This window comes from Eptatretus burgeri, chromosome 12 (assembly GCF_056783735.1).
Source record: "Eptatretus burgeri isolate ZD-2024b chromosome 12, Ebu_testis_v1, whole genome shotgun sequence".
Classification (NCBI taxonomy): domain Eukaryota; kingdom Metazoa; phylum Chordata; class Myxini; order Myxiniformes; family Myxinidae; genus Eptatretus; species Eptatretus burgeri.
This window is the reverse complement of record NC_140972.1, coordinates 65,857,773-65,915,272: the sequence shown is the minus strand read 5'-3', so window position 1 is coordinate 65,915,272 and position 57,500 is coordinate 65,857,773. Positions and strand designations below refer to the sequence as shown.

The following is a 57,500-nucleotide window of genomic DNA, read 5'->3' as shown; positions in this document are numbered from 1 at the left end:
CGTAGGAGTGTAGGACTGTCTGATAATGATGGCCGCAGTTACACACTGGGCTCTGTTTGCTTCCACTTATATGATGAGTGGTCCTTGCATGTAGGGTTCACAGTCGGTTAAGACTAGTCCACTGACGTCTCTGTAGGTCAAAGCTTGGGGGCTCCTTCGTGGGATTTTGTATAAGCTGGCCATTTCGAACTGATGCCTTTTCTTATTGCTGCCACCACAACTCCTTATCGTTCGTATTGGCCACTGCAGCTCCCCTAATCCAGAGAGGCTTCCGTGACTTCAGTTAAAGTCTTGGAGGGTTTACTAGCTATTCGTGGATTGGCAGGGGTCAGCATTGGATTGTATCTGAAGGTACACTCGGGACGTTCGTGCTTGCCTGCGAATGTGCGGGCATACGATGTTAGTCAGCACAGGGAGCCACAGTAGAGGGGTTGACTTCATTGTGTCAGATACAGTTCTCATTGCAGAGTTCAGGATAGTGTCAAGGTGCTTCGTGTGACTGCTCGCAGCCCAGGCAGGTGCGCATTACTCTGCAGTGGGATACACTAGACTACTAGAGTGAGGGTCGAAGTGCTAAAGCTGCATATGCCAGCTCCCACATCTTGTGCTGGCAAACTTCCGGATGAGGTTCACTCTCGTCTTCATTTTCTTACAAACACTTTTCAGATGTTCCCTGTATGTCAAACTCTGATCGAGAGTGATTCCAAGATATCTGGGGTGTGGTTAATTCTGGACTGACTTACCACAGAAGGAGACATCTAGATTGGCATGAGCCAGGCGATTGCTCAGATGGAAAGCAAGCACTTCCTTTGCTAACCTGATCGATGTCACATATCACTCAGTTGTTGTTAGGTACATTCAGCATGCCACGCCATTCATCATCATATTGTGTTTCGTACAACTTAGAAGTCATCTGTTATGCCGAATTCAACACCATCTTGAGTCTAAAAGCAGTGTTTTGCTGATCGACGGAGAGAGCCATTATGGCTGTCTCCATAGATCGGCAAAAACAATGCTTTTGAGTGAACGAAATTTCCAGTCCTGAGCTGGAGTTAATTTTTGGGGTGTGGCTTGTACATATAAATTGGTATTTTCATGAAAAATAAAATCTGAAAAGGTCCCTGCGTATTATACATGAGTGATTCTGGTATATAATGAACTCTGTTTACAAAATATAAGGAAAATATTATACCATTGATACATTGGCAGGTTAATTATATGATGAGAGACCAGTTCATTATTCATCTTGGTCGGTGAGAGAACAGCTTTGACATATTTACAATTACTTACCATGCAGTTACTGTATTTTCATCTTTTGTATCGGATGTTTTTGTCATTACAGCGTTTAATTTGCTTATACCATCAGAGTGGGAGAAATTTCCAGTAAAATTGCAATCACACCTGTCTTAGGGGTGAGGAAAAGAAAGAAATGACGAAATTTGGTACAACAAGGGCTTTGTTATTATGTTGGCACAATTGCCAGATGTTAATCTGCAAAACGTGAAACAATGCTCAAAATGATTGCCTTGCCATTTTTTTTTCTTTCTTCGAGGTTCTGCCTCGATTCAGCTCGCCAGAATCGGCAGAAGCTGACGGTGAACTGGGCCAATTTCAACCTGAAGAAGTCTGGCTTTGCTGCTCATTAAGCCGGCTATCCCTGCTTGATCGTTTTACAGCGCTGTCGGAGACGAGAGGCTCCTTATGCTTCCCCGACTTCTTGATGAACCTCTAAACACGTGTTTCCATTAAAGCTCGTCACTGCAGCGAGTGCCTGTCTCATGACGCATTGACACCGGTTGTACAGCACGTTCCCGTCACCACAACGTCGGCTCCTCCAGCTGCTGTGAAGTGAATTGGCTCTTGTCTATGCACATTTGGCCCCTATGCAGCACACCCGGTGCACTATGCTTGTGAGTTGCTTACAAACATCGCTACCCTCCCCCCCATCCAATAAAGCGGCTCGTTCATGCTGGCGTTTACGTGGCGGGTACGCATTGCTCACCTACTTCACAGGTGTCTGTACCTTTCCTGGGCTGTTTAGTGTGAAAACGCCGTGTTGTTATTATAATTATAATTATTATTTTATTTTTTTTGAAACGTCTGCACGTACTGGGCGTGACTGCCAGTCGGCGTTCCGTAACGTCCTCCGCCAATTTTGCAATGTGCAGTCGGGCTGGGGATGCGTTGGTAAAGGGGGATGAAGTGGGGTGGGGTGGGGGGGGGAGAGGGTTGGTTGTTGGTGACATAATTGTACGTACAAAGAAGACAACGCAAACATGAGCTACAGTAGTGTTTTTCGGCGGATTGTTTAAAAAGTTAATACAAAACAAAATGATCCATATAGTGCATTATTAAATACTTCTTTTTTACAATTTGCCTTTGCCTTCTTTTGGAGTTTTAAACCATACAATGTACGCATTAAGTTTTCACAGAGCAAGTTCGGTTTGAGTTTTGCTTCTTATGAGTCGTGTGAGGACGGAGAAGAAAGAGCGAGCACTTTGTGACTCGAATAGGGTAAATTGGTAAATGGACCGACGATAAAATGACCCAAACTGCATCTGAGGTATTTATATCGGAGGGCATGTGGAATATTTTTTTATACAAAATGCCAGCAATAAATGGTATGTTGAAATGGTTAAAAACGTGTTCGAAAAATGTTCTGCAAATGTTGATATTGTTTGCTTGAAGGGTAATCTCAGCACGATAAAAATGGGAGACGATAACGAGAGGTCGTCGAGTTGGCACCCGGTCTGATTCTTCTTCTTTAATGGCCACAATTATTCTTCGTTCTTGTGGGTTGGCTGGGGGAAGGCTTGGCCCAAGTGTTCCACAAACTGACTGGCCAGGCCTGATGCTCGACCAAGGTTAGGGCAGGAATTTGTCATTTGTTCAGGGTGATGTCGATAGCTCGCCAACTCTTCGTGAAGGATACTGTGGGATCTGTAACTGACACCAACTAATTCCAGCAGACGGAACGCCTGTTTAATGTCCATCTGAGGGACGACGTACACATTGACAAATCATCCTGCCTGTGAAACACCGGCATGACAGTTTATAGCTGGGCTGAGATTAAAACTCAGGCTAGACATCTTTGAGGTGAGTGTGCATACCTCTCGGCCATCCTGCCAGGCCAGTTGGACGAGGGAATGAATTAACAAACAGGAATGGAGGAGATTATGGGAGGAAACAGTAACCTGTAAGTCAGAACGTTGGGCGAGGCAGAGTCATTGAGGGTAAATATGATGGCAGTGCACTGTCTGCTTGAAACCCTGTCTGCTGTCTGCTGTAAATATGATGGCAGTGCACTGTCTGGAAAGAGTCGGGGACAGCACACCCTCTGGAAGGTGGTCCCACAGATATAAAAGTGAGGAACAAATGAGTTGAGGTGTGCAGTCAGACTAAGTTTTGTAAATTTAACCAAGATGGGGTTGCTGGAAGAAGGTGTGCTCCCTGGAGTTGTGGGGGAGGGTCAAAGAACTAAGAGAATAGAGGAAGCTAAACTGGAGGAGAGGCGGTGAAAAGAAAAAAAAAACAGAGGCCACCGACCTGCTTGTGATGCAGACCATGGGCCAAAGCCTGTTTTCTTGCCTAGATTTTGTGTTTCGTTGTCTCCAGATGGGAAGTACCTAGAACATGCTAAATATTTTTAAAGATATGTACTTGAAGCAAAAACGGAATATTCCCAAGTCTGAGATTTGAGTGTTTCTGAGAAATGGCCAAAAACAAATAAAAACTTGAAAACGGTTGCTATGGGCTTTCTTTTCCCTCTCAACGGTACTATTTCAGCACCACTATTCAATTTTAAGCATGGATAGTGTAGGGATTCATAAAAAAGAAGCATCACTGAGACCATCTGAAGTCTGAAAGCATCATATAGTACCATTATACACTTATATAGTACATTAAGAATGCTCAGTTTTTATTGTATTGGTAAAGTCAACAAAATTCATTGTTTATAGTTGGAGTTATTCTGTTGAAACAGAACCTTCAGAGTAGCAGTTCAAATCTAACATTCTGCTGCGTTGGTCCTCAGGGAACTTGAAAAGACATGCAACAAATAACAGGGCTCTTCCATGTCTGTAATAATAAATCCTATCCTACAGGTTTTATTTAATGAAAATTTCAAAGTCAGAAAGTTCCTTAAAAAAAATTTTTTCTGGTCTGAGGTTTTGAGAAGTGTATTATGTCTATGAATCATCATCAGAATCGAGAGTATCTGGTTCCTCAGCCCTAGCAGTCTCGGGCTGAGAAGCAACATTCTCGGAACCTTTCAACACGAGCAGATGTCTTTGCAAGGTAACTTGTTGAGAAGGTAAGAGCACCTTCCTTGTGCAAAGCTGTATTTTTTTTTTTTTTTTTTGCATGAACAATGTACAAGTTCCATTACATTTGCTGGTGCCAGAGGAAGTGTCATCTCGCCTGGGACAAGTACATAATGTTCAAGTTTCCACCATGGTCCTTTGGAGATGGGATTTCCGGCATGTACTCAAGACCTCGCTTGTGTATTTCAGACTGGTAATTGGAATGCTGTATATGCTTGTACAGTGAATCCTTATTTGGTGGCAAGCACTTTTCTGCATAACTTGCGGTCTTGAACATTTGACTAGTTCACTTTTCGACATCCACTCTGCCCATAGGGTTCACAAGTATACACCTCAAATTGTTCACAAAGGGATTGTGACACAGCAAATGATGCCCCTAACTTCTGAAATGTTGAATGGCGCTCTTTGCTGGTGATCAGGACTTTTACTGACTTTCACCTTCCCCATTCCGTACAAAGCACTCGCTGAATCGCATCCTGAAAAACGGTGAAGCCCTATGAGAGCAGCACATAATATATATATTTCCTCAAGTGATCAAAGATGCAATGAACAATAATTGTACACATCTTCGTGTGCGAAAGTAGAGCTTACCATTAATGTCTCTGCAGAACGCCAAAGATGTCGGTGTCAGGACTGTTTATAATGGCGTTCACTGGAACTGGTGTCAGTTTCTTCTTGGTTGGAAAACGGTGCTGGGATTGGTATCACCTCCAGATTTGTTTTGCTGTCATTCTGACGAATTGCATGACACTTACTTTTGTGTCCAACAAATAGCGTTCCATCATCATTGATCTACTTTGTAGATTTGTGCCATCTTTCATCGAGGAACTGGAGAAGATTTCCCTGGTAATCACCGCAAGGGAGAGATTTTGTATTTTGTCCACTGCACTGGAATTTTCTGGTCAGGAGAGAATAATTTGGTGATTTGCATTCCTCCAACTGACCTACGTCCCTTTTCATCACTTTTGATGCTGTTGGTCTGGTACCTATCTGGAACCAGTTGGATCACTCTTGACTTGTTCATCTTCGCTTGTCTCACAAGAACCTTCAGCACTTGGTCAGCAAACTGTCTAAATGTTGTTTGTGCTTTTATGAATTGAATAAAAGCCATAGCATCCCACAACTATGTTGAATCACTTGCGATCACATCGTTAATAGGAGTGGGTTGACTGACAAATCGAGAAAATGTAAGAGCTTTGCTTTGTTTGTCTTGATGAGGGTATCATCTTGAGTAGTTAGAGACAAAGGCAATGGTCCGAACTTATGAACCAGCATCTCATCGATGTCCACTTTTCTCACTATTCCAACAGCTATTCGTTTGGTAAATAAGTTCCGATCTGCTTTCAGAGTAATCTCCTTACCCCTTTACTTTTGTCAAAGTACATTTCACTGTGTCTTTGAAGTCTTCAGTTTCATCTTCTTGATCGGATCATGAAAGCTGACATTGGTTTTGTAGTTACTTTGAACAAAGTCATGAATGCTTCCCCTCCCTTTTGCTTGGCCTCTGAAAGGTCTTTGACTACAGATGCTGATGCAACTTAGCCTGATGTAATGTGATAGAATTGACATGTGTCCAAAGAAGGGTCAAAAGGATTAACCGTATTTTGATGGTGTCCATGACATTCATCACATCCTTTTCATCATGCTCCCTTCTTGTCTTGTCCAAGTCCATGCGAGATCTTGTTGACGTTCCATGACCAGTCATCTCTTGACATTCTCTGCTTATAGCAACCCTCTCATACTGTGACGAGGTCCATCTTTGTATAACTCCTTTGTTGAGAGTAAATCCTGTCAAACCTTCCTTTGTCTTGGTTAACCATCAGTTCAATAACTTGATCACATGCAGTCTGAGAGAAGCCATATTTCTGCTGTCTTTGGGCAACAAACTGTCCTGTAGCTCTGCATTGATGTCGGGATGACTCTCTTTAAAGCGACACATCTCCAGCCAATAAGCTGAAATATACCTTGCATAGTTGACCATGTCTTAGAAGAAGAACCACAGCATCATGGAAGAACCAATTTTTCCACCATACTGATGTAACTGCTCCAGAACTGAAATGTTAAGTTGTTTTTGTTACTAACAAAGTTCAAGTTGTTACTGATGAGTGTCTGAAATCTTTTGGAGTTGAGGATGCCATCAGAATCATAATTGGGGAAGGCAGTCTGAAGATCAACTGCAAGACTGTAAGCAAGGTCTTGCTGTTCCTTTTGGTAGTGTGTCCATGTCAGCCTGCCATCTCGATCTCTAGAGCTTCACACACTATCTTGTGAGTTCTCAGACTCCTGTTGAAATTATGGTCACTTGCAACACCATTGACAGAACCTGCCGCAACTTGTTCAGATCCAATGTCCATCTCTTGAAGACCGACATCTTAAAATCATTTCCCGATACAGGCTATGAATGTCATTGCAGTGTGAAACTACACCGTTGCAAAGAATGTGTCTGCATGAAGAGGGCATTCCTCCAATGAAACTCCTGGGCTTTTGCGTAAATTGCCTGGTCCATTACCATGACGATCTTATCCAGTCCAAGCTTCTCTGCAATAACAACATTTTGTTGTAAGATCGTGTACACAACTAAGCTCAGTAGGGCTGACATTGACTGGAAGGTAGCTCATGTTTGGGGTGGGATCGTTGCGAGTCTTTCTGGTGCCATAACCAGCTCCAGATGTAAACATTCGATGGCATTTTCGACAATTTGAGCTTCTCTAGTTCTAGTACATTTCCACTGATGAATGCTCGTGAGGAATTTCATCCAGCTGGAGTCTGAAAAAAAAAATTATGTTACCTTTGATTACTGCAATTACATGCTTGTGGCATGTCATTGTTTTCACAATCGGTCACCGCCAGTAACAGATTGTAATTGGCTGATTTTGCGGTACTGACAAATTCAGCAGTTGTGAGTGGTCATTTAAGTAACTTGCAATTATGTCATCACTGGGTTTTGATGGGATTTCTGCCTATTTTGTAATTAATATTTCTGCAAAATGCAAAATTTTGAGATGGGAACATTTATTTTAATGATAAGTCGTCTCTCAAGTAATATTGTTGTGATTACGAAGTACTTCCACGAAGGAGACAACAGAAAAGCATTTTCCCCCCTCTGCCCACCGTTTAATGTGAGAGCAACAGGTCTTGCTTGTGCTTCGACTTTATTGCAGGAGATGCCAATATTGTTGAGTGCTTTCAATCCGACAGATTCCAGCAGATACGAATGTGAAACTTCAATGCCAACCCACAAGGGAGAGCAACACTCCATTAAGCTATGGATAAAGGTCTTGTAGGCTGTGAGTTGCTTTGATTTTCCAAGGAATACTTGGATATATGGAGGATACTCAGTCTGCTGATGGCTTTGGAAGCTACCTTTGCTATGTCGTTAGTCCAGGAAAGGTCATAGCTGATGTTGAGGCCTTGAAGTTCAAGAGACTGAACCTTTTCCAGTCTCTGATCATGGAAATAGATAGGTGGGTTAGTTTGAGGAACCTTGTGAAGTAAAGGTGAAAATTGGTACTAAATGCACATCTTGTGCATTGGAGGAACTAACAAGTTGCCTGTTCCTGCATGGGATTCTAATCAGGGTAGAGATGTCGGCAGCAAAAATGCAAATGGTGTCTTCTCATCGTTGACTCGCTGAGAGCAACAGTTCACATTTATTGTTGCAACATCTAATGATATTTAACCCAAGATAGGTGTACCCCTGGGACCTGGGTATACCCATCCATACAGAATGGGAAAACTCAGGAGTACATTGAGCTTGGATTAAATGCGCTCATGCTAGCGAGGTTCAATTTCAAACTGTTTGTTCGATTATATGTAGTCTTTTCATGATAAGGGTCTGCAATAAAAATTTGTATTCGTGTCAAAGCCAGTGACCAATTACAAATCAATCGTAGGATTATTATGTCAAATGAAAAAAGTTTTTGTTGTGAACTTCCTCCAAAACCTATATTGGAACCTCGGGATTTCCTGCATAAACTCGTGTTCTATGCAACATTCAAAAAGTTTCACATCGAGATACAATAGCCCAAGACGCGTGATATGGCAGTGTATGTGAGGTGGCATGATTTCTGGGTAATCTAAGACGGCATCTGTGTATTATATAATGAACTGCGATGAGCATTATGTATATATGATAATACATGAAACCTTCTAGCAGGGAAGATAAACATCTATAGGTAAAGTAACAATAAAGTTGAAAGTTTGAATTGTGAGGTATTGCCTGTTTGATTGATTGTATTGACATGGCTGAGGTCGTCTATGTACTGATGTGGATCAGAGAGAAAAGGTACAAATGCACTGATAGTAGGTGTAGTGAGGACACATACAGTTAGGCATATTGAGCAAAGAATGAACGAACAGGAAAAGAGAGGAGAAAACACAGTAACCTGCAAGTAAGATAGGTGGGTTATAGGTTAAATGAGGGTTGAAAATATGGTAAACATGGGATGACATCAGATGGTGTTGGAGAAGTTCATTATTGTTCGCCCTTGCTATGCCGACACAACAGCTCGCCCTTGGGATGACATTACAACTGACCTCGTGGTTCACCCTGCAAGACTTAATCGACCGACAGGTTGTCATCTTGGCATTCTCTGAGTTGAGATCTATGTTACGACATTATGTGATACTCTGTGATTGTGAGATAGTCGTACCCATTCTATGACTGTGGTACCATGAATGCTGGTGCTCCTGGTATTTTCCAACTGAATGTGGAGGGACTGACTCCAGCTAAAAATTAAGTGCTGCTTAACATAACCTCATCTCATGATGTGCGAATAATCATCCTCCAAGAAGTCCACACATGTGATGAAAGGAGAGCAACTCTCTCAGGCTACCAACTGGTTGCTTTCACCCACAGTAGACATCATGGCCTCGCAACCTATGTGAAGCCTACTGTCACTAACCCCAAAGTTGTCTACATCACAGCCAGATGCTGAACTCCAGTGGTACACAATCTGTGCTCAGGGACTTAATATTTTCAACGTGTATAAACCACCCACATTCCCACTCCACAGCAAGGACCTACCCCGAGTTACCTCTCCGGTGTCTGTGATTTAAACTGCCCACATATTGAATGGGGCTCTAACTACTCATCAACTGATGGTGAAACCTTATGTACAGTCAATGGGCTTCTCAATCTGACGTACCATTGTTTTTTGAGAGATGATAACCTGCGACTTTGAAGTGAAACCGCTGTGGTACCCACACCAACCAACCCTCAACTGATCTGGTGGAAGGGTAACTTGTCATTCACCTCTCAAAGGACTCTTAGAATGCTTCCCAAACTCTCACTACCACCTGTTTCTTATCAAATATGCTCCCCGAGTTGCTCCCACTCCGACCTTCCCTGCTGAGTGCTGGAACTTCAGTTAAGCTGATTAGGAGATGTAATACAATCTACCAACAAAAGCAGTAGACTCCCTCCCTGCACCTGACAACAGCTATGCTGCCTTTTGTCAATCTATCATGGCAATTTCCAAGAGGTGCATCCCTGGTGGCTATCGGAAAGTATACATTCCTGGATGAGATCCCAAATGTGAGGGCTTACACAACAGTGAAGACTGCTACTAACAGTGAAGAGGTGAGCACTCCTGCTGCTAAACTTAAGTCTCGACGAGATGAGGACCACAGATCCAGATGGCAGGAAGCAGTATCAAATATCGACTTCACTCACTCCACTTAGAAAATAGAAGATGGTAAACCGCCTTACTGGCAGATCAGCCAAGAAGCAAGTGTATCCAGTATACCCTGACTCTCTCGCAAGAACCTTCATCAGTAATTGCCACTACCACAGCCCAGACAGAGCATTTCCCACAAAGTAAATGCCAAATTGAAGCACTTCCAGACTGCACCACTGGATTGGCTGTGGACTTCAGAACAGAGGAATTCGAGTTTGCCCTGGAAAGCCTGAAATGTGGGAAAGCACCTGGACCTGATAACATTCATGCAAAGCAGTTGGAGAATGCCAGCACTTCCCTACCCATCTAGCATAAGAGCTTCATCTCCTACTGCCTCTCCTCGGGATTCCAAAGCTCTGAAAGAGGGCCATTGTTGTGGCCACCCTAAAACCCAACAAACCCAAAGACATCCCAAAGAGTTACAGGCCAACATTCGTGCTATGTGTCATTGAAGGTCCTTGAGAAGCTCATCCTTAACAGGATAGAGCCACTTGCTGAGGTAGCACTCCCATTAGAACAAGCAGGCTTCAGGAAGAATCGTAGCACTGAAGACCTGATTCTAGCTGCAACTGACATTATTGAGACTGCCTTTGAATGAAACCAGAAATTTGTGGCTGTCTTCTTTGACCTGTCTTCAGCATATGACAGTCTGGCACCAAGATACTACAGGACTACCACCTGGTCTACTTTATCCAAGTCTTGATCTCCAATCGCTGCTAAAGTCAACCTTAATGGACTAAGCAACAGAACCCACAGCCTCAATAATGGAGTTCTGCAAGGCTCAGTCTTTGTGCCCTGCTGTTCAACGTGTACACATCAGATCTCCCTGAGCCAACAGGTACCAAACTTGCCCACGCCAATGACCTTGCGATCCTTCATCTGAGCAAATCTTTTGAGGAAGTCGAGGCCACTCTCAGCCGAGACGTTGCTTACATTGACCACGAGTACCACCAATGGCGTTATGTCTCAAGGTCTAAAAGTCAGTCTGCTCTATTTTCCACTTTCATAATAGTAATGCAGACAGGCAGCATGGACTCAAGCTAAATAACATCTGGCGTCCCTTCATGCATGATCCTCCCTACCTTGATGTGCAAATGGACTGGTCCCTGACCTTCAGGCACAGAAGGTAGCAGGGAAAACAGCTGGTGGAGTTAACCTTATCTGTAGACTTGCTGGCCATGACTGGGGAGCTGATTTCACTGCCTTACACACCTCAACACTTGCCCTGGTGCACACCCCTACAGAATACTGAATGTCCGCATGGGGAAAGAGTCACCACATTAAGAAAGTAGATGTGCACCTCAACTCTTTTTTTAAGGGTTATCAGTGGATGCCTTCAGTTTACTCCCACCCCTCCCCTTCCAGACCCTGTGGGCATCCATCCCCATCACATTAATTGAGCAGCCATCACTGAACAAACAGCCCTCATTGCCACCTCAGAACCCTGACCACCCCCCTGCACTATAAGTTAAGAGAAGATCTACTCCCCTCCTCCCCACTAAAGATTGAAGAGCCAGCCGCAAGCGCTTTACTAGTAACGTAAATCACAGCAGACGATGGTCCGAGCAAGTACACGTGGCAGAGGCCGTCTACCATACCTTCCCTGTTCCACCAAGCCTCATGGTTGTGATCTGCCAAGGAAGGAATGGTGTCGCCTTAACCGACTCCAAACATATGTTGGCAGATGCCATCACATGTTCTTCTGGGACCTTGCTGACTCATCCGACTGTGAGTGTGGCCTCCCACAGACTGCATATAATCTTGTGCAAGAGTTCCCCATATGAGGAAGGAGGGCAAGAACTGCAGCACCTGACCAAAAGGGCCCGAGGCTAGCTGAAAACAGCTAACTTCATGTCATAGACCAACAACTCAGAGACGCACCACACGAAAAAATAAGAATAAGCTCTTCCATTGCTGACATGACAGCTCACCTTGTCTTACTATCATGAGAGGAGAGTCTGGTGAATATAAAGGCATAGTTGCCAACCACTTTTTGCATACTTGAAATCCTCGTGTTGGCTTAGGATCTTAAGGTCTTGAGTATGAGCCACTGTTGTACCGTTAGACAACACCAAGTGCGTTGACTCAGCCTCTCATCCTTTCAAGGTTGGCAAAATGAGTACCAGTTTACTGGTAACAGGGGGACTGCATCAGTGGCACAGCCGCGCTCCCAACATTGACGCAACCAGCAGCCACAGGCTGCAGACGAAATAATAATGTATATTTGAACAGCTTACCGACTTTATTGTCGAACAATACAGAAAAAACACCACTTTGGCAAAATAATACATCTCATCAAAGCTTTTGATCGATTTTTACATTGGAAGGTTTATATCAGCCTTCGGGCATAAATTCGTTAGGGAAACATGATTATTATCCCCACATTTTTTGAAAAAAGGGGAGATATTGTAATGGGGTTTGTCTGTCTGTCAGTCCGTCCACCACGCTATCATCTAAATGGTTGTGCAGAAGTTCACCAAAACGTAGTAGTTATGATCACCACATGGCAAGAAGGTGCAGTGAGCAGTATCATTTTGGCCCAGCCACCGATGGTGGGGTCAAAAGGGCAAATACCGAAAAATGCAATTTCGAGCCTGGTGTTGGATTTTAAAACATGTTCAAAATGAAACTTTTTTTTAACATTTCAATTTTTTTAATGAAAAGCACTTTTTAAAACATTTTAAAATGTTTTTATAAATGAAAAGCACATTTTAAAAATGAAACTTTGTTTTTCAAAATGAAAAGCATGTTTTAAAACATTTTAAAATGTTTTTTTTTAAATGAAAAGCACGTTTTAAAACACTTTAAAATGTTTTTCTTTCTTTTAATGAAAAGCATGTTTTAAAGCATTTAAAAAATGAAACTTTTTTTTTTAAAACATTTTAAAATGTTTTTTCTTTTAATGAAAAGCATGTTTTAAAACATTTTAAAAATGAAACTGTTTTTCAAAATGAAAAGCATGTTTTAAATCATGAAAAATTTTTTTAATGCTTTTTAAAATGAATAGCATGTTTTAAAGCATTTTAAAAATTAAAATTTGTTTTTTTAAACATTTTAAAATGTTTTTATAAATGAAAAGCACGTTTTAAAACATTTTAAAATCTTTTTTTTTTAAATTAAAAGCATGTTTTAAAGCATTTTAAAAATGATACTTTGTTTTTTAAAACATTTTAAAATGAAAAGCACGTTTGAAAACATTTTTTAAATGTTTTTATGAATGAAAAGCATGTTTTAAAACAATTTTAAAATGAACTTTGTTTTTAAAAATGTTTTTCAAAATGAAAAGCACGTTTAAAAACATTTTAAATTGTTTCTTAAAATGAAAAGCATGCTTCAAAACATTTAAAAAAATGAAACTGTTTTTTTTAATGAAAAGCATGTTTTAAAGCATTTTAAAAGTTGAGCTTGGGGAATAGGAAAAAATCACAAGGGGCCAAGTCTGGCTATTACGGGGGTTGCTCCAGAGTTGGCACGTTCCTCTCCACCAGAAACTGTCAGATGCTCAGGGCACTGTCAGCAGGGGCATTGTCATGGTGGAGCACCCAGGTGTTGTTCTCCCACAGATCCCTCCTCTTGTTCCAGACTGATCTCATGAGGTGCCGGAGGATATCCTTGTACACGTATTGATTCATTGTTTGACCCTGTGGTGGAAACTCGAATTGGATGATGCCCTTGATGTCAAAAAACGCGATGAACATCACCTTGACCTTCGACTTCAACATCCTTGATTTTTTTGGTCTTGGTGATGCTGGACTTTTCCACTGATGACTCTGCCATTTGGTCTCGATATCGTGTTCGAATATCCACTTTCATCGGCAGTAATGACTCTCCCGAGCAGGTCTGGATCATCCTCGAGGCGCTCGATAATGTCTTGACAGACAGTGACTCTTTGCTGTTTCTGGTCCTCGGACAACAGCTTGGGGACCATCTTTGCACACACCTTGCGCATTTCGAGATTTTCAGTGATGATGCTCCAGACAGTGTCCTTGTTGATGGAAAGCTCCTCAGCAATCATCCGCACCATGAGTCGACGATCTGCGCGCACCATCTGCTTCACACACTCGATGTTGTCTGCTGTTCTGCTCATTGAAGGTCTTCCAGACCGTGGATCGTCTTCAACCTCCTCCCGTCCCTCTTTGAACCTCTTGTGCCATTCAAAAACCTCTTGTGCCATGGACTTCCGGTTCCGGTTTTGAGCGGCAAGAGGTCTCCTTCGGGGCTCCCTGCTGACATTCTCAAAGTTAAGTTCCGGTTGTTATTTGTCCCGTTTTAACTGTTTAATTTTCTCACCTACATGTTAATGTGTGTTCCTAGTTCGGTTTTGTTTCAAAAATCGTGCTATTTTGTGAGTATTTATGTCGACGTTCTCACCTGGTGTTTGAGGCCTAGTCCTAGGCTTGAGGCCTACCGGTTCCACTTGGTGTTCGATCGTTTTTTGTTTTTGTTTGTTTGTTTTTTCTCCCCATTACCTTCAATTTCTATCCTCCCCATTACCTTCAATTTTCATCCTCCCCACTTTCCAAACATCCCCCATTCTCCCAACTAATCTCTTTCTTATCTCAAAAAAAAAAAAAAAAAAAAAAAAAACCCAACAACAACAACAACAACCTTCTCCCGATTCTGCTACTTCTTCCTCTTAACTTCCTCCTCGTCTTCCTCGATTTCTTTTTTTTTTACACTTCCATGACCTAATCTGTTGAACTCTCTCATACATTAATATTAACAACAAAAACGATCTTATAATGCTTCATCTTCCTCTCTCACACATGTGGTACTCTTTACTGTTTCACAATGCACTTCTCTTCTGCTATTTTAACAGACTGCTCTCATTTCGACCTCTCCTTCATTCCTTGCCTAAAAAATCCAACTATTTCAGCGCTTCTTCTCTCCATGCTCTGAATTCGCCTTCATTGCATCCATCAAGAATTGTGTTAAATCGCATCTCTGACCTAAAACTTTTAAAAACCACAGTTTGCCATGGATGCTAAGCTTTCCATCAACCATTCTTTTTTCCAACTTCAGTGCCAACTCACCCCCTCACCCCTCACTCTCACTCTCAAAGCAACCATCCCACTCTTCTCCCTCCAAGCCTCCCTCTCACCTCTTTCAAAAATTCCCCCCTCACCTTTCTCCCACCTTTCATCCCCCCTCACTCTTCCTTCTCTAAGTTGCCCCCCTCTCATCCACCAACCTGCCTCCCTCCACTGCCCTCTCACCTCCATCTCTTCACTCCACCTCCTCAAATCCTCAACTGCCATCTTCCTTGTCTCTTGTCCCCCCTCTCTCACAGCACCACAGAGCCTTTTCTCCTCCTCATTCGGCCCCCTCCCCTCGCTATTCTGCAATACCCCACACTCCTTCAGCAACCCTCCTTACCTCCCCCCCTCGTCCCTCCTCCCCCCCCCCCCCCCCCCCCCCCCCCCCCCCCCCCACACCCTCCTCCCCTACCTCTTCATTAAAAGTGTGGACCTCAAATATCCGGGGCCTTCGCTCAAACCTTTCAGATCTTTCCATGCAGGTTGCCACTGACAAACCAGACATTATCTGCCTAACAGAAACTTTCCTCTCCCAAGACGTGTCTGACTCCCAAGTATCTCTCCCTGGTTACTCCCTCTTACGGTATGACAGACCTGAGCCTCGTCCTGGTGGAGGTGTTGCTCTCTTCATCAAAGACTCTATTCCTCACTCTCCCTGCACTGCTCTCACTCCCCCACACCCCCAGGAATACCTCTGGCTTCGGCTTCCCCTCCACTCCCACCTCATGTTTATATGTGTACTGTACCGTCCACCGAACAGTGATGACTCCATCTACACCTCACTCTCCGAAAACATAGACCATCTTCTATCTTCTCATCCAAACTCTCTCTTCCTCTTATGTGGCGACTTCAATTGTCATCACGCCAGTTGGCTAGGTGTGGGTTCCTCTCGCACCTGCCATGGGACATCAGCAAAAGCTTTCTGTGACTCATTGGGACAGACTCAATCGGTCAACTTCCCGACCCGGATCTCAATCAATGGTACTCCATCTCTTCTGGATCTGATTTTGACAAATTTCCCTGACAATATCTGCTGCTCTTCCTTCGCTCCAATTGGTTCTTCTGACCACGTCCTTATTAAAGTGGACATCTCTCTGGCTGTTATCAGAGAACCACCTCACCGCCGTCGAGTCTGGCATTTCACTCAAGCCGACTGGCAGGGTTTGAGCAGCCATCAAACTTACAGACTGGTCTCCTATCACTACTTTCTCAAACATCAACTCATCCTGGGAATTCTTTCAAAGAAACTTGCTCTCCCTCATGCACAGATTTATCCCCTCTCGTGTTCAGTTGTCTTACCCTTCCTCCCGCCCTTGGTTTACTGAAGCTTGTGGCGAGGCAGTTGTCCTGAAACAACTTGCCTTTGCCTCATGGAAAGCAAACCCAACTGAGGAGCAATCTCAGTTCTTTCCACAAAGCTCGGAACAAGTGTGTATCTACCCTCAGGAGAGCCAGAAAACAACATCTTTCTCATCTCAAGTCTGAACTCTCAAACCTCTCTCCCTCCTCAAAATCCTGGTGGCGTTTAATCAAATCTGTTTCTGGTGTATGTTCCCCCTCCATCCCCTCCCTTACCTCAAATGGCCGCACTGCTGATTCCACACGTGATAAAGCTGAATGTCTAAACTCGGTGTTTGCAGCTAAATCTTGTGTCCCAAACCCATCACTATCTCTACCCACTTTACCCAGTCGCACCCAACTGTCCCTGGACTCTGTATCCTTTTCTCCTGACAAGGTGAAGAGCTTGCTTTCAAACCTCGAGTCAGATTCTGCAACCGGTCCAGGCGGCATCAGCCCACGTGTCCTCAAAGCCTGCTCTTCTGCTCTTGCTCACCCTCTCTCTGTTCTATTCACCCTCTCATTTTCCCAAGGTCATCTGCCATCTGCTTGGAAATCTGCTAACATCACTGCCCTGCATAAAAAGGTGCAAAAACAGATCCCTGTAACTATAGACCAATCAGCCTTCTCCCAATCATCAGCAAGGTTATGGAATCCATCATCGCTTCAGACATGAAATCCTTCCTCTTCTCCAATGGCTTGATTTCCAATCATCAATTTGGTTTCAGACCAGGTCACTCTACCCTGGATATGCTGCTACTGCTCTCCCATCAATGGATGGAGGTCCTCAATGCCAGACAGGAAATCCGAGCCGTATCCCTGGACATATCACGTGCTTTTGACACAGTCTGGCACCCTGCCCTACTCACCAAACTCTCTTCCCATGGTATTCAAGGCCATCTCCACTCATGGCTCGCAGACTTCCTCTCCTGTCGCAGTCAACGTGTGGCCCTAAATGGAGTTCTTTCATCCCCTCTTCCTGTGCAGGCTGGAGTTCCTCAAGGTAGCGTTCTGGGCCCTGTTCTTTTTCTGGTTTTCATCAATGATCTCTCGGACTCTCTGGAAAATCCTCTATTTCTCTTTGCCGATGACTCAACCCTCTGCCGTACCATCTGTCATCCCTCAGACCGGCAAGCAGCAGCTTCTTCGCTCACTGCAGATCTGGATAAAATCACAAACTGGTCCAACACGTGGAACATGTCTTTCAATCCAGACAAATCTCACACTCTCACTATGTCTCTTCGAAAGGACCGTTTACAAAACCCCCCATCCACTTTCTCAACAATCCTCTGGAAGAAGTCTTTTCTTTCAAGCTTCTGGGTCTCACTATCTGCCATGACCTTTCCTGGGAAAGTCACATTTCCAACCTTGCCTCATAAGCCAGTCGCCGACAGAGAATCCTCCGTCGTGCAAACTCCTTCCTCGGCCATCTTGAGCTCCTGACCACATACAAAGCTTTTTTTCGCAGACTGATGGAGTACTGCTCTCCCCTCTGGGCTGGTGCTCCTGCCTCCCCACCTTTCTGGCCTTCACGCTGTCGAAACCAGGGCTTTTAAGATCATTGGCATCTCCCGCAATGAAGCTGAGTCTTTGGCCCTCTCACTCAATCACCGCAGGTTGGTCGGTGGTCTTTCTGTCTTCTACCGACTCCTCTCCAGCCTTGCCCCCCCTGCTCTCTCTGCGATTTGTCCCAACCACATTTCCACAGAGGCGCTCAAGGTCCGCCAACAACCCCCTTCTGGTAAAACTACCAAAATCACGAATCACTGCTCATCTTCACTCTTTCATTCCTCTTTTTTTTTCCCGCCTTTGGAATAAACTTCCCTCACTCTATTCTTTCCCATTCTTCCCTTCAGGCTTTCAAAACAGCTGTTCACCACCACCTCTTATCTTCCCCCATCCAAATCCTCGATCTTTTCTACCCCGATAATCCACCCAAGCCCACTTCCTTCAATTCTCCTGCTTTCCTTCCTGAAAGTCCCTTTAATGTCCATCTTCCCCTCGCCATGTTCCCCGTCCCATCCCCATCCCTCTCCCTTCCACAGTTCACCTGTGTCTGTTCCCCAATGTTTTGTCCCTTCCACTCCCGCCCCTCTTGTCTCATGCCTCATTGCTGTGAGTTGTGTGTTAGCTCTCATACGAGCCTCGACCAAGGTATACAAAAAAAAAAAAAAAAAAAAAAAAAAAATGCACGTGTACGTGACATCGTTTTTTCTTAGTAGACTTGCTGCAGCACTGCAAAGGATTCGGAAGGTGTTTTGCAAAGCTTAGCAAGAAACTTCAGCTTGGCTCTCTGCTCACGACTCAGACGAGACAACATGTAAAGCACGACCTGTAAAAAATCACACAATGAGCGCAGTCAACCATTACCAGTCATGTGTATTGCTGGAATGTTGCGAAAGACTGTGACGCAACCCGTTCATTCAAGTTGTGTAAGTGGAGCACACAGCAGGCTCAGTCCCGTTACTTTTTAGACGGACCTCGTATACAAGCGCTGAAAAGTGTTGTGGCTAGTACACACCCCTGGTGAACTCCAGTAACAACTGGAAATAGGTTGGAGAGGGTGTCACCACATCTCACAGAACTCTCAGTTCCAGAGTGTAGCTCAGACATCAGATTGATCAGTTTTGGTGGCACCCCATAAAGACCAAGAATCTTCACTGAATCGAACGCTTTGCAGATATCAACATTGGCTTCAAGCAGCCACTGCTGAAACTCTCATCTGCATTTGGTGAGGACCCGAAGGGCAAGGATATGGTCAATCATTGACCTCTTTGGTGTAAAGCCTGACTGTTCTGGCCACTGGTGCTCAAGCAGGTGATGGCGTACCCTTTCAAGAATTATTTGAGCAAAGACCTTGCCCGGCACTGAGAGCAGCGTCACCCCTCGGTAGTTGGTGCAGTCATGACAATCACCTTTCCCTTGGAGGAATGCAATGTACAAATTTTCCTGAAAGCAGGATGAGAATCACTTGACCACAGGTGATGCTCTACTCCCTCACAGATTCCTCGCACATAGGCATCCTTGTCCAGCCCGAGTGCACGTACAGTTTTATGCCTTAACTCCCTGAACATCTCAGCTCTGCCATTAAGCCTAGCCCTGTGACTCTGGTGAATGTTATCCAGTCTCCCTTGAGAGACAAAATTCTTCTTTGCCCTCCGGTGATTTCCAAGATATCCAGTGGCACCATCAAGGATGGTAGTCCTGAAGGCACTCCACAATTCTTTAGGATTTATCAAAGCACCCAGACCCCCCAAATCCACACTCAATCTCTTTGTAAACTCCTCAGCTACCCTCTCATCCTTCAGCTTGCCAACATGCAGCCTCGGCTGGGATGGTACCATTCTTCCGGATTTAAGCTGCATCTTCAGAGTTGTTACCATAAGCCTGTGGTTGGTATTTGAGGAGCTGAGCACTCTGGTAGATCCTGCAGCTCTGGGTCAACCTCCAGTGACCATCAATGAGGACATGGTCAATCTCCTTTGCCACACCGCCAGCATTGGAATCACAAGTCCAGCGATGAGCTTGTGGGCACTGAAACCATAAACCGGCCACCCTAAGTTCATGACTTCTTGCAAAGTCAAGGAACTTAGTGCTATTCTGGTTCACAGTTCCTGACCCATGGGGAGCAACACATGTCTCATAACCATCCCTATCAGTTACAGTCGATGCATTGAAATCTCCCAAGATTAGAAGTGTATCCCGTCTGGGGCACTGATCAACCACAGACTCGAGCGTGGCGTAGAATGTGTCCTTCATGGTGAGATCACTCACCTCGATAAAAGCATAAACAGAGACCAGGGAAACGACACCCAAGGAGTGAGGAATCCTCAGTCTCATAATATGCTTGTTGACCGGTGTTACCTCAATTCTTGGACATAACTAAGCTACAGCAACTCCTTGGGCATAGTAACTATCATAGCGACCAGACCAATAGTAGGTGTCACCACCCACCATTATCTCGCCGCAATCCGGTCTCCGAACCTCAGAGAGTGCTGCAGTACCGATGTCCAAATGCTTGAGCTCAGATGATAACAGAGACAGGTGATCATCCTCTATTAGGGATAGGACATTCCAGGCACTCACCTGAAGGGACCGCCTCAGGTTAACCCAAGGAGACCGCCGTCTGGTGGACGACACCTCAGCACCGCTCGGACACACTCTCCCGCAATCTGACCCAGGGATGTTACCCCATGATTTCCCTCCTATCAAAGATTGGGGTCCCGAAGGCTTTGCCCCAATCCCGTCATCCGGTGAGCTGCCCCTGTGGAGGGAAGCTGCACAGCAGGTACTCCCACTGAGTGGGTTTTTTTTTAATGTTTTGCGGAATGAAGGATTTTACGGTGGACGGAGTGCAAATCCTCCCACCAACCTAATAAGAAGTAACCCAACTGCAGGAGGACGTCCGCAGACACAGTTGGGCACTAGATATGGATGGCCGTTGGCTCACAAGGAGCTCCTCCGCCCTTTGACAGGTTTTGTTTTTAATCCTGCTGGGTGTCCATATCCAAACACCCTCCTCACCAGAAAACCTGGTGGGGGAGATGGTTTAGTCGCCGACAACCCGACCATGGAACAGGTTAGTACAGGTTTACATGGTACCTGCAGCAGGTCACTGATCTAACCTGGTCTGACCTGACAATATCGCCACAACATCGGTGATGAATTGCCCACTCGAGTGAAGGAATGGTTTGAACGGTAAGATGACAGGGTTGAAGGTCAAGGTTCATGAGATCGTAATTTGACGACGAAACTCGAGATTGGAAGGTTTCATGTTAATAGGAGTCAACATGAACCATTCACACCGCCAACATAGCGTGGGGATGGCAGCGAGTTGTGTTTAGAATTGAACTAATTCGATTATGGATTAATGGAGAGAAATTAATTAATGGAGAGAAATTGTGGCAAAGGGGGCGTGGCTTATTGGAAACCTGATTCTGAGAAAGTACGTCAGATGCGTCGAAGTGGAAGATAAAGAAGAAGAAGAAGAGGGAGAGGAGAAGAAGAAGAAGAGGGAGAGGAGAAGAAGAAGAAGAGGAAGAAGAAGAGGAAGAAGAAGAAGAAGGAAATAATTAGAGGGAGAAGAAAAAGCCGTAAGAGGATTGCGCGATAATTGGATTACATCAGTACAATCCGTTGTGGTGCGGAGAATGAATGAATGAATGAGTGATTGAGTGAGTGAGTGAGGGAACGAACGAACGAATGAATGAGTGAAGGAAGCTCGCAGGTTCTTTTGGTTTATTTGTTTGGGGTCAAAGGGTGAGGTGGGAACTCCCACGGTTTGTGTGTGCGGCCTGGTGAATCCTTCCTTTGCTGCCGTGGTGAGTCATTCAGTCACACAATCTCTTCCGCCCCACGTCCGATCCCAACAGTCCCTTCCCCGTGTGTGCGCCATGAACACACAGCGTGTGGACGTCAAACTCGTTTTGTTGGGCCGGGAGTACAGCGGGAAAACGAGCCTGGTGGAGAGATTCGTGTTCGATCGCTTTTCGTGCACCCCCTACCAAAGCGTAAGTGAACAACACGGTCACGGCTGTACACACCACAACAACAACAACAACACGGTCACGGCTGTACACACCACAACAACAACAACACGGTCACGGCTGTACACACCACAACAACAACAACAACACGGATGTACACACCACCACCACAACACTGTCACGGCTGTACACACCACCACAACAACAACACCGTCACGGCTGTACACACCACAACAACAACAACACCGTCACAGCTGTACACACCACAACAACACCATCACGGATGTACACACCACAACAACACTGTCACGGATGTACACACAACAACACTGTCACGGATGTACACACAACAACACTGTCACAGCTGTACACACCACAACAACACTGTCACGGATGTACACACAACAACACTGTCACGGCTGTACACACCACACCAACAACACCGTCACAGCTGTACACACCACAACAACAACACCATCACGGATGTACACACAACAACACTGTCACAGCTGTACACACCACAACAACAACACTGTCACAGCTGTACACACCACAACAACAACACCATCACGGATGTACACACCACAACAACACTGTCACGGATGTACACACAACAACACTGTCACGGATGTACACACAACAACACTGTCACAGCTGTACACACCACAACACTGTCACAGCTGTACACACCACACCAACAACACCGTCACAGCTGTACACACCACAACAACAACACCATCACGGATGTACACACCACAACAACACTGTCACGGATGTACACACAACAACACTGTCACGGATGTACACACAACAACACTGTCACAGCTGTACACACCACAACAACAACACTGTCACGGATGTACACACCACAACAACACTGTCACGGCTGTACACACCACACCAACAACACCGTCACAGCTGTACACACCACAACAACAACACCATCACGGATGTACACACAACAACACTGCCACAGCTGTACACACCACAACAACAACACTGTCACGGCGGTACACACCACACCAACAACACCGACCCAGCTGTACACACCACAACAACACCATCACGGATGTACACACCACAACAACACTGTCACGGATGTACACACAACAACACTGTCACGGCTGTACACACCACACCAACAACACCGTCACAGCTGTACACACCACAACAACAACACCATCACGGATGTACACACAACAACACTGTCACAGCTGTACACACCACAACAACAACACTATCACGGCTGTACACACCACACCAACAACACCGTCACAGCTGTACACACCACAACAACAACACCATCACGGATGTACACACCACAACAACACTGTCACGGATGTACACACAACAACACTGTCACGGATGTACACACAACAACACTGTCACAGCTGTACACACCACAACAACAACACTGTCACGGATGTACACACCACAACAACACTGTCACGGCTGTACACACCACACCAACAACACCGTCACAGCTGTACACACCACAACAACAACACCATCACGGATGTACACACAACAACACTGTCACAGCTGTACACACCACAACAACAACACTGTCACGGCTGTACACACCACACCAACAACACCGTCACAGCTGTACACACCACAACAACAACACCATCACGGATGTACACACCACAACAACACTGTCACGGATGTACACACAACAACACTGTCACGGATGTACACACAACAACACTGTCACAGCTGTACACACCACAACAACAACACTGTCACGGATGTACACACCACAACAACACTGTCACGGCTGTACACACCACACCAACAACACCGTCACAGCTGTACACACCACAACAACAACACCATCACGGATGTACACACAACAACACTGTCACAGCTGTACACACCACAACAACAACACTGTCACGGATGTACACACCACGACAACACTGTCACGGCTGTACACACAACAACAACACTGTCACAGCTGTACACACCACAACAACAACACTGTCACGGATGTACACACCACAACAACACTGTCACGGCTGTACACACCACAACAACAACACCGTCACGGCTGTACACACAACAACAACACTGTCACGGCTGTACACACCACAACAACACTGTCACAGCTGTACACACCACAACAACACTGTCACAGCTGTACACACCACAACAACAACACTGTCACAGCTGTACACACCACAACAACAACACTGTCACAGCTGTACACACCACAACAACAACACCGTCACGGCTGTACATATCACAACAACCCTGTCACGGCTGCACACACCACAACAACACCATCACGGCTGCACACACCACAACAACACCATCACGGCTGCACACACCACAACAACCACACTGCCATGACTTGAAGCGCCACAACAACACTGCCACGGCCGGACGCGCCACAACAACAACACGGCCACGGCCGGACGCGCCACAACAACAACACAGCCACGGCCGGACGCGCCACAACAACAACACAGCCACGGCCGGACGCGCCACAACAACAACACAGCCACGGCTGGACACGCCACAACAACAACACAGCCACGGCCGGACGTGCCACAACAACAACACAGCCACGGCCGGACGCGCCACAACAACAACACAGCCATGGCCGGACATGCCACAACAACAACACAGCCACAGCCGGACGCTCTACAACAACAACACAGCCACGGCCGGACACGCCACAAGAACAAGAACACCGCCACGTCTGTACACGCCACAACAACAACACAGCCACAGCCGGACGCTCTACAACAACAACACGGCCACGGCCGGACGTGCCACAACAACAACACAGCCACAGCCGGACACGCCACAAGAACAAGAACACCGCCATGTCTGTACGCGCCACAAGAACAACAGCAACACCTCCCAGCCGTACGTGTTACAACAACATCGCCACAGCCGTACGTGCCACAGCAACAACCGCCATGGCCATACGCGCCACAACAACAACACCGCCACGACCGAACACGCTACAACAACACAACCGTACGCACAACACCTCCATGGCTGCAAGGTGCACACACCAGTGCCATCAGGTTCGAGCATCTTCTCTTCGTGAAGCAGGTCGGTGGTTCGAACCTGGCCGAGTCAAACAAGACTCAAAATGATATGTGTTGCTTGCTTCCTTGGTTGCTTGATGTTCAACATTTTAAAAGGATAGAGCATGGAAAAGTGACTAGTGTGTGTGTGTGTGTGTGTGTGTGTGTGTGTGTGTGTGTGTGTGTGTGTGTGTGTGTGTGTGTGTGTGTGTGTGTGTGTGTGTGTGTGTGTGTGTGTGTGTGTGTGTGTGTGTGTGTGTGTGTGTGTGTGTGTGTGTGAGAGAGAGATTCCAAAACTATAAAACCTTGCAGCCTGAAACTTTGCATGCATACTAAGAAAACTCCAAGGAAGTGCAAGAGTGAAAATTGGGTGTTTGGGTTAATTAAAATACCCCTTTTGAAGATAATTAACGGCATTATTTAATTATATCCTTTATCAGGCGCCATCCTTGGCCACCTCGCTCTCTTGGGTCTTAAGCGTATCCTGGGTAGCCTTGCTGGGGTCTGAGGCCACCATGATTTTTGGCCTGCTCAACCATGCCTCGACTTGGAACAGGCCACAACGATTTCTTAACAATAAAGTCCCCCCCCCCCCCACTGTCCTCACTCATATCGAATGCCTGTTCATCATGACTACAAATCGCTGTATAACATCGATTTTGTAAGAACTATAGTTTTCAAATTAGTAGCTTGGAGCGATTTCATGCATTGTATGATATGATTTTCCACGATCTCCTCTCTCGGACTAATTAAAGTATATCATCGAAATTGTATTTCGGTTTTTAGAATCGGATATCGTCCGCACTAAATATGTGGCGAAATCTGGAGTGAAATCTGATAATTAATTTAAAGAAATAACGAGTCTTATAACCAAGCTGTTATAACATACTTACTTTTAGCAAACAAGGCCATGTCCACTCCTTCTCCATACATACACAAGAAAATGTGAAATTTCCAAAGCATTAAACTTATCTTTTTCTACTGTTTGGAGAATTGTATTGAGTGAACAAAAGATTTAGGAACGTGCCACAATTAATGAGCTTCATTGAGCTATATGATTTAATGCATTCACTGCAAGACCTCGTGCCCTGTCCCCCAGAGGAACTGCTTATCCATAGTGTCTGCCAGATCTGTGTCTATATTTTTGGAGGTTTTGCGAGGGGCTATACACGGAATCAAAGCAAATCTGGTGAAAAACGGACGTTTTAAAATAAAGTTGTAACGTTTGCACAGACCATGAACCAATGTAATACGTGATGCGTGCACAGACAAGCAGGCAACGTGGCGGATTATCTGCAATGTTTATTTCACGGGCAATTGAACTTTGCGATGTCTCCATGTTTGTTCTGTGTTAAACAGCAACTCTTTTGTGGATAAAGTCGTTATTTGAACGAATTCATTTTTCTTTTAAATTTAACTGCTACGGCGCGGTGAAGACCCGCTTTAAAGTTAAAGGGATCCGATATGGTATGCAGCGACAGCCTGGCCAACCGTTCCTTCTCAGCCATTTAATTGGAGTGCATGCTTGAGTGCTTGAGCCACTTGCTGAGCGCCCTACAGTCGATAGCGGTGCAGTTTGTGTCCCGATCGGGACATACAGTCGGCAGTTGCTCAAAGGTAGAGGTACATGATTTACAAAGGTTACATAGTTTCTCCTTGAGAGTTTCAAAGCAAAATATATTTGATGAGACCCGATTCTCAAGCCATTTGCTGTATTAACGTATTTTCTAAATTGTAGAGCCAATTTTTTTTTCCCCACCCATCACATGATGACTGGCAGCTGTTAAAAAGATGAATGTTTATGCATATCTGCTTGAAACATCTCAAATACAATGTTGTTTTAATGATATGTTTGTTGAAATTCCCCCAAAACAAGGGTGAAAGATGCTCTAGTTTTTTGGGTTGCATTCAGTACGTACTGTCGACTGTAATCACACTGACTCCAATCTGCCGATATCAGCCATGTGTGCGTGCGCGGTGTTCGTCTCCGGACACGTCCGGGCGGTATTTGCCTCTGGGCCGTGTTTATAGTATGACCGGTGGAAAATGGATTTCGGACATTATTTTGTTTCCATCTTCACTGTTATTCTATGCAGAACCATTTTAATGAAACGGTATGAATCATAATTCACGCTCCACCACACGTCCGCCTTCCCTTCCTCTCGCCTCTCGCTGCTTTCCCTTCCCCCACCCCATCCTCACTCTCCCTCCCTCCTCGCTCCACCACCCCTCCTCTCTACCCCTACCTCCACTCTCTTTCCCTCTCCACACCTACCCTCTCTAACCTCTCTCTCTCCCCCCCACGCCTCTCTTCATCTACCCCCTCTCTCCCACCTCCCCCTTTTTGTGCCCGGTCAGTTAAGCAATGGGTGCTATTTGTTGGTACTAATAATATTTATTGTCCCATATCCAGTTAAATTAGCCTGGTGTTGGCTTAGTGGTTAGGGTGGTGGCTTGGGATCCCAGGGTCCTGAGTTCAAGCCCTGTTGGCTGCTGAATTAACACCAGGGGGTTGACTCAGCCTGTCATCCATCTGAGGTCAGCGAAGTGAGTACCAGTGTACTGGTACCGTTGTATGCCCCGGTTAGAATAGGTGTACCATATCCCTGTGTGTCGTAAGAGGCGACCAGGGTTGGCGTCAGGAAGGGCATCCGGCCATAAAAAAACATTGCCTCAAGAAAAAGCCAAACCCCTGCACAGCAGGGAAAAATGGCTGTAAAAACGGTCATTTTATCCAGTTAAATTCCTCTTCAGTAACACAGTAAATTCAAACACCTTATAGAAGATGGACTAAACAGCAAAATGGCGAATAATCTCTATTATAATACCAAGCTTGCACACTAAAAACTCGGCTCGCCGTCACACGATCCCTATGAAATTGCTGTGGCACTTAGCGGACATGCCGACAATGTTTGGGAAGTCTTGGCGTTCCATAGTACCACTTGCATTTTGCACAATGCGTATTTTTGTCATTCCCCATGTACGGTCTGTCGTCTGCTACCAGCTATGTTGTACTGCTATCCCGTGCATGTGCACGGGTATCGCTAGTTTGAATATAATACTCAGATTGCACATCCTTCGATATTAAATAAGGCAATTAGCGACATGTTTGTGTGTACGTCTGAAAATCATAGAAGAAACGGTGCCGGGCCGTCTCCACCAAAGTTTCATATGTGTTGGTAGTCCTGTTAGACCCCTGTTTATACCGGGGACGTGTTCCTGAGAAGTACACTGAATATTGGAATGACGTAAATGAACGAGCTATTTTTCTCATAAGAATTAACGAAATAAGCGGGGCATGCGCTCCTGACATCGCCACTTCACGTATTATATTTCACTTTTTGCCGATGATATTACCCTTTGTTTGATTAATGATGGCTATATCAAGTACAAATACATATAAATAATTTAAAAAGAAACAATTACGAGACATATTTAAATAAAAAAATAAATTATTGCGACTCTCCCCCTCCCCCACCAGGCTGCTCCCGAAGGGAGCGGGTGTTTCTGGTGATATAAATGACTTTAAAAAAAAAATGTTCTTAATAAGCGAAGAACAAAAGCGTTTCCCTGATGGCAGTTTTCAAAAAGTCCGTTGAAGTGACTTACATTGATACGGATATGCATCCTCTTCCTTTTCAATGCTCGCAAATATAGAGACTCAATGCTTGTTGAAGGCCCACCCACTCTAAATGCCAGTGTAATTACCTTTCTCAGGTGTGACATTCCGCACATTTAGATAACTATACCAACTAGAAGGGCACTCAGTAGAGCGCACACCTCCTCCACGTAATGCCTGATCGACGAGAACATATCGGGCCCAATCGATACATTTTTGAATGCGCCAGAGCAGCGCGTCGCTGCGTCCACTTTCCGCCGGTACTCCAGGGGCCTCCGTCTGGCCAGATGCCTGGCCCATCCCCATCTCCTTGAGATGCCGATCAACCACGAGGCACATGGTCAGCCCATTGGCCTCCTCCACTCACTCACGAGACTCCTTCGCTGAGAGAATCTGGTGAGCAGGATCAGTGCCAGGAAAACGAGCCACATGTCCATACAGCCGCAGCTGACGCTCACGGACTATGCAGGTATCAAATCTCATTTGAGTCTCTCCCAGCAACCGCTCGTTGGACACAAAGTCCGACCAGCGATAGCCAAGGATTCTCCAAAGAGACCTGGTACCAAAGGAATTAAGTCTCCGTCTCAGATCCCTGGTCAGAGTCCAAGTCTCGCATCCATAGAGCAAGACTGGAACAACCAAGGACCTGAAGACTCAGACTTTCATCCTCCCGCACAGGTACTGGCAGCCCCACACACCATTATCCAGTGAATCCATGACTCCCCAGGCCCGACCCAGATGTCTATTGACCTCTGACTCTCAGGCAGCAGAGACATGAATATCACTGCCAATGTAAGTGAATCTCTCCACAACCTCAACATCCTCACCACAAACAGGCACAGACAGGACAGCAGCATCCAAGATGTCATTGAAAGCCTGGATCTCAGTTTTGAGCCAGGAAACCCGTAATCCCAGCGGCTCTGACTCCTCATTCAGCACCTCCAGGGCCCCCAAAAGGATGTCTAAAGTCTCCGCAAAGATGACTGCATCATCTGCAAAATCATGGTCAGAGATCTTGACATTCCCAAACGATGTACGGCAGCTTGATCACTCCGACATCCTCACTAGAATCCAGTCCATACAAGTGCTGAAAAATGTGGGGGAAAGTACACATCCCTGACGAACTCCAGTCACAACTGGAAATAAGTCAGAGATGGTACCACCACATCTCACAGCACTCTCAGTACCAGAGTAGAGTTCAGACATCAGATCGATCAGTTTTGGTTGCACCCCACGAAGAGCAAGAATCCTCCAGAGGGCATCCCGATTCACTGAATCGAACGCTTTACAGAGATCAACATTAGCTGCAAGCAGCCCCTGCTGAAACTCTCGTCTGCGTTCGCTGAGGACCCAAAGAGCAAGGATACGGTCAATCGTTGACCTCTTTGGTGTAAAGCCTGATTGCACTGGACGCTGGTGCTCAAGCAGATGGTGGCGAACCCTATCAAGAATTATCCAAGCAAAGACCTTGCCCGGCACTGAGAACAGTGTCACCCCTCGGAAGTTGTTGCAGTCTTGGCGATCACCCGCCCCTTTCCAGAGAAGGACAACTCGGCCCCTCTTCCAGTCAGTTGGGATGATGCCTGTGTTCCAGGCAGAGCACAAAACTGCATGCAACGACACGAGTGCAGTATTTCCACCAGCCTTGAGAAGTTCAGCATGGATGCCACAGATCCCTGGAGCTCATGTCAACTGATCCCCATTTCAACTGATTAACCGCAGCCTGTGTTTCCACAAGCAAAGGTGGACCACAGTTGATTGGAGGGTTAGCAATAGGGATTGTAACACCCCTGAAGTCCAACTCGACAGCTGGTGGATCAGCCTGGTGCAGCCACTCAAAGTAACCGGCCCAGCAGACCTTCACTTCGGACTCCTCTGTCAAGAGCCTACCACCGTCTGCTCTAACTGCAGTGCTCCGAGGGACGGGCTTGGAGGAATGCAATGTACAAATTTTCCTGAAAGCAGGATGAGAATCACTTGACCACAGGTGATGCTCTACTCCCTCACAGATTCCTCGCACATAGGCATCCTTGTCCAGCCCGAGTGCACGTACAGTTTTATGCCTTAACTCCCTGAACAGCTCAGCTCTGCCATTAAGCCTAGCCCTGTGACTGGTGAATGATATTCAGTGTCCCTTGAGAGACAAACTTCTTGTTCACCCTCCGGTGAGTTCCAAGACATCCACCGGCAACATCAAGGACGGTGGTCTTGAAGGCACTCCACAACTCTTCAGGACCTCCCAAAGCACTCAGACTCCCCAAATCTCCACTCAGCTTGTTCGCAAACTCCTCAGCTCCCCTCTCATCATTGAACTTGCCAACATCCACCCTAGGCTGGGATGGTACCATTCTCCTCGATTTAAGGTGCAACTTCAGAGTTGCTACAACGAGCCGGTGTTCAGTACTGAGGAACTGAGCACTCCGGTAGACCCTGCAGTTCTGGATCATCCTCCAGCGACCATCAATGAGGATATGGTCAATCTCCTTTGCCACACCGCCAGCATTGGAATACCAAGTCCAGCGATGAGCTTGTGGGCGCTGAAATCATGAACCAGCCACCCTAAGTCCATGACTTCTTGAAAATCAAGAAACTTGGTGCTATTCTGGTTCATAGTTCCTGACCCATGGGGACCAACACACGTCTCAAAACCATCCCTATCGGCTCCAGTCGATGCATTGAAATCCCCCAAGAATGGAAGTGTATCCCGTCTGGGGCACTGATCAACCACAGACTCGAGCGAGGTGTGGAATGCGTCCTTCACGGTGAGGTCACTCTCCTCAGTCGGAGCATAAACATAGACCAAGGAAATGACACCGAAGGAGTGATGAATCCTTAGTCTCATAATATGCTCGTTGACCGGTGTTACCTCAATTATCATTGCAGTCAGCTTATTGGACACAGCTGCAGCAACTCCTAGGGCATGGTAACCATCAGAGCGACCAGACCAATAGTAGGTGTAACCACCCGCCATGATCTTGCCGCAATCTGGTCTCTGAACCTCAGAGAGTACGAAAATACCGATGTCCAAACGCTTGAGGTCAGATTATAACAGAGACAGGTGATCATCCTCTCTTCGGGATAGGACATTACAGGCACCCACCCACCGCCTCAGGCTAACCCAAGGAGACCGCCGTCTGGTGGACGACACACTCTCCCGCAATCTGACCCGGGATGTTACCCCGTGATTTCCCTCCTATCATCAAAGATTGGGGGTCCCGAAGACTTTGCCCCAATCGCATCTTCCGGTGAGCTGCCCTGCGAAGGGAAGCTGCACAGGAGGTACTCCCACGGAGTGGGTTTTCAGATTTCTTTGCGTTTGTGTTTTGCGGAATGAAGGGTTTTACGGTGGCCGGAGTGAAAATCCTGCCACCAACCTCCTAAGAAGAAGTAATGCAACTGCAGGAGGATGTCCGCAGACACAGTTGGGCACTAGATATGGATGGCCGTTGGCTCACAAGGAGCTCTTCCTCCCTTTGACAAGTTTTGTTTTTGATCCTGCTGGGTGTCCATATCCAAACACCCTCCTTACCAAAAAACCTGGTGGGAGAGACTGTTTATTCGCCGACAACCCGACCATGGAACAGGTTAGTACAGGTTTACATGATACCCGTAGCAAGTCACAGATCTAATCTGACCTGACCTTCTACACACCCAACCTGTCCACAAAATTTCATCCAGATCCGTCCTCAACTTTTTTGAGATATCATGCACACAGACAGACAAATAGACAGAAAGGGGTGAAAACATTACCTCCTTCACCTTCAGCGGCGGAGGTATTCAACCAAATTAAATGACAAAACACCGATCAGCAAGGAATTGGTTAACATCATCACGATGTGTGAACTAACACCAAATTAAACTTCCTGAAAAGATCCAATCTGAATTTATTTCTTGCTCACAGCTTTGGTATTTCCATGAAAAGTTAGCTTGTTATCAATAATAGTGGCCAAGTTTTTGAATTTGTTCACAATTTCCACCATTTATGGTTACAGGTTCATGATCGTTACCTTTTCGAAAATCCAAAATCATCTCAAGTTTTTCACACATTCAGAGTGAGACAAAAGTCCCCACACCACTTATTGAATGTTTCAATCTGATCAAAGTACGATGCAATGGACGATTGATCAGAAAGACCGCTAACAATGGAGGTATCGTCCACGTATTTCATACAGTCACAGACTTATTTGAGAGCCACACATCCATTGGTGAACAGACTGAACAGCACAGGTGATAATACACAGCCTTGTGAAGCACCAGTATTCAAGATTGATAACGTCGATAAACTACCATTCACCTTCACCTGCTGAGGATGGTCGAGGAAATGACTACACCCAGAGTATGATATGGGGTTTTGAACACAGGTCACAACACTTTCAGAAAGGTAAATGGTACATCGTGTTAAAGGCTCATGATGAATCAATTATACACGAACATCGTATCCATTCTGGTGAAGGTGAGATGATGGAGACTCAGCCACGTATCTTCGGCACCACGTGTTGCTTTGCATGCAAATTGTGAAGTATTCAATTTGGGAGCTCCATCTGATGTGATGAACTTTATGCTCAATTTCTCCATACATTTACACAGGATAGAGGGAAGTAAGGGCAACAGGTCGATATAATCGTTGAGCTGCCTCGGGTGAACATTTTTCCGTGGGAATAAAGATGGACTTTTTCCAACAAATAGGAACTGTATGAGTTGTTGAAAGTAACTGAAACAATCGAGTAAAAACATTACTAATGAGTTTGAAACAGCACTCTTTCAAAATACAAGGCTTGATGCCATCTGGTACGCAAGCCTGCTTTTTACTCAACCCCCCTGATATGAAGCACTTGCTGACGTTGGATTCACAAATTACCAGGATGGCACATGATTCAGCACCTCGATCCTTGCAGGCAGTTTCACATTTTACTCGGTTCCTTGGAACATCAAGTTTAGCGTAAAAGCCGCTCGATTCATCCACAAATTTGGAGTCAGGAACATTAACGGGTAATCTACCATCCTTCACCTTCTCTTTGGCTGGTAGGATGGCCTAGAAGTGCGCACGCTCGCCTCTAAGCTGTCTAGCCTGAGTTTGAATCCAGACACAGCTATAAATTATCATCCCGCTGTTTCACGGGCAGGGTGATTCATCAATGCGTGTGCCATCCCTCGGACGGACGTTAAACGGGCGTTCCAACTGCCGGCATTGGTTGGTGGATGTTAAACACCCCATGGTGTCTTTCGCAAAGAGTGAGCGAATATTCGCTGGCACCATGAATAAGTTCGAAATTCCTGCCCTAACCCGCACGGGGTACTGCATCAGTAGCACGGCCATGCCCACAGCAGTGATGCCACCCATCAGCTTGCTACAGGCTGCACACAAAATTATGACCTTCTCGTTCATGCCCATCAAATTTCTGAATCCCCTCCAAGCATTACAAGCATCATTATCATATAGTTTATCAATATTTTGCCTGTTTGACCATTTACACTTGCTGATGACAGAGCGTGGTTCCTTCTGAGCTACCCTAAGGGTGCATTCATCCTTTTCCAGGAATGTATGTTTCTTATTGATCAAACAAGCTTTCCATTTTAGTGGTAACCCAAAGTTTGTTTTTGGGGAACATGCTTATGCTTTCTCTCTGTTGTCACAAGGTTCTCCCAGAGCAGGCCTCATGGGCCTAATGGCCTCCTGAATTGAGAACACCATCATAGCTTTCCACACACTATCAACATGCCCTGTACTTCGCTGTACATGTCCATAGCACTGCTGTCGTGCACTTTTTTGTTTTATTTATGAACAATCCATCCATTGGGACCATACTCTGTGCAGAGCGTTGGTGCCGCCGAAGCAGTCTCCTTGGCTATTAGGAACAATCCTGGACGGGTCGCCACTCCGACACAGTATACCAGCATGCTGGCACTCATTTTGCCGACCTCGGAAGGATGACAGGCAGAGTCAACCCCACCTGGTGTTAATTCAACAGCTGAGCGGGATTTGAACTCAGGACCTTTTGGATCCCAAGCCGCTGCCCTAACCACTGCGCCAACACCAGGCATTATGAACAATATGATAAAAATTTCCTTTATGTTGCACTTTTTAAAAATGTCGTTTGAAAATCGCAGTGGCATGTTTTGCTCTGCCCTGGAGGCTGCCTGGCTTGGCATCAATACACTTTAACATATAATTGTTTGTATTTATTTTTTTGAAGCATGGATATATGTTTCACAGCATGGTAGCACTTTGTTATAGAAGGGTTTTGTCTTGTGTTTTATTGTATGGCAAAGGAATCTTTGGTCACTTAGGAGAATGTATATATGCTTTGCTTTTCAGACAATAGGCAATGCTTTTGTTGCGAAGAGAATGGAAGCAAAAGGCAAGAACCTGACTTTGGGTATCTGGGTACGTACAGCATGTACTGTATAATGTAATTGGATACAAAAATGAGGTATTTGTTTGCAATTTTTTTTTTTTTAGTTCAAAAGCTTTAAACATTTGGTAAGATTGTTGAGTGTTTAAATGCACTTTATAAAGGTTTTTTTAATAGTGGTCTTTTATTAGAGAGTAACGTTTTGAAATGAAGACGTGGCAAAACGAAATTGTGCTGCAGCATTGTGGAGGCATGCAGTAAAACTTGTATTGATCCATCCCAAGTGATTATCATTGTCAATGTGGGACCGTTCCACACTCAAAGGTGCACCACTTTTCATGGATCTTGCACCGCTCGTTATTATACACGGACATTGCACCACTCATCATTGTTCACGGATCTTGCACAGCTTGGTCATCATTCTGAGAAAATCTCATCTGGTTGCCCAATCCTGGAGTTCCCCAAGGCAGTGTTCTGGGTTCAGTCCTATTCCTCATTTTCATCAACATTCTCTCTGACTCTGGAAAATCCTCTTTATCCATTTGCTGATGACACCACCCTCTGCCGTGACATCCTCATCCTTCAGACAGGAAATCTGCAGCCTCTTCCCTCTCTTCCGACCTTGAAAAAAAATCACAAGCTGGTCAAACACTTGGAAATATGTCCTTCAATCCTGACAAATCTCACACTCTTACTATCTCTCTCTGAAAGGACTACCTGGCAAGCCCTCCTATCTACTGTCTTAATCATCCTCTTGAGAAAGTTCAGTCACTCGAACTCCTGGGTCTCGCTCTCAGCCATGATCTTTCTTGGGCAAACCACATTTCAAAGTTTTCCTCCAAAGCCAGCCACCGACTGGACATCCTCCATCGTATAAAGTCCTTCCTTGGCACACCTGAAGTCCTATACACGTACAAGGTCTTCATCTGAAGCTTGATGGAGTATTCCTCTCCCCTCTGGGCTGGCTCCCCTGCCTCTCATTTTGCTCAGCTTGATGCCATGAAAACCAAGGCCTTCAAGATCGTTTTAGTCTCCCATTCTGAACCTGAGTCCGTGGGTCTATCACTTCGCCATCACAGACAGGTCGGTGGTCTCTCTCTCTTCTCCGTGATCTTTTCTACCCTCGTTAACCCCACCGAAATCCCTCCTCCTTGCAATTTTCCAGTTTTCCCTCCGAGGAGTTTCTTTCTGCATTCAACTTGTCCACCCCATGCATGCGTGGTTTGCATCCTGTTTTTGTCTGTTATGTCCTGATCCATTCAGTGTATAGTACGAGCTCTTCCATGAGCCTCGACTATATAGATACAAAAAAAATCAATCCAGACTTTATGGTGTAATGATTAAGGGTTCGCTCCAGTCTGGGAAGATTTGTGATTCAAATCCCATCTGATTCATACCGAAGATTAAAAAAATGGTACGTGCTGCCTCCTCACTTAATGCTGACAGTTTAATAGGGTAATGTATGGACAAACAACCATGGGTTGGCCACCATTGCACAGGCTTGATGGGCCTAATGGCATCTTGTGCTTCAGTTCCTTGTCAGGAAACTTGTGTATTATTATTATAATTTTAATCTCAGCATAGTCTCAAATATGAAAAACCTGAATTGCATGACCTAAAGCACTTGTGCTTAAATAAAGAGCAAGGCCTGTATCATCCAGAAATGTTGTTGCAGTGTTTTTTATGTTATTTTTATTGAAATTTTTTTTTTTTGCAAAAGTGAATCGTAGAGATCCAGCTTCATTCCTCAACCTGCACGGTGTGCTTTCATGGGTAGAGTATCGAGAGCACAAAGTTCTATTTCCGAAGCACTTTCCTGACTAGTTTATCTTTCAGAAATGTTCAGCAAACTGTGCAAGGATTACTCGAAAACATTACCTGTTTGTGAAGATGGCCTGGATGTGTTCGAAGCAGTTTTATCATGATCAATGCATTGCAGGACACGGCTGGTTCGGAGCGCTATGAAGCCATGACACGCATATATTACCGTGGTGCCCAAGCGGCGGTGGTATGCTTTGGTGAGTTGAGCTTTGTAGTACAAAATATTTACTAGTAATAAAAAACTTTTAAAAAAAATTTCATTTCAAAGATGAACGGATAATATGTCAAAAGTATGTAAACAAGGAAGTGACCACAATAAGTGATCATGTGAAACCATCCTACATCTTTCTTTGAATAATGGTTGTTCCCTGGCCATCCCTGCATCCATTTGCAAAGATAGTGAATGGAAATTGTTTCCATGTATGAATTGAACGGTTAAAAAACACACACACGCACCTCGTTTTTTTCACACACAGTTGTACCGAACAATTCTATCGCACAAACGAAAACAAACACCAACACACAAAAAAAAAAATTTAAAAAAACCAACACACGATTCAGCTAGTGTTTGTGCTGATTGTGAACCCAAATTGAGAGAAATGTATTGTGTCATTTGCAAGCACAACCATTATTCAAAGAAAGATGGAGGGATGGTTTCACATGATAATTTATTGTGACCATCCCTACCTTATTTACATACTTTTTGCAAACCATACTTTTACATTAAAAAAACAATAAAAAGAGCAATCAGAGATTGCAGACCCTCGCCAGGGCTTGTTTTGTACGGTGTATTTTGTGTGGTGTTTGTGTACTGGTGTGTTTTGGAATTAATGGGACAATTAGAACTGCCACTTTTTAACTGCTGGTAGTGATGACCGGGTACCAAGACATCCCGCTTTAATACAACCCCGCTTTGGACACTTGATGCTGACCCATGACATATATATATATATATATATATATATATATATATATATATATATATATATATATATATATATATATATATATATATATATATGTATGTATGTATGTTCCCGAAATACAGCGAAAACGGTACACGATAGCGCAAAAATTTTAGGGCCACATTACTCACCATTCTCCTGCGATGTGCAGTATCAAGTTTTATTCAAATCGGGCAACGAAAAAAAATTATTAAAAAATCAATTCCCGATTCAGTCAAGTTTTGGTATGACGATCCACAAAGAGCAAGGACAAACCATGGCGAATGTGTTGATATACCTCAAGAAACCGGTTGGCTGAACGATGACTCCTGAGGTCAATGCTCAAATTTTCTTCAAGTTACAGTTTGACCACTAAGTAATATTAAAATTTTGGCTTTTGTTTTTTTTTAATCAACAACTGTCACAACGGGAACCCAACGGGTTCACGGGTCGTCTAGTTTTTATTACTATGATTATTCAATTGCATTCAGAATGGGATTAAAATAAATTCAATTCAAATCAAATGGAAGACCAAATAGGTCCAGTCCTGCATTGGAGTCATCAGAAAGAACCTAAACAAGCAAAAAAAAAAAAAACGATGAAGTCATCAAGAGGAACCTGGATAGGATTTGCATTTCAGCTGCTACTCCTCTACCCTCAAACCCATCCAGGCACAACCATGTGAACCTTTTTTCAAAATAAATAAATAACTCTGACTGCCAGATCATGTGTCCAATCAGATTGAAATTTAAAACATGTATTCTGAATCACTACGCAATCATAATTGTGAAGTTTCACGTCGATCGATGAGGTTCAAGGGAAATATTTAAAAAAAAAAAGATTTTCGCTCAATTCAATTTAGCTGCCCTATCAATTATTTGTGAATATACCTGGTATCACCAAGGTTTTGGGAACATTTGTGTGAAGTTTCCCCTCGATCTGTTCAGCCGTTCTGGAGAAAACTACTTTTTATAGGTTTTAGGGTAAATGCAATTTGGCTGCTGAACCATGTAACCTATGACATCATATGTATGACAGTTTTGTTCCTCATGGGTAGGCGGTCATACATGCAAAGTTTCACCTTTATCTGTTTAGCCGTTTCAGAGAAGATTTTTGAAGGTTTAAAAAAAAACAAAACAATATGGCTGCCAAACCACATGACTGATGATGGCGTCAATTTTTTTTTTCTTCTGTAGACCAATTTATCTCAAGATGACCCTCAAAAATTTTCAAACTCATCGGATGTAGCATTCTATGTCTGTAATTATGATGTCAAAAAAAAAGATCACACTTACTCCCTCCCCATGAGTACTTGCCATGTGCCAAGTTTCAATTCTTCCCTTGGTGTGGTTTTGGAGATACAGAGGTCCAAAGTTTTTCTTTTTTTTCCAACATGGCTGCCACACCACGTGACCGATGACGTCGTAATTATCATTTAAACATTCTTCATGTGTCGTCGCTCCTGCGATGGTGAATATTTTGTGTCGATCCGACAAGCGGTTGCTGAGAAAATCACTCACGTTCTGTGCGGACAGACAAACGGACCCAAATGCAATACCCTGTCCTCTGACGAGGGTAATAATGTTTTCTATTCGTTGTTTCTGCACCTTTTAAAAAATGGATAATTTTATTTTGATTGCACGATGAAATATCTTGTTAAAATTGCCGATTGAACATGAATTGAGGAACACAAAGGATGTGAAGACTGAACAGTAGTCAGACCTGAAGTAAACAGATTTGAAAATGGTTTTCTGTTTGAAGATTGTAGGAAATACTCCACCGTTAACCACTCCCATAACCATCGGTGTAATTAGCCCTCGGCCAATTATTTCCGCGGGCCCGGCCCCATCAGGCTGATTGACAGGGGTTGTCCCGCCCACCCCTCTTGGCCCTTTATTGCACTCCGCATAGGTATGCAGTTATGCCTACTTTGTAGCATTCTTTCAAGTTATGAAAATTTTGAGTAGTCTTGGGAATTGCCCCTGTAAAATGCAGTTGATTCATGTTTTAATCCAAGGACTGAGCTGAAACGAATTTTCAGTTGGACTGCCTGAACAGAAGATTAAGAAACAGAATTACAAACTGGCTGTTTTGGGTCTGTCAGTTTTGATGCTCAGTGATGTTGTCCAAAAGTTGACTGACTGACTTGTTCGACGTGAAATCCTCCACAGGTATCTGGTAGGTACTTTATACGTTTATAAGTTTGTATCTTGTTCAATTATGTTGAGGATTTGTGTTGTATTAAACATATGGAGTGTCCGTGCCATCCTTGCTAAGGAAGCCCTTCCTGATACCAAAGCTGGACAAAATTATGCTCGGTATACCCTGCAAAGTTTATTGCTATTTTGGGGAGCGTTGGATGTTATTAGTTGTTGCAGATTTCAGAAGGGACACTGTTTCCTTTGCGTGACTTCTTGTGACAAACAGCTTTCGCCTTTGTGTCCTTACTCGGGCAACTCAATGTGGGTTGATGTATACCTGTTGCCAGAAGTGATGCTCATTACCTGAAGACATTTTACTTTTAACTTGATCAATTTCTTTATTTTTAGACTTGACTGAGAACACCAGCTTTCAGCGAGCTAAGTTCTGGGTAAATGAGCTGCTTAACTGTGAGGAGGTAGGTCATTGGTGTCTTTTGATCTATGATACCAAAACTTTCTTGAAGGTGTTTCAGGAGTGACATCTGAAATGTGGTGCAGGAGCATACCTTTACTGTTCAACCTGAAAGAGTGTTACTAACCATTGATTAATTTGTGACCCTGAAAGGGATGTATCCTGTGTGCTGCAGCACTGCCGTGTCTACCTGTGCGCTACTAAGGCTGATCTTGTGGGGGACAAGATGGCGCGGAAAGTGGATCTGCACGATATGCATGATTATGCCGAAGGTGCGGGCATGCACAATGATGTCACAATGTTGATTTGTTTCATGATGAAACCCTTTCCTATTTGTGTTCGGTTTTCATTTGTGAAGCAAGGACTGAGCGAAGCATACAGGATAAGAGGAGTTAGGGTCATGGTTTCATCCAATGAATGAATATAAGGTATCGGTGGAGTGATAAAAGCCTCTTAATTCCATGAAGGCACAACAAAGCTAGAAAAGGCAAGGTTGTGAAGAGGTGTATCATGGGTGTGCCACCTTATTTGGTGAACCTTTTTTTTAAGGATGTTATACTGTTAGATCTTCTTCTTTCGGCTGCTCCCGTTGGGGGTCGCCACAGCGGATCATCCGTTATGATCCGCATAATGATTTGGCACAGGTTTTACGCCGGATGCCCTTCCTGACGCAACCCTGGTCGCCTCTTACAACACAGGGATAAGATGTTATAGTGTTGGATATATGTAATTAAATGTATTCCTTATCCTTGTTTTCTACGTTATCCCTATATTGTGTATGTTCACATCCTGTATCTGCTATTGAAGGACAACATATGAGGATTCCTTTGCATTAAGGTTTGAAAGTCATCACAGAAAAGACAACCAGTTCAACATCTCTTTTGAAGGATGGCATAATCCACAATGCTGTCACCATATGGAACTGCACTTTGTGTGATTTCACTTGATGAGAAATCAAACCCTGAACTCAAACCTCTGTATCAAGTGATAAACTGATATGTGTTGTGTGCAGTACCTTTCATAGCTAGCTTATTATCTACAGTATATAGTAATACCCTTGTCCATCTGTCTGTCACATATCATGAGATTCCATCATCTCAGGAGATTCTGAATTACACATTTTTTTGTCGTTATTTAATTTTATCCTGATTGCCTCTTAATTTAATTTCATCTTGATCTTAATGAATCATTAATCTAATCTGACCTCTTAATGCTATTAATGTCCTTTTGCTTTGAAGAATTGGAAGAAAGGGGTATGGGATGACAGAGTTGGGGTGGAGTGGGGATGGCATTGGTGCAGAGGGTACAGAGTTGGGAGGGGGTGGGGTGGGGGGTTGAGGACTTGGTGTTGGAGGGTAGGTGGCTGAGGACCTCGAGTTGGGGGGTTGAGTACTTGGGCCTGGTGGAGAGGAGCTGAGGACTGGGGTTTGGGCCGGGGGGGGGGAGGGAGGGTGAGAGATATTAGCTGTTCCGTCAGTTACCCCAGTGCGGAGAGTGGTCATTGAGTGCATTAATTCCACATGATGCTATGTGTGGGACCGTCACATAGGCAATGGCACATTTTGACCATTTGGATTTGAACTTTGAGGTTTTGTCTAGAAATCTAACCACCAACGGCTTTGGCACATGTGATTGCGGTCTGTATGATATCACTCAACCACTTGTGCACTGAATGGTTAGTTCGTGCTCATCTTACCAATCAGATTCGAGCTCTCGGGATGGATATGAGGAAAAAAAAAAGTTGGCTGGCACATCAGAAGAGATAGGTGGAACAGATCGGCACCACAGTGAGGACAGAGTCACTCTCTTTGTGTGACAGCAGTTGAGTCATGGGGTATGGGAAATTGCACCAAGTGAGGGTTCAAGCTCTTCCTGCAGCGGGCACATCTGGATCACTGCGAGCTGGGGGATGTTCCACAGGTCAGTGCATCAGTCTTTCCTTTTCCCTCTGCCGCTGTCTATCTGTCCTATGTATGTCTTCCTCTTTCATATACAGTACATGGCTGTGAGTAGCATCATTGACCGAGGGAGCAGAGCTGTGCCGCTGATTCATGACCCTTGTAGGTTAGAGCGGGAAATTGGAATTTAGTTACTGGTGATGATTCGATAATCTTCGCAAAGATTACACTGCGGGATCTTTGACGTCCACCAACTAATGCCGGCAGACGGGATGCCCAGTTTAACAACCATACGAGGGACGGCACACGTTGATGCTTGTTGTTTGTTTCACTGTCAAAATCGATGTAAACAAGGAAGGCCTCCTTACCGCTCAGCTGGCCTGCAGAGTTTATTTCCGGCGGGATGGGAACAGCAAGACCGATTCCCTTTACGATACGTTAAAATATTATCTTTTGTTGTTGCAGAAATGAAAGCACAGCTGTTTGAAACTTCCAGCAAGACTGGACAGAACGTCCGTGAGTATTTTCTCTGAGGAGGGTTTGATGTTTTCACTTTCCCGAATTTTGCTGCTCATTACGTGATAATCAAAGTTGTTTAAAATTCTGTGCATTAAAAAAAAAATCCTTTTATGAACAATACAAATCATTTATTTTTACAAATACAAATAAAATTTTGTGAACAATTACTCATTTGACATCGTTTTGCAGATGAACTTTTTCAAAAGATTGCAGATGATTGTGCTGAAAAACTTGTTTTCACCGATCAAACACGTACGTGGCTTGGATTCGGGGTGGGAAATGCAGCTTTTTTTTTCCTGTTTATCTTTCCAACACAAAGCATTGTGGATATTGTTTGCTTATACTGAATTATTTGACAATTATTCCTCTGTGTGTGTGTGTGTGTGTGTGTGTGTGTGTGTGTGTGTGTGTGTGTGTGTGTGTGTGTGTGTGTGTGTGTGTGTGTGTGTGTGTGTGTGTGTGTGTGTGCGTGCGTGCGTGCGTGCGTGTATGCGCACATGCGTTCGTGTTCATATACAGGTAGTGGACAAAAAAGAATTGAAACACAAATGCAGTCACTTGATATAGGGTATTGGGTCACCAAGGGTGGCCAATACAGCCTGTATGCACTGTGGCATAGAGTCCACCAGCATCTGGAATTTTGCAGGTGGGATGCGGCACCATTTTTCCATGAGAAAGTCAATCAACTCACACCTGTTTTATGGAGGTGGAAAATGCGATCTCAGGCGTCGTTCCAGAATATCCCATGATTGCTCGATTGGGTTCAGATCTGGTGACTGAGAAGGCCATGACATATGGATAACATCAGTGTCATGTTCATCAAACCTTTGGGCGACCACACGTGCTCTGTGGATGGAGACATTGTCATCCTGCAAGACGTCCCTCCCGACAGGAAAGAAATGCTGCAACATGGGGTGAAGATGATCACTCGGTACAATTAAGTAGCGATTGGCATTGACCTTGCCTTCTAAGGGAATGCTGCGCCCAAACCATGCCAGGAAAAAGTGCCCCACAACATTACAGAACCACCGGAATCCTTCACTGTTGGAACCAAGTTCTCAGGGTTTCTGGAGTTCTTTATGGTGGGACCACATGTGCACTCGTCCGTTTGTCGAGAACATGGTGAAGGATGATTCATCTGACCATATCACATTTTTCCACCACTCAGTAGTCCATTGATTGTACTCTTTGCACCACTGGACTCGCAAATGTGCTTTGCCAGGTGTGATGAGCGGTTTGTGCACTGCAACCCGACTATGGTATCCCACTCTGGAGTTCTGAGCAAATCGTTTTTGATGAAACTGGCTGCTCACGCCCCAGGTTGAAATTTACTGTCAATTGATGTGTAGTTGCTCGCCTGCTTTGCCTTGCACTTCAAATTAATGAATGGATATCATGATCCTGGAGTATACACTTCCACCCAGTGTTGCTCTTTGCTGATGATGTCAACATCGAACTCCAAGAGAAAGACATCACCTGAGACACCGTTGCTCATGAAACATCAGCAGGTTGATCTGTCTTTGTCACTGAAGATCCTGCCAAATGTGCCCCAATAATCACCCTTCTTTCAAAGTCACTGAGGTCTCCTCTTGCAACCTTGCTAGCCATAATTATAGGCAACCAGGAACCTGGATAGGGTTTGGGTTTCAGCCGCTACTCCACAACCCTCAAACCCATCCAGGTGCAGCCAAGTGAGCCTTACAGAAAAATATCTGCAAGAATTCAGTTCTCCTTTGAGAGACAGACAATGAAAGAGTAAAACAGATTAAAAAAAAAAACAACAAAGAAAAAGCAAGAAACGACCCTTTTGACACTCTAGACTTTTAAGAGTCTAACAGTTAGACATTTACATCCTTTAGACCCCTTGACACCCTGAAGACCCTTTAAGACCCCCTAAAGCCCTGAATAACCTTTCGAAACCTTTAGACACCCTCACAATTTAATACCCCTCGACCCTTTGGACCTTTACACCCCTTAAACCCCTTGACTCCCTTTAGACCCCTTTGACCTTAACACCATTTAAACCCCTTACACCCTTCAGACATGAGACAGCTTGGCTTCTTGACCATTTAGAGCATTTGGCCATTTAGACCTTTTTCGACCCTTTTCACATGCTTCACAGTTTAGTCTCTAACTACTATTAGAACGTACCATTTAGACCATCTCAAACCTATTAAGCACACACCATGCAAACATCTATAGTCTTCATGCAAAACACAGACTACTGTATACTTTTTCAGCAAGTAAGAGAAAAATGTGTAACAAATAGCAAGTGTTAAAGTAATTCCAAATAAGGTGCTTTTCTGTTTTTTGACAACGATGTCTGCATTGGGGGTACCTTTGTTTCTGGGATGATATTGGGTGTTCACTGATCACTGGGTTGATTCATTTTGTGTTTCCAAATGCTTTTAGTATTTTAAACTCTTCAAACCATTTATGACCTGTTGCCATTTTGCAATTGAAATATCTGAATAGAACTGTGGTTCAAGGGTAAAAAATGAAATGGGATTTATTGGGTGTGTCCGCCATCGTGAGGGAGCGGTTCAACCGCCGGACAAGCATTACATTTATATTGCCGATTGTATTTTAAAATAAAAAAATTACAGTTGAGGCATGGATTCTAAATTGTCTTTACCGTTTCCTTTTTCTCCTTAGCAAGAGGTGTGAACATTACAAAAGATGCCAAGAGAGAAATGGCCAGATGTTGTGTGAAATGAAGTTGTTTCTTCGCGAGTGCATCCACCTTGCACCCCCTCATCGAGCATTAGATCCAACCGAGCTTTTGATGTGACGTCAGCCATTGCAGGACCCTTTGTGACGGCCAATCATGAAGCTTAAGTGTTTGACTATTTCCTTGCACTGTGCTTTTGCAAATGGACCGACATCCTGGAAGCTGGGCCGGTGTGTGTGTGTGTGTGTGTGTGTGTGTGTGTGTGTGTGTGTGTGTGTGTGTGTGTGTGTGTGTGTGTGTGTGTGTGTGTGTGTGTGTGTGTGTTTAAACACTGTATTGTGTTCCATTGGACACGACAAACGAATTATTTGTGTATTAACATGTTTCTTCACACACGAGATTATTTTGCTCTCTCACGATCATGTACAGTGTATGTTATGAATTATATTGCAGGGCAAAAACAGGTGCATACAAGTAAAACAAACAAAACAAAAATTTCTGCCTTCGTTTGAACTGCCACTGTCCGGGAGCTCCACTCAGTTTGTGATTTGGATTTCAAAATGGACTGGGATGAGTTGAGCACGCACACTGCACTAGCGAGGGTTGGCTTTTAAAGGGGGTTCGAGGAACTAGAGAATTGTAAACAACACGTGTGTAGCAAAAAAAGAAGACTTGTTTGTTTATTTTTAACTCTATAATATGTTGGGAAATGAACCAATTTTAATATTAACTTGTGTATATATTACTGCAAGAAACTACTGAACTGCAAAGGTCACTTTTCAAGTGTAGTAACACTTCTGTAATAGATTTTTTTTTTAAATCTTCTTTACTTGGTTACTCCACGAAGCCTGAGGGCAAGGACAGCACTGTGACCACAAGTGTGTCACTTTGTGCACGGGTGATTTTTTCAGAGGATGTGGCTGATTGGTGAAGACGAGACATTTTGGGAACAAAAGGTGGACAATGGTAGTAAAGTGATTTTGGTTCACCTACTTGTTCCAGATATCGAAGGGCTTAAGGCTAATGGAGGAGACACACACACACACACACACACACACACACACACACACACACACACACACACACACACACACACACACACACACACACACACACAACCCTAGGTTTGTGTGTAGACAGTGCCACCAGAGAAGTGACTTGATTGACTTTTTTTTTCTTTTCTTTTTTCTTTCATCAAACAGTTAGTGGCCTTATGAAAAGTGACAAAACTTCACAGAGCTCTTTAGATGATGGGGATGCCATCTCGTGATGTCTTTTCTCTCTGCATTCAACGGGGCAGTTAAGAAGACCTCACCTCCCCCCAATGGGATGCCAACTCAGGGTGGGGTTTTATCAGTGCATTATTTTCATCAAATGCTGAGCATGGAACCATGAAGCAGCACGTACCATCTTTTGTCTTTGTTTTGATTCAGCCAGGGTCAGAAAAATTTATACTTTACCAAACTCTGCCATTGTAGTAAAGTCTGAAAAGTCATTCTCACAATGGTGGAGATACCAAAATGGTATGTGCTGCTTCCTGTTTAGCAATTAGAGGATGGAGTACAGATAAACCTCAGGTTGAGGAATCCCAAGGGTGGAAGGTCTGAGGGTTCTTTTTAATTACCCCACGAACTGGAATGAGAAGGCTGGTGTGTGTGTGTGTGTGTGTGTGTGTGTGTGTGTGTGTGTGTGTGTGTGTGTGTGTGTGTGTGTGTGTGTGTGTGTGTGTGTGTGTGTGTGTGTGTGTGTGTGTGTGTGTGTGTGGTTTAAAAAAAACAAAAAACATTTCTAACTTCTCAACCTCCAAGATCTGGAGTAGATAATGCCATCGAGCACAATGTTACTGAGCTTGATGATCTATCAGGAGTGTGGGACTGTGTTTGTGTGCTTGGACTGGTGTGTACATGGTCACTCCAAGCCTCAGGGCAAGGACAGCATTGCAGTTCCATGTACAGTGCTTTGATTTGAGTAAGATGCTAATGTATTATAAACCTTCAACACAAGTCAAGCACACATGCACTATGCTTGAAACGATCTTTTTTAAAATAAAATAAAAAACTTGAATATCTTGTGCATTGAGAGTCATTGTACGTTATTAATTAGAGACCAGCCATACTCTCCTCCCTAGACCTTGGTTACACATCTTCAGAAAACTTTCAAGTGGAGCAACCTTTTTGTACTCTTAGTCATGGGAAATAGTCATTTCATGTTTGTCATTAATTATTTGAATAAAAGGAATGCGGAAGAACAATTTTTTTTTTTTACTTCAAGCATTTATAATATTTTCAGGGCCCAGTGGGTATTTTTGCTTGCCTTATTGCCAACAAAGAATGTGGTGCTACCTGGCCGTGACTCCATGTATGTTGACGGATATAACATGTAATTCCAAGCGAATCTGGAAATGGCCACATTCGTTCGAGTTCCCCGTACAGATTCTCTATTTTGTACCATTAGAAAAATGTTTACAACTACACGAGGAACAGATTACCATCTTTGCTTGTCCTGTTGTCACAAAATTATGCGGGACTGGGTAGTCGTGTGTGTGTGTGTGTGTGTGTGTGTGTGTGTTTGTGTGTGTGTGTGTGTGTGTGTGTGTGTGTGTGTGTGTGTGTGTGTGTGTGTGTGTGTGTGTGTTTGTGTGTTTGTGTGTGTGTGTGTGTGTGTGTGTGTGTGTGTGTGTGTGTGTGTGTGTGTGTGTGAAAGTTAGTTTTACCACTGGCCACAAGACATCCCTTCCAAGTTATGTGGTATATTGCAACATGGTTAAATTCCTCACCTGACTACTCCCTCTGGGAAAGGCGATGCCAAACCATCCAGTGCAATCCCTCACCATGATTGCCTTGGCAGCACCGACCCTCTGGAAAAGTGAACCAGTTAAATTTGATGACCAAGGGGATCCGAGGAACTGGTGTATTTTTTTTCACATAAATGTGAAAGGTGTTGGATGGTGTTGTGGGCTGGGTGTGTGTCACTGTGGAATGAATGACTAAAGTGTTTGGGTGAATGGCGTGATTGTGCGAATGAGGAGAGTGAGTGCAAACAACGTACCCTGTTGGTAGGAGTCTCCTAACCAAGTTAGTGTAGGTTCGGGGGACTTGGAGGATTTGACATGGATTCTGGCCGCTGTTTCATTGTGCAGGTGGACTGCTAGGGGTAGGTGCAGGCCAAGGTATGGTGGTACTGGCTGGGAGTGTGACATGGTATTGGAAGTTGGTGGGTCGGGAAATGGGGCACCAGGGCTTTGGGGGTTCCTGGCAGGTGAAGGCTGTCAGAGGTGCCAGGAGAGCACAGTATGGGGGCTAGGAGAGCACAGTATGGGGGCTAGAGAGAGCCACCCCTTAGTTAGGAGAGCCAGAAGCACGCTCAGGTGAACCCCGAGGTCGCTGGGTGTCCTCCACCCCTGATTGGAAGCAGGCAAAGAGGCCTAGTAGTAGTCACACTCCCCAGCCAGCGAGTTATGCCTGGCACCACCAAATGGAAAAAGACAAATAAGGACCTTGCCCAGGTTTAATATAATGGAACAGTGTGCCAGGTTGGGAAAAATGGGTCATTGGGATCATTCTAGCCATAGCAGGGTTTGTTGCATTGTTTAGAGCTAAAAGTAAATGGTTAGGTTTGATGGACTCTCCTCCGCACCATTCATGTGTGACATCTGGTACGAGTAGTGTTGATAGGAAAATTTGTTAGCAAGGGCCAGGCTAGGTCACCCTCTCCAAGTGCCAGACAGGCTACCATTATGTCATGAGCACACATCCACAAAGATAACATTTGAGTAAGAAACACCATCCTGTCAGTAAAAAAAAAGAGAGAAAAAAGGGGGGAACATATGAGGAAGACCATACCAAAACAAGTCCTGTAAGGAAGGTTAAGGGTACACTCCATCTCACCTGGTCTGAGGTCATCACACCCACTTGCGTCCTCAAGAACACCTCCAAACTGCATTTGCTTACCATTGATATCACTGTGCCACCATTGCTGTATCACCTGCTGTCCAATGCAGGGCTTGTTGCCTGCTATTGCTTGTGAGTAGGCCATATGGGCCGAAGCATTTTTGTGGGCCATTAAGGCCAAAGTGCTTTTGTGGGCCGTTGCGGCTGAAGATTCATGCCATTTTGTGGGCTCAGTGGGCCAAAGAACTTTGTGAGATTAGGACACTGGACCAACTGAACTCACCTGGTGAGAGGCCAATAAGGCCATGAAGTGAGGAAACCCTCAGGGGTGAATGGACAATACAGCCGAGAGGGGGACATGAAGGAGTGAACACGTGAAAGAACTTTGAACCTTTGATTGTTCTGCTCTGATGCAAATATTAATGTTAAAAGTAAAATTGAATGCCCTCCCGTTCAAATCCATAATTAGAGTGTGAAGTAGTGTGCATAGAGTGTGAATATGTTTGTTAGATTGGTGACCTGACACACTAGGATAGGGACATGCCAATCTTACTGTGACACTGGTTTTTGGAGTTAAGTGCTTCCCATGTTGTGGGTTAGAGTAAATGGGAGATCTGTGCTGTACGCTAGACAGGGCCATTGCCGTGGGCTGCCCCAGATGGAGGCTCGGGAGAGCCTCGGGAGAAAGGTGGGGGTAGTGTTGTGGAAATGGCCCTGAGTGGGTTATTAAATATAGGATTAGCCCAGATCCCCCATTATGTGCATGTTTTGCCAGGTTGTTCGGTAAATGAACGCTACATGTGTATTGGGAGGTGTAAGAGACTGTTCATCATTGGTACATTGGTGGTGGACCGAGAGGCTCTTCTTCCTTCGTCTCTCCGGACAATAGACTCCGCCCAGCGTGCTGAGAGAAGAAAGTGAAATTGAAGGGAGGAGCTTGTCGGCTTTGTAAAGGGGCGTGCCCCAAAAAGAAAAGGTGGTGTAACAGAGCGCTGAAGGGTGGCGCCGATCGGCTGTACACGGGACGGCTGTGTCTATTTTCGTGAGGAACGAGCCGAAAGAAAGGCCGGGAAGGCAACAGAGAAACGACGAGTGTCGAGTCGCGATCTGCTGGATGAGCAGTCGGCTTTGAGGTGAGAGAGCGCCGAGAAAGAGGAGGTGAACCTGAGGGTCGAGTCTGCCATCTGCCAAGGGAGGAACTGAGCATGAGTGTCGAGTGAGGACTTCTGCTGTATAGAAACGACTGGTGGGGGTCGTGATATGCTGTGTAGGGGACGGCTGTGTCTGTCTGCGATCTGCTTCGTGAAGGAGGCAGGAGAAACGACTAGAGGCTGCCTGCACGTCGAGTCAGCGATCGACTTTCATGAGAAGGTCCTCGACACGTTTGTCGATCCGCCTGCCGATCCGCCTGCCGGAGTCCAACACCCCAATTTGGCCTTGTCTGGTGAACAGGCCAGGCCTGGACTTGTATACTGGACCTTGTGAGTAACCAGCTGAGACCCACCATCGATCTGACGGTCTTGTGCCGTCGACATTGCGCAGGGTCAGAACGCGCTGAGGAGGGCGTGTGCAAGCGGTGCCTTGAGAAGGAAGAGTACGGCACCGCCATCTTTCCACGCGGCGTGCTCGAGCTTGGGGCTCGAATCCGTGGACATCGGCTTGTCTCGAGCCACATTCGTGCCTTTGACACTTTCCTCTCGTCCATGAAACATCACCAAATACTCTGTGTCTTGTCTGCATGCTGTCCGTGTCTTGTTTGCATGTCGTTTAAGGTTTATCTCGTTGGAGTTCCCTTCGAAACCCATAATCCGTAGCTCCCTAGTTAAGAACGGGTTATAGATTAATTATAACATTGTCGTGAATGCTTTGCTTGTGTCGTGTCCCCCGAGGTCCCCAAAACTCTGGCTGATTCGTATTGCCGCTTTGAATTAATTTGTGCCGTGTCGAGGAACGATCCGCTCGATTTGGACATAAAAACGAAAACGGTTACAGACTGCTAGACTCCGCTCGGTCTCTGACAAAACCAGTCTGTAACCGGGGTGTATTCCCCCAGCTGGCAAGGTACAGGTGTATTTTGGTATCGTGGTTCGAGACGCTTAACCCTAGAATTGTGCCAAACCAGCCAGCGTTATAACCCCGGAGACGGTGGTGGTTAGGGTGGCACCGAAGCTGTGACATATGGCTGTAGAGAGTAGGGTGCGAAAACCCAAACTGGTTACGGACAGTGATTGACGCCATCGTCCGAGCCCCCCCGGATCCATAACAATATATATATATATATATATGTATGTATGTATGTATATATATGTATATATATATATATATATATATATGTATGTATGTATGTATATATATATATATATATATATATATATATATATATATATATATATATATATATATATATATATATATATCTTCTCCTTTCGGCTGCTCCCGCGAGGGGTCGCCACAGCGGATCATCCGTTATGATCCGCATAATGATTTGGCACAGGTTTTACGCCGGATGCCCTTCCTGACGCAACCCTGGTCGCCTCTTATGACACAGGGATATGGTACACCTCTTCTAACCGGGGCATACATATATATTGTTACAGCTGTGGAAATTCGCAAACCACCATTCAGGACCCTCAGGTGAGATATCTTCATAGGTACATGTGTAGTAAGCCCAAACCCGTTGTATAGAGGGATTTTATGTGATTCATCCGGGCTGCGACGCTTTGAGTCAGTCGTTTTTCTGTTCTATCTTTATTTTGAACCCATCACACAACAACCACCTTAACCACCACACCAGCCATCATCACCAACTGCAACCACACTCCAACCCTCAGACAACAACAACAACGCCAACAACCACGCCACCGCCACCATCTACGCTCCCACATCATCGCATCACCGCCATTCCCAAACGGCACCATAACCATCAAGCCACCACCGAAAACCCTCCACCACCTTCACCTCTCTCCTTCTACGGCCATTCCCGCACCACCTGTGAACACTGAACGTCGGGCTGTTTCGGGCCCGTTCGGCGTTTGGTGCCGAGCGCACCGAGCCGCGAGCGCAAATAGCGGCCTTTCCGAGGGAAAATTCGGATCAAAAACCCTACACGCCCACTTTTCGTCCGTCCAATTAGCGAGCGCGGGGCGGCTTGGCCCCGCCTCCAGGCGCGTGTGTGTGTGAAGTCGATATATGCAAATTCTGGGATCAGGGGAGATTCACGCCCCCGTTTCCTCCGACCAATGGGCGAGCGTGGCTCCGCCCCCAAGGTCATTTTGATCTGAATATTTGCATATTAATTGCTCCTGCCAGCCTATAAGAAGGCGAGCGCAAGGCGAATGAAGAGAGAGAGTTGGGTTCTGGTAAAAAGGAAACGAGAGAAAAAGGAGTTCTCAGTTGGAAAAGAGAGCCGAACGAAAGGAAAGAAGGGAAGCATCAAGTCATCAAGAGAGAGAGTTGGGTTCTGGAGTCGGCTGAGGAGAGTGCAGAACTGAAGAGAGTCGGGTTGCAGAGAGAATCGGGCGAGGGAGAGCGGTGGAACTGGAGGCAAAGGAGCTCGGGTCCGAGGTGAGAAGGACAGCGGTCGGCGACGAGGTTACGGTGTGGGGAATCGCTCGTCTCGTCGTGGGACCCAAGCCAGCCAGCCATTCTCCTCCCCCAGGGCATCAACAATTCCCCCTTTCCCCCCACGCTGAGATGGTGCAAAAGGGGGCCCCGTTCCCACCCCACTCCAAACGTCGTGCCAACGAAACCCGCCAAGGAGCACGGCGTCGGGGCACAGCTGCGCGGCCACATTTGTGGCTTGCCCGCCAACGCGTCATGAGGACGTGGGAAGGACGCCCCCCCCCCGGTCTCGTGGACCTGGCCGCTCCTCCAGGTCACGCGCACATTTGGCCTACAGGCCTGTCTGCCCCCTTGTCTATGAGGGTGGCTTCTTTCCTTTGCTATGGTGTAAATGTGTGTTGGCGCCGTCTGTAAAGTAAAGCTGTATAAGTGTTGCCATGTGTGCGCATAGTCGGTATTAACTCTGCGTCGTTGTTGCTTTTGTTTTGGTTGCTATATGTGCATTTTGACTGTATGGCTGTATATACGTGCTTTCCGTGTGCCGGGAAATAAATGTGCATTGTGTGAACTGTTTTCCCGTTTCGCTTCGTCTTTTCTCCATTGACTCTCCATCCTGCTTCATGTAAAGGGTTCGTAGCGGGTGCAAGATCCCGGTAATTAATCTAAACCGTCGAGGTCGACGATAACACCGCTCGGTTATCCCGATAGTACGGAACGGGCCGCCCAAGCGGCTCGTGTCCGGAGTCGACCTGCGGCAAGGTACAATCGCCCGGTTTACCATCCGCGTGGGTACTTAGGTAGGTCGAGTTTGGCGAACAATCCTATCCTACGCGGGTGGCCGATTGGCACGATTGTGGTGAGGTCGAAAGGCCCACCCGTGACTGGCTCCGGGCGATAGTTCCCTTAGGGTCACGACTGAATTGTCCGTCCGGTGGGCGACGTGCCGCGATCCGAGTTACGTGGCCGTTCGCACGCCGGCGGGCGCGACTTCGTGTATATATATATATATATATATATATATATATATATATATATATATATATATATATATATATATATATATTGTTGTGGTTACCAAATTCGCAAACCACCATTCAGGTCCCTTAGGTGAGGTATCTCGGCAAGTATATGTGTAGTTAGGCCCAAACCCGTTGTCTAGTGGGAATACATGTCATTTATACGTGCTGCGACTCTTCAGGATAGCCGTTTTTCTTTTACTATCTTTATTTTGGACCAACCGCCATGATTACCACCACAACCACAACATCAACCACCAACCACAACGCCGCTTCACCACAACCGCCACGACCTTCACGTCACACCTCGCAACCGTAGCATCGCCACCGTTCTTGCCCCGCTGTGGGTACCGGTGTTGGACTCGTGCAGGGCGCACGTTGAACAGCGTGTACAAAATCACGGATTTTGTGCTTCAAAAACGGATCAAAAACGACACACGCCCACTTTTTGCCGTCCAATCGGTGAGCGAGGGGCGATTTGGCCCCGCCTCCAGAACGATCGATATATGCAAATTTGTGGATCAAAAAGCCTTCACGCCCACTTTTTCTCGGGCCAATGGGGAGCGAGGTGAAAGGTCAAAGGGAGGGGGTCAAAGGCGAAGCTACGGGGGGATAAAAGGACCGTGTTCGTCAGTCAGAGCCGTGTGGAAGTCTGGAGCCCGAAGCCTGCAGTAGCTGGAGAAGCTGAAGAGAGTCGAACGAGGAGAGCCCAAAGAAGAGTCCAGGGTGGAGAGTCCAGAGGCGGAGAGGCGGCAGCGGCGAAGGCAGACGAGGGGGTGCTCGCGACGGTGCCGGGAGCTGCACGCCCGAGGAAGGCCGGCAGCGCGACCTGGCCGAGGTGGAGACGCACACCAGGGATAATAAAGATCCTCTATACCCCGAGCATCAGCAACCCCCTCCTGTTTCCCCCCGCGCTGAGATAGTGCGACCAAGGGGGCCCCTTTCCCACCCCCTGCCAGACACTGTCCGCGAGGCCCGCGGAGTGAGGCGCCATCGCCGCTCCGCGTCTCATCACCAGACGGGTAGGCGCGACCCGGTCTTGGCCTCAGGCCCGCCTCATTCTTGGGGGTATTCTTTTCCTTGGTTTTGGGTATGTGTTGTCGGCGCCGTCTGTGAGGTAGAATTGTATAAGTGTTGCCGTGTGCTCGGTAGTCGGTATTAGCTCTGCATTGTGTTTTCGCTTTTATATTTGCTTTTTGTGTAAATTGCATTGTGTCTTTTTTGTGTGCTTTTGGTGGAATTGAATATGTGTGCTTTCCGTTCGTCGCGAATAAATGTGCTTTATTGTTGAACTGTTCTCCCGCTTCGCTTCGTCTTTTTCTCCCATTGAATCCTCATCTTGCTTCACGTAAAGGGTTGGTAGTGGGCTGAATACGCCCGATAATTAATCGAACCGTCGAGGTCGACGATAACACCGCTCGGTTATTCTGATAGTACGGAACGGGTCGCTTAAGTGGCCCGTGTCCGAAGTCGACCTGCGGCGAGGTGCGATCGCCCGGTCTACCCTCCGCGTGGGTACTTAGGTAGGTCGAATTTGGCGAGCAACCCTATCCCACGCGGGGGCTGATTGGCTCGATCGCGGTGAGACCGAAAGGTCCACCCGTGACTGGTTCCCGGCGTTAGTCCGAGAGGGTCACGACTGGATTGTCCGTCCGGTGGGCGACGTGCCGCGATTCGAGTTACGTGGCCGTCAGCACGCCGGCGGGCGCGAATCCGCAACAATATATATATATATATATATATATATATATATATATATATATATATATATATATATATATATATCTATATATATATATATATATATATATATATATATATATATATATATATATATATATATATATATTTCGGCATGCCCCTTTTTTGTTCCACCATCAGATTTTTGTTACTGCATGAAATGAAACGAGCTTTGACATATATAGTAATGATATTATTGTCTTCCTTAAGAGGCCCCTCAAAATTCGTTTTGATGATTATGGTAGTTAAACAGTTAAAAAACTCCATTTGCAAAATGGGAGGAATTATTGCACAAAAAAGAAATAAAAATGTTTCCCATTTTTTAGAGGACCACTAAGATGAGTTTGGCTCATAGAATCACGCTCCATTTGGGGAGAAAACAGTTGAGTTCATACCTAATTAATTTGCACATTCCATGTGCTGTAGTTTCTTCACAAAACCATGACTTTCTGACGAAGTTCAAAGTATTTCTTTGCTTTTTTTTATACATGGTTGCCGTTTTGAAATGTTCATCGACCGATACCCGCTGCCCAGCCGAACCAACTGCCAACAAAGTATCGCCCGGTCAGTTACGGTTAAACCCAAAATCATGATCATCGTTTTAGTGTGGAGGTGAGTACTGACAGTGTACTTGGGTCTTTTCCGGGTGGGTGCGGGATTCAGCACGTGCACATAAAAATCTCGGGTCTCCGCATAGTGGCGTACAGGCTTAAGTCGTACTTCTGTTTACTACCGTATAAAATCACAGAACCATCTGATCGACATGCTGTTAACAGTTTCAGAATCAGCTAAATTCTACAACATATGAATATGTTGACGAAACTGATCCGGCCAGCTAAAATCTACAAGATATGAATATGTACACGAAACTGATCCGGCCTTTTGGATCATTTTAAAGTAGGGTGCCCTGTAATTTTAATGCGCTCTATGGATCCTCCGGAACTCATGAATGGTACACATTGTGTTGTCACTAAACTACGTGGTAATGTCATCGAAGTGGAGCTACTGCGGGACAGTCGAAGGGGAAAACCTGAATGATAATTAATGGATAAAAATGATATAATATATTGTTTAAAATACATTCATGCTATCTGTCTTTACCATATGTTGCCAGTGACGCCCGTCGAAGACGGGTACCTTTACTCGTGTGTGTATTTATGTATATGTATAAGTATATATATATATATATATATATATATATTGTTATGGAAATGGCCCTTAATGGGATTGCTAAGAATAGGATTAGCTCAGATCTCCCATGAAATGCCTGTTTCGATAGGTTGTTTGGAATAAGGGACGATAGGTGTGTTGGGAGGTGTAGAAGACTGTTTTTCTTTTCATACGGTGGTGGAACGAGAGATGATGCTTTTTCCTCTCCTGTAAGAGAGGAAGGGGTGTGGCCTAGATGAGAGAGGTGTGGCCTGGACAGGAAGTGACGCAAGGGGTGGGGCCTTTGGTCACAGAGTCACCTGGAGAGGGGCTTGGTAAAAAGGAAACGAGCGAAAAAGGAGTTCTCAGTTGGAAAAGAGAGCCGAACGAAAGGAAAGAAGGGAAGCATCAAGTCAGTTTTGGCGGTTTTGAAGACTGCAGGCGGTTAAAAGGAGTGCTCCTGTCTCGAAGTGAGCTCTGAGTTTGGGGAATGGCAGTCGCCGAGGAAAAGGAGGGGAGCAAAAGGAGTGCTGTGTGTGAGGAACGGCCGGGTTCTCGGGGAGTGCTCGGAGTCGCTTCGAGGCGAGCGAACGAAGGAGGCACTGTGTTGGATCTGCCAGGAGAGACGCTAACCCGACCTGCATGTTGGTGATTCGATCGAGAGAGGCACTGAGAGGACGAAGCAGGAGTCGGGCTTCGAGGCGGGAAGGCCGGAGAGGAGACGCCGGACCTTCGGACAGTCCTTACTCACTAACGGCGCGTCACGTTTGCCGATCCGCCAGTGGAACTCGGACCTCGACTT

The 57,500-nt window shown here is 45.3% G+C and overlaps 2 protein-coding genes across 5 annotated transcripts in view; both read left to right on the top strand.

Moving 5' to 3' along the window:
- Positions 1–2,372, top strand: part of FAM193A (family with sequence similarity 193 member A) — a 169,241-nt gene extending 166,869 nt beyond the window's left edge. For all 4 annotated transcript variants that reach the window (XM_085848318.1, XM_085848317.1, XM_085848316.1 and 1 more), the window contains one exon: positions 1,553–2,372. In XM_085848318.1, the coding sequence (XP_085704444.1) occupies positions 1,553–1,646 (94 nt within the window). In that variant the 3' untranslated portion in view covers positions 1,647–2,372. The remainder of the gene's footprint in view (positions 1–1,552) is intronic.
- A 19,177-nt stretch (positions 2,373–21,549) lies between these two features.
- Positions 21,550–47,084, top strand: RAB24 (RAB24, member RAS oncogene family). The gene is made up of 8 exons (XM_085848314.1): positions 21,550–21,884; positions 34,840–34,908; positions 36,816–36,894; positions 40,191–40,258; positions 40,430–40,526; positions 42,618–42,668; positions 42,861–42,923; positions 45,327–47,084. Exons 1-8 carry the CDS (start codon positions 21,768–21,770, stop codon positions 45,386–45,388), a joined length of 606 nt encoding a protein of 201 aa, XP_085704440.1. The 5' UTR covers positions 21,550–21,767; the 3' UTR covers positions 45,389–47,084.
- The last annotated feature ends 10,416 nt before the right edge of the window (positions 47,085–57,500 follow it).

Coding starts and splice junctions, on each gene's coding strand:
- RAB24 (XM_085848314.1), top strand. CDS start 21,768: ATGAACACACAGCGTGTGGACGTCAAACTCGTTTTGTTGGGCCGGGAG. Junction 34,909..36,815: donor ACCTGACTTTGGGTATCTGG/GTACGTACAGCA, acceptor AATGCATTGCAG/GACACGGCTGGTTCGGAGCG. Junction 40,527..42,617: donor TATGCATGATTATGCCGAAG/GTGCGGGCATGC, acceptor TTGTTGTTGCAG/AAATGAAAGCACAGCTGTTT.